The following is a 72,089-nucleotide window of genomic DNA, read 5'->3' as shown; positions in this document are numbered from 1 at the left end:
TGGGAATCTTCCTACCTTATCAGGAAGCAAATTTCACTATTGGTTGAATTTCATTGTAAAGAATTGATGTGAACTCTTAGTTTATCCAGGAGAAAGGGCATTTATTGCTGGCCATAGGAAGAAAAGGCTACTACTCCCTGCTTAAGGGTTACAATGACAGCTTGACATGAACAAACAAGAGGTTTCCTGTCTTTCAGGGGAGTATATTAAGCCTATCAAGATTTGTCAAACCTGATAACAAATACTCATTTCAGGAGAGTCACACAAAGGCAAATGTACTAAAAGAAGGAACCTAGGAAATATTGCTATGAGGTCTCCAGAAAGAAACTGAAGGCTTAGGGTATGACTATCATTATCATTATTACTGCCAATTGGAGATAGGATCTTCCCAAGAAAAAGGTATTGATGGTAAGTAAAGTGATGGTTTAGAAGATGGTGTCAAAGAAGGGATTTAGATTCTCAAGATGCATAAATGACAAATTCTTAGCCAGGGATACATCTAAGATGGGGGAGAAAGGGAGGGAATAAGTATTTATATAGTGCCAGGTGCTGTGCTAAGTGCTAGCTGAGCTAACACTGTACTAACAAATATTATCTCATTTGATCCTCACAACAATACTGGGAAGGAGGTGCTATTATTATCCTTTTTTTTACAAATGAGAAACTGAGGCAGGTGGAGGTTGTGACTTGCTTAAGGTCGCATAACTAATAAGGATCTGAGGTTGGATTTGAACTCAGGTCTTCCTGACTCCAAGCCCAGTACTCTGTCAACTTCACCATCTAGCTGCCTAAGGTGTCTCTTGTGCATGCAACATCAGGATGGGAAATAAGTTCCTCAAAAATAGTGCATAGTTACTCTTTTTCTATCACCAAGCAAGTGCACAATTCTTTAACTATTCTTACCAACTCGCTAGCTCCTACAGCGGTACCCCAAGAGAGAATGCAGAGGTTGGAAAAGTCTTATGTAATCCTAAAAATTGAGAGATGGTGTAAGTTATAAATATTATGGCAATTGAAATTAATATATCTAAAGCATTACCAAAGAGTTACATAATATTCACTTTCATAATTGGTTTTTCAGCAGAATAAGCCATTGCCATTTAGGCTAATTAAGAAGAAGACCAGTCTGAATTAAGAAATAGTCTAATTGTGCGATTATGAAATTGTCTTTTAAAGGCAAAGAATAACTTGGATTATCAATGTCACCTTGCAGATTATCATGATGTACTGAATAGATTAGAATGGTTTATAGTCAACACATCAATTGTCAGCATGTAGGTGAATGCTACAAATGCTTGAAAATGGTGCTTCTTTAAATATTCCCCCCTGCCCCCGGTAATTCTATTCATTTTCTTTTCTTTGCTTAAAAAAAAAAATCACTATCCATAAATAATACAATGGAAAATTTCTTCCTAGCTTTTCTCTGAATTGTCACTAAAACTGAATTAGTGAAGTGTGAATTAATGAGGTTTCACAGTTGATATGGTTTGGTAATTTACAGTTTTCTCTGAATTGGAAAAAAATGTGTTGATTAAACTGGACTTTTCTATTTTATAGTAAGAGCTGGTTCAAGAAAATTAGACCACCATAAATCAAATTGATTCAAGCTCATTTGATCTAAGGTAGAAATTTCCATTACTACACAAATAGAATATACATCAAAAATGACTAAATGCTTTTAAAAGTTATAGAAGTATTTCAATGAACTAAAATAAACCTGATTCATGTTTAAGTGTTCTTTCTCCCTGCCCAAAATTGCTTCCTCATTGGGAATCAGTAAAAATTAGTCCCATTGATCTACTCAAACAAAGAAAGCAAGTTTGAATTTATCAGAAACTTCTAGATGTGTGATGTTGACTGCATGATACACTTCCCCATTTGACCCAAAGAGAATTTATTTCAGACTAGATTATTGAAGACACATATGATACTCAAAAGAAAAGTTAGCTGAACACAATCTCGTACTTGAATACAACTTTCCTATTGTATAAGCCCGGGAAATCTGAACATTTTTTCACAGAATCAGCTCAATAGAGAGAAAGGAAAGATAGGTCTGTGTATAATTCATTATGTCTTAAAAGAGGTCAATAAAGTCACCTGTAGACTAACTGTAAGACATGAAAAATAGTTTAGATACAAAAGATACGTTTAGTGGGTTGGTTCAAATTATAGTGTGCACAGTAGAGTGTCCTATACAATCTCGAGCAGAGATAGCATGGCAAGTTGGCCAATTTTACAAGTATTCTATGACAGATAAATAGATAGAATATTTTTAAGTGCTTACTATGTGCCAATCTTAGTGTTAACTGGGTGCTTTAAAAGCAATACAAGAAAGCAAGATGATCCCTGACCTCAAGGAGAATACATTCTGATGATGTAAGACAGCACATAAAGTGAAACTAGAAAGAAGAAGGAAAAGTCAGGGCTAGAGTACAAGTTTCAAGTAGAGTAGAGATGGTCTGAAAGAAGGGCCATGTCAGGAGGATTGCGGATTAATGGTTCCCTTTGTATTAATAGTTCACAATATTATAACTGAACACATAGGAAAAGGGAAGAAATAAGAAGAAATCATTCAACATTAGAAAAAATGCTTGATTTAATAGTTCTAAATTACTAAACAAAATTCCTCCATTGAAGTCCTATAAATTCATCATTAAAATCCATACTTCACCTGCATTCTCAAGACTGTACCGATAAAACATAAACTCTAAAAGGTCCTATCAAGGCAGAAAAGATTTAAGAACAGGCCCACAAAATGACTACATGTCTAATGTCCAAAGATCAGTCAGCTAATTTTCTCTAGGATCAAGCATAAAGTACTTGGCTTGGTATTTACCACTCTTAACAACCTGATTCCTTTATAATTTTTCCAGACTTGTTATATTATTTTACTCCTTCAATGAACTTTGTGATCCAATTTTCACAGGACTACTAGATGTTACTTTCATCACATACCGTCATATTTTGCAATGACCATACTACATTTCTAGGCTTCCTTCCCTCTTCACTTCTGTTTTGTGGAATTCCTGACTTCCTTCAAGATGCAGCTCAAATGGCACTTTTTGTAAGAGGACTTTCCTTATCCCTTTACCTGCTACAGTCTTCCTCATTACTCTTCCTTCTACTTGTGTGTGTGTGTGTGTGTGTGTGTGTGTGTGTGTGGTGTGTGTGTAGAGCTTCCAGACCAACTAAATCACAAATTCTTGAAGTATTATAAAAATATTTTCAAGTTCAGTACTCAGTGGCTTCAGATTTGAATACAAGAGACAGTGAAAAAAAGTCTATTCAAAAGATTAAAAACTAGAAACATAAAAAATTGGTAAGCACAGTTGTTAATCTTTCAAATCAATACAAACATTGGCACTTTTCATTTCTAATCGATCTAAATGAGAACATAGTTAGGCAATAGCCCAAACAGAGTTTTCCAAAAAGGACTACACTGGGGTTGAATCCTGAGTGACTGGTAAAAATTAACATCAGCAGCTATTGACACGGATTTTGACTGATAGATGAAAAAATTACAACTCAAAGTCACAAAAGTTTCCTATCATCTCTGAAAACGTGTTAAGAAATTTTCCCTGAAACTAGCATGATGATAAAAGATTAAATCACAGGAAAATACACCACTTAAAATGTGAAATCACAAATTAGGCAATTGAATATAGGCTTACTTGAGAATAAGAGTAATAAATTACAAAATAATAATAAATTTTGAAAAGCTATTTAATCTAATTCTTGACCTAGGAGAAAAACAAGATAAAGACAAAGATCTTCAGTGGCCCAAACTAAATTATAGTTGACATATTAATAAATTGCCTATTTAAATGAAAAAGATGCATTTCAATTAGAAATGGGAGATGATCTCCACTCTAATGGAGGTTCTCTAATATTATGGCATGATTTACAATCTAATGAAATTTTCTCTAAGGCAGAATATCCTGTCTTTACTGCAGGGAACATCCTGTTGTTTTCTTATTGAAAAATTACTACAAATATGAGTAATTAATGCAAAAGGGGTAATTGGTTTCCCATTTCTACAGTTAAGTTGGCAGGAAATTAATCAGTATTTCTCTGCTTTACCAAGATATCAGTGTTTTGGCAATGCTATTTGGACCTGAAATTATCTATTCCTAGACAAGAAACCTTACTCACTAAAACAAATCTATAAGACTTGAAAATTTTGAGCTTTTGCCATTTGACCATTTGCTTGTTCAAATTATATGTAATTAAACAGAAAATACAACCACAACATAGAGGTTAATATAATCTATGAGAAATAGTAACATATACTGGGTAGAACACTGGAGTTGGAGTCAGGAAGACCTGGGCTCAAATTCTACTTCAGACGTTTACTAGCTGTGTGACCCTTAACCTCTCTGAGCCTCATTTATAAATTCCTCACCTATAAAGTGAGGTGGTTGTCACAGATGGCTTTGAAAGTTTCCTTCAGCTCTAAATCTTTGCTCCTAAGAATAAATTCACTAAGTACAGATTTACAGAGAGCCTAGAAATATCGTGAAACAGTTGACCATCAGTAACATGAATTTCTACAATAAAATAAGATGGAAGGGAAAGTCTCTCTGTTACCTTTGGGACTGTAAGGAGGAACACAAAAGCACATCGACCAAGCATGAAAAACCATGAGTAAAACCAGGTCTCTAAAAATTAATGAGAGGAAATCCTCTTTCAACTGACTCCATGTAAAATAACCAGTCCTAAAGTCTCCCAGACTCATCTCCAGAGTCCCATCTATCTGTCTTGGCTCTTCACAGTCTGTCCACCCATAATCACATGAGTATAACATCTTCCATGCATCCCTTCTTTTTGGAAAGTTGAAATAAAAAAAGATAATTAGTGTTACTTTAAATAAAAATCAGTCTATTCTGTTAGAGTTCATTTGGTTTGACAACTTGTTCCAAATAAAATGATACTTTATCACCTAATATTGTTTGGATCATCAAAGCTGTTGAAAACATTGCTTTGGAGAGGGATTGATGGATAAGACTGGTACCTGCCTAGCAAAAATTCCTGGAATCATTAAGTAGTGGCCCATATGATACTAGGCTAATTGAACTCCCTTGGAAAACCAGACAATTTTGTTCAAAATAAAAGAGAGATATCTCATAAGGATTGATTAGCATTTAGAAGGAAATAATCATTTATATAGCACCTGCTATGTGCCAGACACTATGCTAAGTGCTTTACAAATATTAGCTCATTTGATCCTCACAACAACCCTTCAAGATAGATGTTGTAATTATCCCCATTTTACAACTGAGGAAACTGAGGCAAACAGAGGTTAAGTAACTTATCCAAAATCACACGGCTAGTAAGAGTCTAAGGCCAGATTTTAATGGGGATTTTCAGGGAAATTCCTAGCTCATACAAACATGCACATCCATCAGAACTAACTTGTATCAAATGAAGATTTAATTCTTTTAAATATATTTAATTGCCATTAACAAAAGTAAACATAAGGAATAAGATCATACAGCACCTCACAAAGAACTAAGCAAATTAACAAACAAGGAATAATCCCTCCCCCATTTTTTTTTCTGTGTGCCCTTCCAGTTTTGTTTGAAGTTCTGGTAACTCTGACTTTCTTTTCTTTCTTTCTTTCTTTTTTAATATTGTCACAGTTCATGTGTACACAATTTTGCTTCTGTTGATCTCTCTTAATTCACTTTCAGTGTTTGTACATTTCCTTCTATGGTCTATATTTACTTCATACAATATCATATAAAGGTGTGGGAAGCAGCATGGCACAATGGATAAAGAGCCAACCTCAGAGCCTAGGAGAGCTAGGTTTAAGTCTTGCCTCTAACACACATTGAGTGTGTGACTCTGGGAAAGTAATTTAATTCCTCAATAACCTAGGCAACTCCCTAAGACTATAAATTGCAAAGAAAGTGCTGACTTGGTCCAGTGGAGAGTTTTCTCACAAAGTTCCCTACACCAATGAAATCACAGGTCCATTTTCTATCCCTCTGAAACCATAATGTCCCATTATACATATATTTGTAGGTATATATGCATATATAACCACAATTTATTCTACTATCTTCTGATTGTTGGGCACATTGATTATTCCCAACTGTCTGCTAATAGAATGAACTCTTTATACAGATAGGTTCTTTTTTCCTTTGTGTGCTTTTTAAGGTAAAGTCTTATCAATAGAAGCACAGGGTCAGAAGGTATATGCACTTTTCCCCCTCTTATTTTGTATTGCATATTGCCCTCAAAATTATTTGCTCCATTCTGTAGTCCCAGCAATAATGGAAAATCATTCTTGACAATTATACTAAAGATTTATATAAGTCAAAACATTAGGTTACAAATCAATACATGTCCTAAGATGTTGAATGTACTTTGACATGAGAGGCCACCTAGCTACTAAGAAGGAAAGAGAGAGGAAAGCTAAGTCTGGATTCTTCTCTAACCCTGGATGAAGAGAGAAGAGCCCAAGAAGAAAGCAAAAGATCATTACTACTACTCTGCTCATCAGAGAATAGAGCTCAAAATCTGAAGACCAAAAGAAAGGTGTATGCATCCATTCCATTGCTTCTGGCTTAATCACATCATTCCTCATCACCTTCATTCTTTTTGTTTGTTAGTTTTTTGGTTTTGGTTTTTTTTAAGTGAGGCATTTGGGGTTAAGTGACTTGCCCAGAGTCACGCAGCTAGGAAGTATTATGTGTCTGAGACTGGATTTGAACTCAGGTCCTCCTGACTCCAGGGCTGGTGCTCTATCCACTGTGCTACCTAACTGCCCCCAACACCTTCATTCTTGTTAAGAGTCTTTGTAACCCCATCAGCTCCCACTGAGTGTTGTAGGCATAAATCTCACTATAGTGTTCAAAACCTCTACCATAAATGAGGTTTGGGGGATGCTAAACCTTTTTTAAGGGTCAGGTCAGCTTTGAACCAAGAAGGCCAAACCCTGTTACCAACCTAAATGAATATGATCCACAGTTATCTCTTTTTTCAAAAAGCTAGAACTGAATAAGAATCACGCCTCTCATTTCAAATATCTAGAAAGCAATAAAACCTCGATGGATAATTATAGTTAAGTCAAGTCAACAAGCATAAACTATGTCCCAGGCACTGTGCTAAACACTAGTTTATTGTGATTATTATTATAATTACATCACAAAATATAGCTAAGTAGGCAAACTCCTCAAAAAGTAGGTAACACTTAGATCCTACAGCAGGAAAATAAAAGCCCTGCAAAGTCAACTCCAGGCATACAAGTAATGTTCATCAATACATAAAGAAGCTGTGATTTCATAATTTTCCACTGAGGGAATTCATTCCACCAAAGCAGCTCACAATCTATGACCTAAATAAGTCATAGGAAATTGCCCGAAACACAAATTTTAGGTCATTTATCCAACGTCACACAAATAGAAAGTATTTGAAACACCATTTGAACAAAGCATTGAGGCAAAGAGATAGGAGCACAATATTTTCCTTCCTCAGACATGAATAAATCCATCTTCAAAATGACCCACATGAACAAAAATATTTATAACAGCTCTTTTTGTGGAGGCAAAGAATTAGAAACTGAGGGAATGTCCATCATTTGGGGAATGGCTAGACCAATTATGGTACACAAATGTGATAGAATACTATGGTGCTACAAAAAAATGATGAAGAAAAAAATAAAACCAGGAAGACTTGTATGAATTGATGCAAACTGAAATGAGTAAGACCAGAAGAACAATTTATACATTATCAACAATATTGGAAAGATAAGCAACTGTAAAAGACAGTAATTTAATCAATACAATGATCCACCACAATTTGAAAGGACTCTTGATCAAAAATACCATCTACCTCCAGATAGAGAACGGATGGACTCAGTGTAGATTGAAGCATATTTTTTTCTTCTTTCTTTATCTTGCTTTTTGTTTCTTTTGAAATATGGCCGATGTAGAAATATGTTTTGCATGATTTCATTTGTGTAATGGGTGCTATGTTTCTTCCTTACTTGAAAGGTGGGGGAAGGAAAGAATTTGGAACTGAAAATTAATTTTTTTTAAAATGGCATCTATTTTAGGGTAAATGAACAACCCATCAACTTCTTGGTCAATACAATAGCATTTATTAGGTGCCTACTCTGTGCCAGCTAGTGTCCTAAGTGCTAGGAATACAAAGAAAGGAAAAATCCATTCCCTGTTCTCAAGGAGCTCGTAATCTAATGAGGGAAACAGCTTATAAACAACCATGTACAAACAAGATATATACAGGATAAACTTGAGATAGTCTTAGAAAGAGGTACTAAGATTAAGGAGAACTGGGAAAGGCCTCTTGTAGAAGGTGGGAGTTTGCTTGAAGGAAGTTTCCATGGAAGATAGGAGATGAGGAGAGAGAACCTGTTCCAGACATGGAAGACAGCTGCTGAAAACATTCAGAATCAGGAAATGGAGCATGCTATGCAAGGAATAGCAAGACCCTAAGGCTCAGATCATATTAGCAGATTAGTAACTCCCTATTCTTGCTTCCAGAACTAAACAGACTGCCTTTCTCAAGGCCAGCTACAGACAGTTTGTAATTAAGATTAACTTCCCTTTGCTATTTGTTTGTTTTGTATAGTCAGGTGGAAAATGATTTATAAGGTGAGTCCCCTTTCTTTTATGAGCCACCCTATCTCTTCCTAACCATAATCTGAATAAAGCTTTTTCCTGATTTATACCTTAAACTTGAACACTGGGTCTTACTATCCTGACACCAAGTCATCTTGGCTCCAAGCCCAGTTCTTTATCCATTACACCACCTCTGTTCATTTTTTTTAAGTACAGACTTATGATTTCATCAGTTATAGGAATTCCTAGCATAAGAGATCTCCCTACTAACATAGCTGGGTAACTCATATGTAACTTACAATATTGGAGAATTGTTTAGTGCATGTAGAGGTCCTGTGATTTCACAATCAATATGTGCCAGAGGCAGAACCTAAACCCAAGTCTTCCAGAATCCTATTTACCATAATTTGCTACTTCTAGGTTCATCAATCTAATTTAAATCCACTGGGCAAACTCATTTCCCTAACTTGAGAAAGAACTTCTTCAAGGCACTTTTCCATAAGGCTCTCCATACAGTGATCTGAATAAACATCATTGGTGTACTTTTTCTTTATAAATATCTTCAAGGAAAACCACTTTTTACCAATGATTAACTGAAATGTTGCTGGACAGATTATTTCATTAACAGAATAAAATAACAATTGTTTGTAAAAATTCATCATAGCCATTCAATTTCAATTTCTTATCATTTTAAGTCATGTAAAATATAAATGTGTTTTTCTCCCAAATGCTAGAGGAAAAAAAAGTGGGCCAAGATTTTGACTCACCCGTTATCTGAAACCAAAGAAAGTTGCTTCTTTCATTCACAGAGGTTTCCACTTGCAGTTTCTGCTAACAGTTGTTAATATGCAAATGAAGCATTAACTGTCACTCATCATTTTTACAAGCATAGTGTACTTTAGTAAATTCTCATAACTAGAATTCTGCACCTGATACCAGAAGGCAAATGGGACATTTTTCTAAATTAAAACACCATATCCTTTCCAAAGGAAAATCAAAGGACTCTTTGTTCATATACCAAAGAATTGTATTAAATTGTATGGGGGCACAGCCCACTTATGCATGGCCAGAAGCCTAAACAAGAACAATAAAATGGCAGAGAGAAGAAATTTCCACCTAACAGATGGGGAGGTGGATAGAACTGAGAAATGGATCAAAGTGAAACTGGCTATCCCAAAGCTCAGCAAAACAAGTTCGTTTATTTACAAAGAACTCCAGATAGAAAGACAGTGGCTTGCGCCAAATTCATTTTCAAATGTGCATTTTAATCTCCACTCTGATGAAGACTAAGCATCTTCCCCAGGTAACATGACATTTTCTTTACTGATAACATCAGTACTCATCAGAAACAATTCATTTTCATTTTTTTATATTGGCAGCATGGTCACATGTACATATTCCAAGTAGGTTTAAATGAATATAATGTGTATATCCATACACAAATAGCAGAGTGCCTAGTACATAATAAGTGCTTAATTCTTGTTGACTTACAGATACATATGTACTTTTCAAGCAAGTAACCTTACTTCATAGCCAGAAAGTCCTACAGATAGCCAATTGCTAGAATGAATTGGCAGTATCAATATTTGCCAATTTTATGTTTTCCAAAATAGAAATAATAGGATGACACAGAATCACATACCATTTGTGTGATCAAGAAGTTTCCTGATCAACTTGATGAGTTTGGGGTGGGAGGAGGAAAGGGATGGGGAGGGAAGCATCCAGAGTGAGCCTTGCCTTTGTATTGGATCTTCATACAAAGGGTATGGACATTATTGTTGGGGCTTCCAACAGAATAGGTTTCACTGATGTGACTGCTGCCAAGACAAAGGTGACTCACACTCTCATAGGGTGGACTGTTAGGTGCAGATGCTGGTCTCAGATGTCTCTACTTGGTGTACTAAAAACTATAGTGCTGGAGATAACAGCCTCTGCTAACTCCAGTTCTGTATATTGGCATATATTGCACATGGAAGTCACATCTCTGAACCTGTTTCTTTAAGCCTTTGTGTGGTCACAATGGCACAAAGTTCTGATGTGGCTCAGACAATGAAAGGATGTCACCCTTAATAAACTTAAACAGATCTGCAATCTCACTGATATGGGTACTCTGTCCACCTGAGGAAATCCCAATCCATCTACTCCTCATCCTAAGCAATTCTTGTCCATGTCTTTCCATAAATACTCTATATTGCTCGTTCCTAATTCCTAAGAGGTCTTTCTTTAGTTCTTTTTAATATTTCACTGACACCAGTACATCATATGAGCTTTTCGTGTTCTCATTATATAACTGGGTCACTTTCTTTTTCTGATCACACTTTTCTTTTATTTCACTTCTTGTGCACATATCATTAATGGTATTATGCAACAGCCTACTTATACCCACCACACATCTTTCAATTGAACTTTGAGTCACCAACTATTACAGTTCATCTGAGATCGTGACGTTCATTGATTTGAGAGCCAATATAATAGAAGCTTCTTGAAGACAGGGACTCTTTTTTTTTCTTTGTGGCACCTAGCACAAAGCTTCACATATTAGAAGTACTTAATAAATGATTACTGAATGATTGATTGGTAGCATCACTGGGAAAATATCAGTGTTAAAAAAAAATAAGACTATTGTAGAAAGAATAGTTTGGGAATCACTAATGCTTATTACTCCTGGTAACTTACCTTCCTACTCCATATGATCCATCTCTTGTTTCTTGTCCTTCACAAGTCCAGATTTTACTGCTCTGACTTTCTTAACCCAACCAGCTTGGCCCTAACAGCATCATACTTACAAGATCTCTGGTTGGTTTTGTCCTTACCCCATCTCTTGATAGGACCAAAAGAAACAGTATTGGCATACACACATACAGAAACCCTTTGGTTCAGGCCTGGTCATGAAGTACTCTTCTATAGCATAAACGAATTATTTCAGGAAAGGCAACATAGTATGAAGGACTTGAGTGATATGTTTATCAGAAAACAGATCTTCACACAGTCTGAGGTTAAATCCTTGAATTCTAGTTTTATATATGAGTGATTAGAGTCAAAATTAAAAAAAAAAGTCAATCCAGGAACTTATTGCATGTGGGCACAGGTTTGTGTTACCCTGAGTTACCATCTGCAGTGTATTCCTGCACCCACACCTTTGCATTCTCCCCTACTTAATGTCATTATCTCTTGAGGGTAGAGGTCTCCCCTTCTACCATGTGAGAGACCATTGGAAGGTACTACCTGTTGTTGGAGCAATGCATGCAGAGATACAAACCTCCATGGTTAGGGCCCCTATCCTGCACAATTGGATTGGAACAAGCTGTTTCACCTGAGTCAGCAAGGGTTATATAATCTCAATAGTGCCAGTCTGAACTATGAAACACTATGGACAATGGAATAGAATGATTAGGCAAACTAAGGAAGTCACTGTGAAATCACATAGCAGGGCAAGAGTAAAGAGGTTCAGTCCTAATTTTGAGAGTCCAAAATTGTACCTGAGAACCATACAGGTGTTGGGGTCTGGGGTCAAAGGATAAACAAAGCATAGCTGTTGAGAAAAGAATCTGGTCACAGACATCTGGACACCATAATCATAGTTTTAAGTAGCATATGTCAGCTTGAATGCCTCAATGTCATCTGAAGTCAGACAAAAAATTGTAATTCAGCTTTCACCTAATGAGCAAATAAAAAAGGAAATCAAATAGGCAAACATAAAGGGCGGGCTGACAGCAAGTGGCCCTATGGGGAAGTGGAAGGAGCATTATCTTTAGAATGGGGGAACTAGGTTTGAATCCCAGTTCTCCTACTTATCACCTGGATGACCTGGGGCAAGTCATTACACTTGTCTGATCTTCTATTTCCTCATTTATAAAGTGAGGAGACCTCTAAGGCCCTTTTCAGCTCTAAATCTATGATGACATGATTGATATTTGGTGGCAGAAACTCAAACCTACAAGTCAGTTGGAAGTTATTACCCATGCTAAGCAATTTGTGAATACTTTCTTGAGCAGATAAGTTATTTTAACACAAAAAGTAGGTAGAAATAATTATATTTATTCCAAAGTACAAGAATTAAGGAATCACAGTAGCTAATAAGTGAGAGGAAGATAGAAAAATGACCACTGCAGTCAATCTTATCCTCCAATAAGAAATGCAACAAGGTATGAATAGACATAGCTCAAGCCCACTTTGCTACTGATTTACTGCCACTCACGATGCTGACGGAACATTGCACCCGAGGCATCAATATTAATCACTTCACAGCTGTTCTCAAATTGCCTCCTGAGTTTCACAAATGTTAATGGCACATACTAGTCCCAAATGGCATGAGTTAAAAGTTTGGAGTGAATATTAACTAATACATATATTATTTATAAACACTAGATAACTGGATTTTTAAGTTAAATAAAAAGGTGTCCAAAGACCAAATGTTGAAATCTTTTTTATTCATTTGAAAAAAAAATTGACCTTTAAGACAGTTGTTTTCAAATTGCTCACAAGTCATGTTGTAATAGTGCATATATGGGATGTGTGTATGTAGTGCAAATGCCTACTGAGTAAAAATATTCAGAAATTTCCATGAAGTCTTGAAAGTCCTTTAGTGACTATATGCCATAAGAAAGGTTATTCTAAAATCAGTCCAAAAAGGGCATTGTCACATAGAACATTGATTCTTGCAGTGATCTAAAATGGCTTTATTTTGTGCTTGATTTCTACCAACATGTTATTAGCCAAAATAGGTAACAGGAGGGAATGAGCGCCTTTTCCCAAGGACATGAGGGTAAAAGATTTTGTTGTCATTTAGAATTTGGCTGCTCATCAGGAACTAGTAGTTAAGAGGCAGTTAATTGATTATTCACCAATGTGTTAGAGTTCTGGAAAGTAAGCAGGAGGCATCATGAATCTCACTATTATCTGGCTTGGGCAAAAAAAAAAGTTTTTTTTAAAATAATAGTAAAAGTAAAAAAGAGGAAGCTGAGTTTGGGCTGGGGAGGTAAGGTCACTATGGGTAGAGATAGACATCAGATTATTCCAAGCAAAACAATTCATAAACATATATGAGATTTTAAAATATAACATAATTTAATGGAGGGAAAAAAAACTCTAATGATTATAAGGTTGCACAAACAAAATGGATGTCCAATGAGCTATGACAAGAATTAAACAAAAAAAGGAGAGTAGCCTGTATTATATTTTATAAGTTATATAATATTTATAATGCTTTCAAGCTTCTCCTGAAAACAATGGCTTACCTTTTTACAATCAATATCTTTCTGGTGATTCTTTATGGTTGCAACTCATGGAATAGAATAGTTTTTGAAGAACTCTGGCTGGGGATCAATCAAAGGCCAATGGAAATATGCATGGTGGACACATACAGGCTACAACATATTACTAATGAAGAATTACATATGAGAAATTACACTAAGGATGCCATCAGAGATAATGCAGTGAAATATGTTTTATATAACATTGAACTTCTAGTAAGAAAGACTCTGAGTTTTAATCCCTTTTTAGACACTAGCTGTGTAACCCTGAGTAAGTTATTTAACCTCTCTGTGCTTCCTGTTCTTGTCAGTCAGTCAACAAACATTTATTAAGCACCTACTATGTGCTTAATATTTAGTACAGTGTACTAAGCATTGGTAAAATTCATTTCAAGGGACTAATAATTTACATTTTCTCTAAAAATTTGGTTCTTATCTTTTGAACATTACTCCACTGAAGAGTATATATCATTAGTCTCTTATGCATCAATTCCATAGTTATTAGATGCTAAACCTTTATTTGATATATTTTCTGCAACTTGTCACACTCTGCTTTTTTCTTTTAATTTTATATTTTGCTTTTTGTTATACAAAATCATTTCATCAATGAATGAAAAAACATTTTTTCAATCACTTATACCATGCCCAGTATTGTTCTGAATGCTAGGGATAAAGCTATAAAAGCAGTGAGAGTTTATATTCATAACAGAGAACAGATATAATAGGAGAGTAGTGGTCAGGGAGGGATACTTTGGTCTGAAAAGTTACAGGAATGATGATTGGGTACATATGGAAACAGATGGAAACAACCCTTGCAAGAACAATGGCAGAGCTGTTTAATTAGATACCAGAACTGGAAGGTGGGGAGAATATACCCAAAGCGACCAGAGAAAAGGGAATAAAGTGAAGAATGGCTTGCATTTGCCTGAAACACTGAGCTACATGAGGTAATTGCCAGTTAGGTCAGCAGGGCTCTAGGTCAGAAATTCCAGAAATGAAAGGCAAAAATCTCCAATGTCTGGTCTCATCCCAAGGTAAACTAGCTGGAGAGGCTAGAGAGAAAATGATCACACTCATCAATTTAGTCTGAAATTTCTTCCATTTGATTAAAACATTCTTCCTCTGTGCTGTTGAAACATTATTCCTTTTTTCTTCCAGTTTTATTGGGTTTTTTGTTTGTTTGTTTTTAGAGTGCTGATCCAATTAGAGTTCATTATGATTGTCTGGTATGAAGTATGTGTCCAAGATCATTTTTTACCATCCAGATATCCATTTTCCCACCCTTATCAAAAATTATTATTGAAGAGGGATTTCATTCTTTAGTTAATCAAATTGTTGCTGTTGTTGACCTCATGGACTTTGTCCACAGAGTTTTCTTGGCAAAGATACTGGAGTGGTTTGCCATTTCATGTCCAGTGTGCCCCATTTTACAGAGGAGAAACTGATCTAATAGGGGTTAAGTGACTCAACCAGAGTCACACAGCTAGTTAAGTGTCTGAGGCCAAATTTAAACTCAAATCTTCCTGACTACAGGCCCAGTGCTCTATCCACTGAACCACTTAGCTACCCCTTAGTTTTTTAAATACTATTCTTTATATACATTGGGTTTTGATTCTTTGATTCTGTTCCATTTATTTATTTCTCTATTCCTCTTCCAGTACCCAACAGTTTTTATAAATATTGCCTCATATTACCTTTTAAATTCTCATCTCTTTTCCTGAGTTTTGTTTTTCAAAGTTATTCATGCTATGTATGTCCATCTATGTTTCCATGTGGATTTGATTATAATTTCATCAAACTTTGAAATAAGATACTAGTATTTGATTGTTTACACATTAGATATATTAAACTAGTTTGGAAAGTACTGACAAGTTTGCCATATTTGCTTAACATGACCTTGGGTCTTCCTTCATTTCTGTCAAACTCATTTTGCAATTGTCTCTGGTATAGGTTTTTTTGAACACCATGATAAGTGAATGCCCAGATACCTCAGAGCATTTTATCATCATTGTTAAGAGTATCCTCATTTCATCAGTTTCTTTTTATTCTTGGTAGTAGCATATAAAAATGCAAACAGTTTTGTGAACCTATCCTGCTATTTACTAAAATCATTTATTACATCCATAGTTTTTGTTTTTGTCTTCAATTTTCTCCCTTTTTTAAAAATTTTAATTTCATATTTTATTTTTCCTCAATTATATGTAAAAAAATTTTAACATTCAGTTTTTTAAAATTTTGAGTTCCAAATTCTCTCCCTTCATTCTCTCTCCTACATTATTTCAGAATGCAAGCAATTTTCAGTTATGTTATGTTCAGTTCAGTTATGACACGTGCAGTCATACAAAACATATTTCTGTATTAGTCATATGAAAGAAAACAAAAACAAAAAATACAAGAAAAATAAAAATAGTAAAAAAAAAAGTATTCTCTGATCTTCATTTGGTCTTCATCAGATCTTTCTCTAGAAGTGAATAGCATTTTCATCATAAGTCCTTTGGAATTGTCTTGGATCATTGGATTGCTGAGAATAGGTAAGTCATTCACTGCTGATCATCATACAACATTGCTGTTACTGTGTACAGTGTTCTCCTGGTTCAGCTCATTTCACTTGCATCAGTTCATATAAGCGTTCCCAGGTTTTTCTGAGACCATCCTGGTTGTCCTTTCTTATAGAACTATAGTATTCCATCACAATCATACACAACAACTTGTTTAGCCATTCCCCAATTGATAGGCATCCCCTCAATTTCCAATTCTTTGCCACCACACAAAGAGTCGCTATAAATATTTGTATACGTATAGGTCCTTTTCCTGTTTGTTTTTTATCTCTTTGGGACAGAAACTTAGTAGTAGTAGTATTGCTGGGTCAAAGGATACACTGTTTTATAGCCTTGCTTATAATTACTAGTTTTATATTTCCCTCCATCTTATTCTCTCCCTCTCTTTTTATCCTATCCTTCCTCAAATATCTAATTTACTTCTGACCACTGCCTCTCTAATCCACACCCCAAGAATCCCTCCTTTATTCTCTCCCCTTGCCCTCCTATTTCTCTGTAATTTAAGAAAACTTTTATGCCCTCCTAGCTGTATAGTTTTTCTCTCTTTAATCAAGTTCTGATGAGAATAAACTTCTAACACTATCAGCCCTCTACCTCCTCCTGTTCACCACTGTAATAGTTCTTCCATTCGTGCCTTGTTTGTATGAGATGATTATTTCATTTTACCTCTCCCTACTCAATTTTTTGGATCATCCCATCATACTTAACCCCAAGCCTTCTATCATGTACGCTCTTTCAAACTACCCTAGTAATGATAACATTCTTAAGAGTTATAGATAATATTTCCAATATAAAAAGTAAACAGTTTGACCTTTCTAAATCTCTTATAACTAGTCTTTCATGCTTATCTTCTTATGTTTCTCCTGATTCTTATAGACCAAATTTCCATTCATTTTCAAATTTCAAATTTTTCCATTTCCAGTCTGATCTTTTTTTTTTTTTTTTACAAATACCTGAAAATCCTTCAATTCATTAAATATCCATTTTGTTCATGCAGGGTTACAATCAGCTTTGCTGTGTAAGCTATTCTTGCTTGCAAATCCAGCTCCTTTGGTCTTCAGAATATCATGTGGCATGTTCTTTGATCTTTTAATATAGAAGCTGCTAAATCTTGTGTCATCTTGACCATATCTCCACAGTATTTAAATTGTTTCTTTCTAGTTGCTTGTAGTATTTCCTCCTTGACCTGGAAGCTTTGAAACTTAGCTATGATGATCTTGTGAATTTTCATCTTGGGATCTCTTTCAGGTTGTGATCAGTGGGGTTTTTTAATTTCAATTTTACCTTCTAGTTCTAAAACTTCAGGGAAATTTTCCTTAATTTCTTGAAGTATAGTGTCTAGACTTTTTTTTTTTGTCATAACTTTCAGGTAGTCCAGCAATTCTTAGATTGTCTCTCCTTGATCTGTTCTCAAGATCAATTTTTCTAATGAGATCTTTCACATTATCTTCTTTTTTATTCTTTTGATTTTGTTTTGTTATTGATTGGTGTCTTATAAAGTCATTAGCTTTCACTTGCCCAATTCTAATTTTTAAGGAATTATTTTCTTCCCTAAGTTTTTGAATCTTCTTTTCTAATTGGTTGACTTTCTTTTCATAATTTTCTTGATTTTCTTGCACAGTGCCTGGCACATTTAATAAATATTTGTTGATTGGCTATTTTAAATTATCAAATATTCTTCACCTGGAGCCAAGATGGGAATTTAGGCCTGGCTCTCCAACCCAGAGACTTAAGTCTTCAGAAGGTCCTATTTAGCATACCAAACACTCTAACAATAATCATTTGAATAAACTTTTGAAAACAGAAAAGTAAATGTTATCCCAAGATATTAAGTTAGGAGTTGTAGTAGGGTAGACCTGATTCAGTCCAATCTGATAACTGTGTTCAGACCTAGAATAAAATGAGATGCTTAAGTATAATAGTCAACAAAAGTTTTCTTTAGCCATAGCAGGGAAAGGACATTCAGCAAGGATGCAGCATTCATTCAGTTTCCTTGCCTCTCTTGTTGTCCATGCTTGCCAGAAGCCTAAGGAAGGAAATCCTGACTCCTGGTGTGCCAGATTTTTGTACTTAGGCCTTCAAAAATTAATTGTTTGGGTCTTAGTCCTTTAAGCTAATTAAATTTCAAGGATTATTTCAATACCTTTTAAAGAAAAAAAATAGTCTTACCTGCATGGGGGTAAACTTCAGGATATTGGTTCTACTGTATATGCTTAGGAAAGAGTACTATCTTTCATGGCCAGTAGTAGGGTACCATTGGGTAATTAAAAAAAAAAGGTAATGCCTTCTTGTATAATTACTATATTGGAAAAAATATGTCTTCTACAAAGGCTAACTGAGAAAAAATAGAGTGTTTTACTTAGAAACAAAAATCTGTTTGATATGTCTAAGTCAGAATAATTTTTTTCCAAATCTCTTTCCTTAAGTCAGTTACAATATAATTAATGTTGAGGATAAAAACATTAAACTCTATAGAGAAGAAAAACAACTGCTGCAGCATCTGGAGTAATTGAGAAACTTAATCATGAATTGGACCAATAGATAAATAGGACTATGAAATAGATCTATCCTCCTAAATGTGGTTATTAGCAAAACACATATTAATCTCCTCGTGCCAGATAAAACCTAGGAGTAAAACTTTCACAGAGTTGATTGCTTTGCTGTCAAAACCATAATTACGGCAGCAAATTTTAAAGGAAATGTTGGAAAACCTTATCTAGGGATGATAAGGATACTTTCCTATTTTGCAGAGAAATAGATTCCATATCTACCTAAATTAAGCCATTTTGGTAAATAATATCCCTTACATATTGCCAAGACACTACTCCCTATAGAAATAGGTCCAGGATCTCGCTATTGAGAAAAATTATCAAATCAGGAGAGAAAGAACAGTGGAGTAGAGGAGGGAGTTGGAAGCACAGGTTTTAATCCCAGAGGACAATATTAAAGCCAAGCCAAAGAGTTCATCGGGGCTAACAAATCTGAAGGACTAAGCAGGAATCATGAAAGAAAGTTCAGAATCATGATCCTGACCCCAAGGAAGGTCAGCCTGGTGTGAATCAGGAAATACTAATGAGGAAGCAACACTGGTACTGGCAAAATCTCTACTTGAGGCCACATCCCTTCCCGGAAGCATGATGGCAACAGCCATGATCCTGCTTTACCTAATGTATCTCTACTGCTAGGTGCCTAGAAACATAGCTATAGAACGATGACAACCATAATAGGTGGTATAGTGTGAGAAATAATTCATTTGGACCCCTGCTCTATTCCAATCAGTATTAATAGGTTTGATATGATTCCACAGGGGTAGTGATTATAAGTTCTGTACATTAGGCCCCAGAGCTGTGAACTGCAGACTGTAAGTTCACGTGTTTAATCATAAAAAGCTAACTAAAGGGGACAGCTAGGTGGTGCAGTAGATAGAGCACCAGCCCTAAAGTCAGGAGGACCTGAGTTCAAATCTGGCCTCAGACCAAAGACTTGACACTTACTAGCTGTGTGACCCTGGTCAAGTCACTTAACCCCAACTGCCTAAAAAAAAAAAAAAGAAGCTAACTAAAGGTCTTCCATCCTTGTTTTCCTTTGTTCTGGTGACAAGGTCCTGCATGGCGGAGGTGACTCAATTACATAGAAAGTCCCTCAACTTATTTGGTACCTTCACACCACTCTCTGTTGTTCAACATGAGTAGGTGACCATCTTATGACCACTTAGTCAGGGGAGATACCCCATGCTTCACCCAACCTGTGACCCCACTGCTGATATGTCATTTTTGGCCTGTGAACCAAGGTCTATCAAAGGTCTATACTTTGTATAGCCCATCGAGACTGTTCAAAGATCAAATCTGGTATGAAACTTTATAAAAATAAGGCCCTGGAAGAAGGAGGTATCTCAGATCATGAGGAAGATCTGAGGTCCACTTTATTAGAGGCGACCATGGACCCTTTAATGAAGTATCATTGGCTCAGAACTCTGCCTCAGTCTCTTTTATTGTAGGTTAGACAATTTTAATTCTCACAATAGTACCCCCAATCCTTCAAAGTGGAAAATGAAAATTATGTCCTCTATAGCTTTCATATGGAAGGGGAGGTGGGAGAAGGGAACAAGCATATAATAAGTATCTACTATGTATCAGATGGGGCAGCTAAGTGGTACAGTGCATAGAGCACCAAGCCTGGAGTCAGGAAGACCTGAGTTCAAATCTGGCCTCAGACACCTACTAGCTACATGACTCTGGGTAAGTCGTTTAACTCTGTTTGTCTCAGTTTCATTCTCTGTTAAATGAGAAGGAAATTACAAACCACTATAATATCTTGTCAAAAAAAAGTCACAAAGAATGTTAGATATGACTCAAATGACTGAACACTATGTTATCAGATACTATCTTTATAAACATTATAATGCTTTATAAATATCATCTCATTTGATTTTCACAACTCTGCAAGGTAGAATCATTATTTATTATTATTATTATTATTATTCCCATTTCATTCCCATAAGTTGAAGAAACTTAAGCAAACAGAATTTATGTGTCTTCCCCAGAGTCACACTGCTAAAAAGTGTCTGAGGTGGGATTTGAACTCATCTCTCTGACTTCAGGCCCAGCACTCTATCCACTCCACTACCTAGCTAAAGACAGATTAGGGATAAGGGTTCCAGATAGTCTTCCACAGAAATAAGTGCTAACATCAGTGTATATATTTGTGTGGGTAAGGCAAGAATCAATCAATCAGCAAGTATTTATTAATCAATTACTAAAGGCTAGGAACTGCACTGTGTTGGGAACGTGCTTCAAGCCCAGCACTCTACCCACAATTACAGATGTTAATAAATGCTGGTTGACTTGATCCTTGAATTAATCTGAGTTCCTGGACACCAACAAATAAATTTGTTCTCTGGCCCCCACCATTTTAGGACACCTCTCCTGCTGCCCATGATACATCTGCTTAAGCAATAATTTTATGTGAGAGAAGTGGGGGGTCATTTGTTAAATCTGCAATGGACTTTGTAGAAACTTTAGATGGTATTCTTTCTGAAAGCAGACTCGAGTCCACATGTATTCTAAAAAGTGGGCAATGCAAGTGTTCAGGTGTAAGCTAATGGTGAATGCAAAGAGTCAAATCACTTAGATTACTATTAAAACTTAAAAGTGTTCTGGGTAAATAGTGTGTCACTACTATAAGTAAAATGATCGAGGCAGAAAATTAATCATTTTATAGGGGTAAAAAATCAGCTCTTAACAAGCAATAGACCTGAAGAAGCAAGAGATATATTCATTAATATACTTCAGAAAGAATGCAACCATACATTCTTTTCCCCTGAGGTTTGGTTTTATCTACAATCCAGATTTTGATTCAAATCTGGGTAAATGCAGGACACCTACTCCAGATAGTAAGTAACAGAGCTGGAATTCAAACCCAACTCCTCTGACTCCAAATTCAGCACTTTCCTCACAGTCTTTCCCTGTATATATGTAGATATATATAAAGAAAAGAAGTCACTGTAATCTTATAAAATAGATCATTTAGGTAAAATACCAGGTGAGGTATTTCTCAAAGAAATTGTTTGCAAGTTAGAGGAAAAACCCATAACATATTTTTTATAAATTTATTTAAAGAACATTCATGGCTCATGGGGAAAACTGGAAATATAATTGAAAACTTGGGAATAATTCTACATGTTTCCTTGTCATTTTTCCACCAGTAACAGGTTTTGGTTTGAGTTTTGTTTCTTTTGCTATTTTCACCTGCCAGAAGTCATAATCTTCCAATTGCAACATCAAAAAACCTTTTGCACAACAACTAACTGTGTTGCCTCAAACAGAGTGCTACACTTTAAGATTTGAAAAAGCAGCAGGAAATGACTATGTCAGAAAAAAAAATGTTTTAATCATCTCTGAGCAAAGAACTAGGTAGTAGAAATTCTGAGAACATAACGTAACATCAGGAGCTGAACTGATCTTCCATAGGGTTCTGACCAAGCTTCCCAAAGAGATTTCTTGGGTTTATTTAGGCCATTGTCACAGAATATAATCAGGCAGGATTCATTAACTAGAACAGCAAAGCAGCCGAATTCACAGAATTTAGGAGACAAAACGTTCAGAACTCAGGGCTCTAATGGGCCATACTAGTCCAACTTGCAATACCCAGCAATACGTAATTTCTCAAAAATGGACAAGAAATTATCAGTAGACTCCACCATAATGCTTTGAGAGTACTATATCAGAAGTGGAAATAGACTATTGCTCCCTACTAGTTTTTATGTTTCTTGCCTATATTGAAAGAGGAGGGAAAATCTATTATAGAAGAGGCAGGATAAATAGCACCTGTGTTAAAATGTGATTGTATAGTGTTATGTGGTGGAAGGAGTGCTGGATTTGGAGCCAGTGGACTTGGGTTCAAATCTTTCCTCTGCCCCTTAACTGCCTTTGGGACTTGGGGCAAGTCACTTCATTTTCCTGAGTCCCAGTTCCTTCCTCCTCCCTGCTCCCCTTTTCTCCCATTAAAATAAGATGACCTTTGCAATTTCTCCTAGTCCTGATTCTTGTCTTCATTCTTTCTGGGCTCCCCTCCTGACCCCTACCATGCTGCATACTCTAGAAATTCACTTCACCCCTAGTCTTTACACCCAGGAAATTTACTCTGCCCCTACCAACCTTTTCTCTGATTGGCTGGTTCCTCTAAGAACTTCAATTTTTAAGAAAAGTGTCCAGACTATCCATGCTTTCATCCTTCCCCAGACTCCACAGAGCCTCCAGACTTTCCTCATGGATACCTTCTCCCTGCCTTTCAGCTTCTTTTTATCTTTTGCCTATCTCAATTAATATATAAGCTCCTTGAGGGCAGGGATTGTCTTTTCTGCTTGTATTTGTATTCCCAGATGGCACAGTGGACAGATCTCAGGGCCTAGAGTCAGGAAGAATGGAGTTTATAATCTGACCAGATAAATTTATTAGCTGTGTGACCCTGGGCAAGTCACTTAGCCTCTGCCAGCTTCAGTTTCCTCAACTGTAAAATAGGGATAATTATAGCACCTACCTTCCAGAGATCAAATGAGATAATATTTGTAAAATGATCCTAGCACAATGTCTGGCACATAATTGGCACTATTTTCTTCCCAGCATCATTAAGTCAAGAGAAAACTTGAATTTAGAACTACTAAGATTATAGTAGCACAAAATATGAGCAGAGGAGGTGGAGGTGAAGGTTGTAAAAGCTCAAACTCATTTGAAAGCCTACCAAAATCAGGGTTTTGGTGACAATAGAATGAATTAATGTCTGGGAGGACATTTTAGGAAGCATAATATATTCTACAAAGGTAAAGAACTGCAATTGTCATAGAGAGGTAGCTTGATGTAGAGGGCTGGCCCTGGTGTTAGCAAAGACTGGGCATAAGACTTTCCTTTGACAAAGATTATCTGTGTGCCCCTGTAAAAGTTATTTAACTTCTCAGTACCCTGAACAACTATGTAAAACTACAGACAAGTTGCTAATCTACATCAGTGGAGGGAGTTTACAAACCAGTTCTCTACATGGATACAATCACAGGTTCAGAGCTAGACAGACAGATAGACAGACAGATATAAATAGCATGGTCCAGATATACACATATGTGTGTATACATGTGTGTGCATGTACATGGATACACACACATATATGCAGAGAGATCTGGATCTATGGTTGTATACACATATGCATGTGTGCACACACGTGTATGTGTGTGTATATATGTATATATGAATTGTGTATATGTATGTGTTTGATTAATTTGTTTGTTTATTTACTGTCATCATCATTAATATCATCATCTGTTGGGGGAAAGGGGCATACTAACACCAAAGTGAGAACAAATCAAGGAGTCAAGACATTTGGGGAGTATTAGGCAATAAATCAACTAAAGACTTTGATTTAAAGGTTGCCTGGATGCTTATTACCTATATGACTTGGGCAAGTCACTTAACTTCCTTAGACCTCCATTTCACAACTTTTAGCTCTAAATCCATTAGTATCCTATGATTCTTTTTCAAACCCTGTCTCCCCAAAGAACAGTTTCAACTACTCATTCTTCACCTTTACCACCACCACCTCCCTTTGGAGAAGTATTTTGAGGAAGTGACCCTAGAAAGGAAAAAAATAACACACCTACCTCTTTTGTAGTTCACCTAACTCTCCTAGGAAAATGGAATCCATTTTCCTACCTAATTAAGGTAGTTGGCCACTTGGTCAAGTGAACAGAGGAATCAGGAAGATCTGGGCTCAAGTCCTACCTAGGACACCTATTAGCTGTGTGACCAGAAGCAAATTACTTACCCACTCATTGTCCCAGGCAATTCTCTAGGATTGTAGGGTGTAGATGAGCAGCTGATTTACATTACAGTAGAAGATGTTTCTGTACCAGGAAATACCCGCTACGCTGAAAGACCCTGGCTGTTATTTCATTGATATAGGGAACTCCACAGTGAGAAAATTCCTTTTACCAAAACAAGCTATCATTTTTCCTCCATAACATGTTCTCAGAGAGTTTCCTAGGGCCCTGAGACATTAAGTGACTTGGCCAGGGTCACAGAGCCAGTGTGTGTCAAAGACAATACTTGAACCAAGATCTTCTTGGCTTCAAGGTCAGATCTCTATCTACTATGCTGCAGCATGGTTCTTCCCCCCAAAGCGGAAGAACAAAAAGTAACCCAAGTGTCTTTATAGAATTTTATTTAAGAAAATGGGTAACCATAGATCTGGGACTCCTACCACATGACAACTTTTTTTAGCCAATCTGAATTCTTTTCAAGGCTCACACAAGATATCTGGAATGCTGTTCCGTTTACTCCCTATCCACCAAGTAGGAAGTGAGGAAAGAACAAGTAGACTCATCCCAAAGGACCACTCTTCCACCCTTCTCTGTACTCAAGGAATCCTAAAAACAATAGCTGCCATTGAAATAATTTAATGTTTGCAAAGCATTCATGAACATTATCTTATTTGAACTTTACTACACCTCCCACAGAAAATGACTAAAAAAAAAAAAGCTGTGGAATCATGTGAGGGAAGTTAAAAACTTTATAAAGGTCTTGGTTGTTCCAGAAAGCAAATGAGTAAACATTGGCAACACATTTGAAGGATAATTCTACTTGCTCCTGTTCTCTTGCACGAGTATATACAATGATCTTTAATAATCTTTCACTCCCTTCCACATATACAATAATTTAGCTACACTGACCTACTTAAAGTTCCTCAAATACAATACTCAATCTCCCAAATCCAAGTGTAAGTATTGGGTACACTCCATATTGGGAATGTCTACCCCCTGACCTCTGCCTCTTGTTTTCCATGACTTCCTATAAGACTCAGCTCAAGGCCCACCTTCTACAAGAGGCCTTTCCAGATTCCCCCAGCTGATTATGCCTTCACCCCCTCATTATGTTCTGTATATGTTTTGTATGTAACTAGTTTTCAAATGGACAGCAAGGTGGCACTTGCTGTAGATGAAGCACTGGACTTGGAATCAGGAAGACTCATCTTCCTGAGTTTAAAACTGACCTCAGAAACTTAGCTGTGTGACCCTGGGTGAGTCATTTAACTCTATGTACCTTAGTTTCTTCATCTGTAAAATGAGCTGGAGAAGGAAATGGCAAACTACTTTTCTTTGCCAAGAAAACCGTAATTAGGGTTACAAAGATTCAGAAACAACTGAACAACAGCAAAATTTTTGTATGTTCTCACCCCCTATAGAATAAAAGCTTCTGGAGTTCTTGTCTTCCTTTGTATCTTCATTGCTTAGCACAGTACCTGAAATATAGTAAGCACTTAATAAATGCTTGCAGGGGCAGCTAGGTGGCGCAGTGGATAGAGCACTGGCCCTAAAGTCAGGAGGACCTGAGTTCAAATCTGACCTCAGACCAAATACTTGACACTTACCTGGGCAAGTCACTTAACCCCAATTGCCTAAAAAATAAAAAAAAATAAATAAATGCTTGTTGATGGGGCAGCTAAGTGGTGCAGTAGATAGAGCTCTGGCCTTGGAGTCAGGAGGACCTGAGTTTAAATGCCATCTCAGACACATAACACTTACTAGCTGTGTGACCCTAGGCAAGTCACTTAACCCCGATTGCCTCACCAAAGAAAAAAGAAAAAATAAATGCTTGTTGATTGACTGATTCTTTATAAAATTTCCTGTGAATGGCACTTAAATTGGTACCTCATCTAAATAAGGAGGGAGCTATCAAACTAAATGCAGTCAACAACAAAGCAACCGCTGAAGATGAATCAGGAGATTTTAAAAGAACGAAGGTCCACTTTTCCCATATTGTGACCCTTTTTGAATGAATCATATCAGACCAATTAATGTCTTCATACTTAATTTGTATATTTTATCAACACCATTAAATCTAACATTTGAATGAAAAAAGCTAGTTATTCTAAATTAAATCTATGCCAATTTTACGGATTTAAGACCACACTAATCTTCATGCTGGAAGATGAACCATACAGATTGTGAGAATGTAGGGTATATTTAGAAGCACATTACAAAAACTGAGTACTAAAAACCAGAGCTGTGTTAGTGCCTATATGTAGATTTATTCTCATTTGGGAAAAGCATTTATAATAGCTCTTTTTTCTAATTGTATGAAGTAACTAAGAAAGAGCCCGTGACTACATGTTTTTTCACAAACAGTAGACTATATATCTGAAACTCTTACCACTGGACACACGATTTTAGGTAATCTATATACTTTTCCAGGCCCACATAGGACTTGTAGGATGCTATTTTGCAGGCTTTCCACCCTCCTAGAGGGTAATGAGGGAAGAACCAAATAGAGAACACACACTGATCCCAAGGGACTGCCTTTCTTCCTTTCTGTGCATTCAGGGCATCATAAAAGTAATAGCTTCTATTTACATAGTTTAATATTTGCAAAATGCTTTGTGAATGTCATATTATTTGAGCCTTACATCAACCACACAACATTGATATTATTAAAGTAGAAGTCTGATGTTTACTACCTGTGTGTCCTTGGGCAAATCACTTAACTTTGTTAAGTCTTATTTCCATATCTATAAAATGAAGGAGTTGTATTAGATAACCTCTTAGGAAATAAGGGATTCTGTGCTGCATAGGTGAGTTCTAAATCTATGGTCCTAAGATCATTACTCCCATTTTAAAGATGAGGAAGCTGAGGGTTTAAGCAGACTTCCCATGTTCTCAGAGGTAATCAATCAATCAGCAAATATTTATAATCAGAGGCAGGATTTCAACACAATCTTACTGACTCCAAGTAAAAAAGAAAGTATTCCATACTATGTTGACTCTCCATCATCCTAATAACCCCTGATATGAAAGGGGAAGAAATCCCAAATTCTGAACAAGGAACACAGCTGCCTCACAACCTGACCCACATAAACTAGAAAAGATCCCAACAGAGAGAGATGGAGAAAAGAAAGTCCTAGCACAGCAGAGGTATTATGACTCATCTATTGCTAAAAGTGAAGGTGACTGTTCTGCTCTCAGAGGAGCTTGTACAAAGAAAGAGCAAGCTAGAACTGCCCTAGCATTCTCCATTTCAGCAAAATATATTGATGAGGTTCCCATTCCTTCCTCCAAGCCAAGTAGAACATTTAGCCAGAAACCTCTTGGGCTGAATAGGGGGAGGAGGAGGGAGAAGAGAAAGAGAAAGAGAGAGAGAGAGAGAGAGAGAGAGAGAGAGAGAGAGAGAGAGAGAGAGAGAGAGAGAGAGAGAGAGAGAGAGAGAGAGAATATAGTGAAGAAAGTAATTACCTAAAATTTCTATTTAGGATTCATTAGAGCAGTGAGGTGGTGCAGTGAATAGAGCACTGACCTGGAGTCAGGAAGACCTTCAAATTTGTTAGTTCAAATTTGGCCTCAGACATTTACTTGCTGAGTGACCCTGGGAATTACTTAACCTCTATTTGCCTCAGTTCTATCTATAAAATGGGGGAAAACAATGGCAGCTATCTCCCAAGTTTGTTGGGAGTATAAAGTGAGAAAAATTGTGAAGATAAAATGACTATTTGGAAAGCACTTCAAAAAACCTTAAAAGTGCTATATAAATGCTAGCTATTAATATTTTGTTGAAATTAGAGAGCAATCTTTTCCTTCAAGCCATGAAAATGAATAGGATGGGAGAAATCAGTCTTATAAAATGCTGTAAATAAATATGCAGGGAACCTGCTTTAATAAAAAATGAGTGAAGACCTCAAGGCTTCTCTCCCTCTTAAATAATTTGCCATTTATTGGACCATGAACAGAACTTTTATAGTCAAATTTCAATTTTCTAAAAGGAATATGAATATAAAATGACTTTCCACTTTAAAAAAAGTTTAAAAAAGCACAGAAACTACCTCTAGACTGTCACACATTTCCTATTGTTTTTTTCCCTTAAATGTCAGTCACTATTGAGAAATCAGGTGAAAATTGCTTAAGGTGCCATAAGACCATGCCTGACTACTGCTGTCTGGTAATGTTAAGCTGGTGCTCCTTAGACCTCTGGGCTCCATTCTCAAAAACTTACCAGTTAGTATACAACACTCTCCCACAGATGAAAATTCATGGTGGATTTTTAAGGGCAATCATTTACAGAAAAAAAATTAATAGAAAACTATTACCATGTGCATTTACTATTACTTGTCAGAGTGAAATTGGCCTTTTGAAGGCCTGTTCCCTTTCAGAAAAAAACAGTCTAAAAAAATTAAAAGTCAACCAAATGCTCATTCACAGCTCAAATGCTCACATAACACATGTTGTCATGTGTGCTACAAAAACATAACTTGAAAGAGCATCTTGAAATTACTTCTCCAGATTTTATAGGACACATAATGCAGAACGCAGTGTGTTTCCACTTCTCACCTCGTATAACTCTGGAAAAGCTAACCCTTATTTTCATATATAGCTTCCTTTTAAAGGGCATAGTCTTGTAGGTATTTTAGCTGACTTTCTACAGCCTTAGAAAAAAATTCTACACACATTCTATCAAATCATTTGCTTGAATGTCTCCTGACTCCTCAGATTTTTCTCTCGTGAGGTTGGAATACCATTTGGCTCATCTGCTCCCTTTCAAGGGACAAGTCATTGAAATAAACATGCTAGGCAGGGATGAATTTATACTATGATCATTGTATCCTACTGTACAATCAGAATGGAATTGTTGCCCTTCCCTATTTACTGAGCACCAATCAAGAAGTGTTTACTAAGTACCAGCCATATGCCAGGAGTGTGGTATAGGTGCTGGGGAGAAAAAGGCAAAAGTGAATCAATTCCTGCCCTCAAGGAGCTTACTACAATCTAACCTAGGGAGACCACAGGTACCTATACAAATTTATACCAAAAACACATACAAAATTATCTATAAGATAATTTGGCTGGGAGTGGGAAGGCATTGATAAGCTGTCGGGATAAAGGGAGACTTCATGTAAAAGATGGAAGTTGAATTGAGACTTGAAGGAAACTAGGGATTCTTTCAATTGGTCATAAAGAAGTATATTCTAGGTATAGGGAACAGCTAGTGAAATAGTGCAGAGATGGGAGATGAAGGGTCATGTATGAGGTCAGTTTGGCTGGGCTATAGTGTTTACAAAGTGGGGTAATTTATAATTAGGCTAGAAAGGTAAGGTAGGTTGGGGCAGGCTGTGAATGACCTAAAATGCCAATATGTCTACACACACACACACACACACACACACACACACACATACACACACAAAAGTGTATATATATATATGTATGTGTGAATATACTCAAATATACAACACACAAGTAACAGGGGCAGGGACAGAAATAAATAATTTTTGCAAGTACATCTGCAAATGATGTGTACCTTAACAAGGTGAATCATGGGATGAAGATAGAGAAAAAAAAACTTTCCCTGTGCTCCCAACATGCTCGAGGTACTATTCTGAGTCCGAAGATGAGGCGAAGATGAGGTATCTGCCCTCAAGGACGCGATCAGCTTCAGAGAAATTGCTAACACACCTTTCTCTGCAAGCCCCAGATGAGGGAATCAGCTTTTTAAATGAAGCACGAAATTTGTCGTGTTTGATTCTCTCTGATGTTTTCTCTTTAGAATTGCAATTAATTCACAGTACAAGTTAGAAAATATAACACGTGGAGATGGCACGAAGATGACAAATGCGCATATGTTCGGTTTTCAGGCACAGCCAAACACTTATCTACCATAATTTTATTGAATTCGAAAGGAAAAGAATTCTTTCTGTGGGCACAATTCAGTTGAGAAGTTTCTTTTTAAAAAATTGGGGTCTGGGGAGGAGGTTCAATTGATAGGCATACTTTGCTGAATTCATATATTTGCTATAATATTGATCTGTGATATGAAAAATTAATATCATATAGACAGCAATTGAGAGCATGGTAGGTATGAGCAGGCTGCAACAGAAAGCCAACGAAGAATTTCAAAGAAAAATAGGAGTAAAAGACTTTATCAGAGAAAGGTATAATAGAAAGAAAAGATGGGCTGGTCAAGTGGGGTGGAAAGATCACAAGATGAATGGCTTGAGTGCTCCTCTGATAGATTCAGAAAGAAGGGAGTGAGTGAGGAAAGAAAGAAACAAAGGAGGGAAGGAAGGAAAGAAGGGGAAGAGAGGAAGGAAGGAAGGAAACAAATATTTTTTAAGTACCTTCTTTGTGTCAGGCACTATGCTAAGCACTTCACAAATATCTCATTTTATCCTCACAATACTGGAAGGAAGGTGCTATTATTATCCTCATTTTACAGATAAAGAAACTGAGGCAGACAGAAGTTAAGTGACCTGCCCAGGATCATGCAGCCAGTAAGCATCTGAGGTCAGATTTTCATTTCAGGGACAGCACTCTATCAACTCTCCCACCCAGCTGCCTCCAGTATACTGGGTGGTTTCCCTAGAGCAAACTTAAAGAAAGTCATGGATAAGAATCACACAGAATGGACCATCATGCATGGGATGAAAGGAACAATCAAATTAATGAAATCACAGATCTATTTTGGTATTTGGGCAATGATCTTTATATTGGACTTCTTTGTATGTCAGATAAGCAGTGCATCTAAGTCTAAAATGCTATCTTTTTGGGGGATGCAGGCATACTTTGCTGTACTTTGTAAGAAATACAATAATCTGCTATCATATAATTCATAACTCAGAGAAAAGATAAAATATAAAACACCTAGAGATCATTTATGCAATTGGCAGGACCCTTAAACTATGTGTTCTAGTAAGTAGCTTTTCTATTTCATTTATTTTTTTTTTTAAATTTTGAACTTAATCATCAACAGAGGCAGCTAGATGGTGCAATGGGTAGAGCACTGGGAAGAGTCAGGAAAATCTTCATACAAATTTGGCCTCATACGCTAGCTGTGTAACCCTAGACAAGTCACTTAACTTCTTTCTACCTCAGTTTCTTCATCAGTAAAATAAGGATAAATAAAAACACATACTTCCCACAGAGTAGTAGACATTTAATAAATGATTGCTTAAGATCACAAGTAGCAAGGGATAACACAGGACTAAAAAACAGGTTTTCTTACTCTTGGGTAAGGGTATTTTCCACTACTACACTAGCACAGAGCAAGCCTTTGCCTATATAAACTCCAAATAATGATGAAAAAAACCACAAATACAAAATTTGTTACAGTAACATACTAAATTTTAAATGTTATTTTTAAAATTTTATTTCAAAAGTTTTCATAATAGTTTAAGATCAGGGCTGGGATAAAGCAGATCATTTATTTTCAGATTATATGCCCATAATTTTAGTAGTCTGGAATTAAATTTATTTTATCCTTACACCATTGGAAGATAGGTTTAATATATGCAATTCACCTTATGCCAATTCAATTAAATTAATTTAAAGAATATCTTGGGCAGATTGGTGGCACAGTGGATTGAGTGCCACACCTGGAGTCAGGAAGACCTGAATTCAAATCCAGCCTCAGACAATTACTAGCTATGTGACCCTGGGAAAGCCATTTAACCCTGTTTACCTCAGTTTCCCCAGCTGTTAAATGAGCTAGAGAAGGAAATGGCAAACCATTCCAATATCTTTGTCAAGAAAACCCCAACAAGGGTCACAAAGAGTCAGGCACAACTGAAAACGACTGAACAATAACAGCATGCTTCTGTATTGTATATGCTTTCTTCATCTATTTTTTTTTTTTTGCTGAGGCAATTGGGGTTAAGTGACTTGCCCAGAGTCACACAGCTATTGAGTATTAAGTGTCTGAGGTCGTATTTGAACTCAGGTCCTCCTGACTCCAGGACTGGTGCTCTATTCATTGCACCACCTAGCTGCCCCTGTATTGTATATGCTGAACAAAAAAGTGAGGGGAAGAGGGTAGAAGGAAAGACATAGTCTCCTCCACAAGGACAACTTGAAGAATATCTTACTCTTATCCTTTGTTTCTTCTTGAGTCTTCTTGAGTTTCTTCTTGAGTTCAAGTTTCTTCTTGAGTCCCTGACTTCTACAATGCTGGTACCCTGAAACATTCTTTGATTTATGAATGACAGAATTGGTAGCTGTGTTGTATGATTTTAATAGAATTTGTAGTTGGAAGGGACATGACAGTAGAGGTTATCAAATTCAATCTTCCACTCAGGAATCCATTTTACAACATTTCTGTCAGATGACCAACCACCCAGGCTCTGTCTCAATACTTCCACTCAATGGGGTACATGTTACCTTCTAAACCATCCTACTACAATTTGGAAGAGCTACCAAGATTTACCTCTTTAACTTCTGCCCATTGATTCTATGACACTTTGGAACACCCTGGAAAAATCTCATTCCCTCTTCGTTTTTGTTGTTTATTTATTTATGTATTTATTTTTGGAGACAATGGTAATTAAATGACTTGCCCAGAGTCACACAGCTAGCTAAGTAAGTGTCTGAGACCTGAGATCTGATTTGAGCTCAGGTCCTCCTGACTCCAAGGCCAGAACTCTATCCACTATGCAACCTAGCTGTCTCTTCATTCCCTCTTCAACAAGCTAACTCTTAATTAGTTGAATAAAGTTATTATGTTCCTACTCAAACATCTTCTTTAAACTAAACAATGTTTTCAAGGATTCCCCTTAGGATATGATTTCCTCTCATTATCATGGTCACCACCCTGGATGCATTCAGGTTGATAAATTTCCCTTTTAAAATGTAAGCCTAGAACCAAACACAATGTTCCAGATGCATAACCAGTATGAAATATCCATTTTATAAATATTATACTCCTGTTAAGGCTATCAAAGACTTCACTGCTATTTTAAATTAAAAGTTCTAGGTTTTTTTTATGTATTCATATCAAGACAGGTTTTTTTCCTATTTTGTTCAATTGAATTTTTGAACCAAATGAATTACTTTGTTTTTTTATTTATTTATTTTTAATTTTCAACATTCACTTCCACAAGATTTTGAGGTCCAAATTTTCTCCCCATCTCGCCCCTCCCCCCACCCCAAGATGGCATACATTCTGAATACCCCTTCCCCTAGTCTGCCCTCCCTTCTATCTCTCCACCCCTTCTCTTATCCCCTTCCCCTTCTATTTTCCTGCAGGGCAAGATAGATCGAATGAAGTACTTTGAATTTGGCCCACTGAATTTCATCTTGATTCCATCCCAGTGTTGTAGTTTATTTTCTTTTTGAACCTGACACAGTATGATGCAGTGAAAAGAACAGGGAACTTGCCCTGAGTTCTAATTCTAGTGCCAATGTTTATTGACTGTGGGACTGTGGGTAAGTCCCTCTACTCTGTGAATGTCTCTGGTTCCTTGTTGTTAATTTGGTTTTTTAAGGGTAGATAATAATACATGAGCTACCTAATTCATAGCATTTTTGCTCTCTTAAATATAAAGTTATAGATTGTGAGCAATTATCATAATCAATATATCTTGGTTCTGTCTTTATGAAATTAACTTCTTTATAGCTTTGTGGAATCTGAAAATTTAAGACCCACGATTAAATAAAATGGCAATACTAAAATTCCTAATGTTTTCTTTTTGCTTTTACTGTGCAAATGCTCCAACTTTTGATTATTGTATAAATCCTATCATCATAAATGAGTATCCTATTTGCTCAGGAAAATCTGTCAAAATGTAGTTCAATTACCATGAATATCCCTATTACTATAGTAAATTGTCCAGAATTTAGATCCTAGAGTAAGACATTCTCTAGTGGCACAGTGAATCATAGAATTAAAAATTGTAAGGTACATTAAAAATCATTTAGTCCAACCCCACAATTTATAGGTGAGGAAACTGGGACTCGGGGAGATTGTCTTATACATAATAAGTAGCAAAGCTAAGATTGAAACACCAGTCCAATGCTTTTTTGCAAAGCATTTTTGTATTTCAGTTTCACTCTATGGCCTTACTGATCATTGATATGCTAATAATCTATCTTTCTAAACAACCTCATATTTTGTGAAAAATTCATGGTTCAGAAACTAGCATCGTCTAGCCTCCAGGATATGGCATTAATATTGTCACTATACTAATTAAATCAAAAGAAGCATCAGTCCAAACAAGAAAAATAGAGATAAAAATTATTACTGATAATGATGGAGGAGGAAGAGGAGAGGGGAAAGAAAGAAGAGAGAAAGCTGGAGGATACCATGGAGACCACTGAATATTAGGGTAGGGCCCTGAATCTGTTCCATTTTCATACACTCCTGACATACATCAATATACAAAGTGTGGATTAATAAGATTGACTGCAATGATTCAGGGGGATTGAACTCTGAGCTCTATTAATTATGGTCATTGATTCCTTCACCTAACAAAATGTGAAGTAACTTCATGGTGTAGTTCTGTTGATTATTCCCAAATTCATTAAAAACAAAAAGAAAGAAAGAAGGGGGTAATGCCAGTGGGAAAGTACATGATTTAGTTATTATTTGCTTAATGATGAAGCCAACACACATTTTCAATTTGAAATTAGCCACTGGGAATTTTTCTAAAAAGAAAATGGTTAATTTTCCATTTGAAATGCTGCTTCCATCTGCTTTTATTTCTCATTTCATCCTTCTTTGATGCAAGAACTAGCAAACTGTCAGCACAAATTTGGAAAATGTGACACGTAGTCAAGGTCTATGTGAGTGCAATAGATTCATGTAGGGCTAAAAGGTTCAGTATAAGAATACTACCTTTTGAGCATCAAGGACTGGAACTTAGAACTTCCCTGCCACTCTGAAGATGCGTAGATCATCCCAGTTAGAAAAACAAGCAAGGAAAACTTAGAGGTACCCCCTAGATAACTTTGACTTGGAGAAGTCTTGACTGAACAAGGGAGCAGAGACCATAAAAGACCAAAAAAAATTCCAATTACATAAAATTAAGACTTTTACAATAACAAAATAATTAAGATAGAGTAAGGAGAAAAAAACTTTGAGTGCAAAAAAAAAAACAAACAAAACCTTCCATAAGATATCATTGATATGCAAAATGTATTTTGACCCAAATATATAACATTAACCTATTTGCCAATGGATAAGTGGCTAAAAGATATGAGCAAAGGTTTCTTTAAAAATTGTGAAATATAGATGATCATTTCAAAACATGTTTTAAGTCATTATCAGTAAGAAAAATGTACATTAAAACAACTGTTAGGTATTACCTCACATCTTACACATTGGCAAAGATGACAATAAAAGGGGAAGAGTCAGTATTGGAAAGGCTGTGGGAAGACAAGCACTACTAATACACTACTGGTGGAGCTATGAATTGGTTCAACCATTCTGGAAAGTAATTTGCAATAGTGCTTTTCAAAAAGAAATGATTAAAATACTCACACACTTTGAACAGAGATTAATCAGGCTGCTAAGCATATACTCTAAGGACGTAAAAGATCAAAAGGTCTCACATACACCAAAATATTCATAGTATCACTTTTGTGGTAGCAAAAGCCCCAGAAACAAAGTAAATGGCCTTGATTGGGGAATAGCTAAACAAACTGTTGCATATGAAGGGAATAGAATATTATTTCACTGTAAGAAATAAACATTTTGAAGAATTCAGAGAAACATAGAATTTATATGAACTGTTACAGAATGAGATAAGCAGAAAAATATAACTACAACAATATAATCAGAATGGACAATAAAATGAAACTAAACATTATAAAATTATAGTGACCAAGCTTGGCACTGGAAAAGAAATGAGAAAATAAACCTTCTTCCTTTAATTGGAGTATTGGAAGACTACAGGATGTGTAATGCTCCATATGCTGTCAGATACCAATGATGTCAGATACCATTGCTTTTATTGAACTGCATTTCTTCTTAAATTTAGTTATAAGGGAAATCTAACTGGTTAGAGCATGATCAAAATTGAATGTGATATAAAAACAAAAAGTGTTACTTTAAATTTTAAAAATTTGGATCTCTACCAAAATTGACCAAACTGTCGATAATTGTTGACTCAGTAACTCCACAAGTGGATGTAAACTCCAAAGTAGTCACAGTCAAAAACAAAGTTACAATAAACAGAAAAACATTCACAGCCGCATCTTTTGTTATAGCAAAAAAAAAAATGAAAATGAAATGAGTGCCTGTTAATTGGAGAATGACTGCAAATATTGTGGTACAGGAATATAACTATTATTGAGCATTAAGAAGTAATTCTTAGAGAATTCATAGAAGGAATTCATAAAAACATAGGAAGATGTGTATGAATCAATTTTAGGGTAAAATAAGCAGAATCACAGAGCAATATAACAATAAATCAACAAGCATTTTTTAAGCAACTACAGTGTGCCAGGCAATGGGAATCCACAAGTGCTAGGGATCCGGGTGCTTGGGAACTAAAGAAAAAGATCTTTAAAGATCTTATATTCCAATAAAGGAAAGGATAGATAGGTACATACATATATACACACATACATACATGCATGCACACATATATACATACATAGTAAATGGAAAATAACATTTGAGTCAGAGGCACTGACAGCTTGGGGAAATAGAAAAGGCTTTATGCAGAAGGTGGTATTTAAGGTGAATTTTTAAGTAAGCCAAAAATTCCAAAAGGTAGAAATGTAAGAAAGCATTCCAGGTACAGCCCTTCTGGAGGTACTCCATTTAGCATATGCTCAGCATTCCAGTCAAGCACATGGACTTGAAGCACGTGCAGATATCTTCAGCCTATTCCAGCTAAGTATGACTCATCAAAGAGTTGAGTTTATCTGACTGGTCTCTAAGCTAAAAAATTGATGATGCAAGGTATGAAAGAAGGAAAAAAAAGGAAAAGGGGAAAAAAAAAGCAAAAGAAGAGATAGCTTTTAGTTTACATGTCTCTTGGAGGAGGCTTTTGAGAAGACAATGTGAGACTTTATTAGTCTACCTTGGCTTCCTTTTTGTGTTTCTTTTCCTCTAATATTGACCTGGTGGAAATAATCAAGTCCTAGAAGGTCTATAAGTACAAGCAAATGAGAATAGCTCTAGAAGTTAGACAACCTCAGAGCAATAAACCTTGTACACAAGGACATAGGTGGGTATAAAGGTGGGAGGAGCAAGTACTCAGATCCTATGAGCCCCAGTCTTTATACTAGACAAGTGTGGGGAACAGTTAGTAGAAATTCATGAAGATAAGAAATGGAGAATCACAGTATAGATGAACTGTAGAATGCATAAAGAGGGGAAGTATAAGACTGGAAAAGTAGAAACGGGCCTGTTAAGAACAAGCCTAACACTAGCACCCTGTTAGTTCAAGTTCAATGTTGGGAGCAAATGAGGCACTTACAAGTCATTGGACAATTAACAAAAGGACATTTATTTACCCTAATACAGCCAGAATATGCAACTACGATATAGTGGCATTTAGCTTCTCTAGACACACTCCCTTCATCTCTATCTGGAAATATTTGGAAATAGGGACTCCTATGGTTTCCAGAAATCCATCAATTTGGAGAGATATCAAATTCATATGGGTAGATTTTTTTTCTGCTTTTAGGTGACCAGCAAGCTACATCATGGGAATCAGGGGCCAATTAGGTTCCAGGAACAGCTTTGTTGCCTTTTAGAGAAAACTTATCCCTGTTGCAGGGATTTTATAACAGGAACAGATTGTGAAAACCTTTAAACACCAATAACTTTGATCCTAGAGATAACAGGTAACCAACCACAGGAGTTTGAGTATGGACTGACATGCTCAGATTCAAACTTTGGGAAAATAACTTTGGCAACCATGTGGAAAATAGATTGGAGTAAGGAGAAACTTAAAACAGAGAAACCAATTTAAAAAGTATTACAAAAATACAATTGAAAGATTATGTGGGCCTGGAACTAGGTGGTGGCTATGTGAGAAGAAAAAAAGGTAAGTATACAATAGACACTGAAGCCCTCCTTTGCTATCCTGGGCTTCATTTGTTTTACAAATTATATCCCACCAATGCTACAGTGGTGTTACATTTGTTTTGGGTAGGGGAGAGTTTATCTGGAATAGCCATCCACAACTTGTAGGGACTTCATACCACTTACCTAAGCATGATGGACACTTACTCTATGGATCCCTCCTATCCATTATCATACTAGTAGGTCTAGATTCTACAGAAAGACTACCACCACTAGCCACAGTCAAATTCTCTCAGTGTCCTAGGAATAACCCCAGTGAGATGAAATAAATTCTCTCTTGCTTTAGCTCTTGAGCTCCCACTGGTGCATTTGAAATTTATACAACTAGCTTCCCTTATTAATGATAATTTTGAATGTTAAAATAATTTTCACCAAATTATAAAGCAAAAAATAATAATATCAAAGACACTTATATATTAGAGCAAATGAATCAATAATAAGATATCACAATCACAATCTGCATATAAACCTGGGTCATACTCTTCCATCAATGCACTTGGTATCTATGGGAGATAGTGGGAACCTAGCAGGGAAGCACATGAGGAAGGAAAACTCGTGTGCATGGAGTAAATCACAATTCTGAACTTCACACCTGATGTATTTGGTTTATACAGGAACATCTGTACCATCTGAAATTGCTTTTCTTCTTGTATCTTGTCTATTGATCCTCATCACTCTTTAGTTGGGTAAATCTCTTTTCCATTCTTACACTTCTAACATTCTAACTTTTCCATTCTAACATTCAGAGCATTTACAAGTTCTACTTCTTAAAGTTACTAAAAGTTCCTCTTAAATTAGAGAATTGCAAAGCTCCCCAGATTGGCTCTCTCTGGGATATAAAGATAAGCTTATTCACTCACCTTGATGCTGCATTGTCCAATCAGTACAGAGCTCACAAAGCTCTGGTTTACTCTTTAAGCTAGACAAACAAATCTAGCCAGCTCACCAGGACACAAAGCAGCTGCAAAGCCTTTTTTCCTCTCTACTTTTCCAACACAAACCAGAAGAGGCAGGAAAGAGCAACAGGAACTTGCAAGAAATTTCACCTTCTCTAATTCTAGGTGGCACTGAAAAGTGATAGCTATCCCTGACAATCTTAGCCAATTAAGTCAATTCTCTCTCCCACCAATCAGGAATCATTAAACTGAAGCCTTATGTCAGCTGACTGCTTTAAGCAATTCAACCAGAGCAGATTTTCAGCTTCTACTGTATCAGCAATTCTTATCCTCAGGTTCCTATATCCGTTTCCATGTGAAGTTCCTTTCTCGGGTTGAATAAGAGCCTCCTGACTCTAAATGACTCATCTTTCTCTTAAAAAGTTAATAACTCCCCAAAATTCCTCCATAAAATTGATAGTTTTTAATCATACCTCAGTTTCTAAAAGTTTATATGATATCTCATTATTTTTGTTTTACTCTCTTTAGTCATAAAATAGTTTTATACAAATAAGCTAAGGTATCACAATCCCCTACACTTAGTATTCAACATGGTCCTCCAGCCTCTTTGTCATCCTAGAAAATCTGGTGAGATATATAAACCAATGATCTCTTAATTGCCAAATTTAATAGCTTTTTCTCAATACTCCTTTTCCTGAACTCTTTGCAGCCTTTGACACTGTCAATCACCATCTTCTCCTGGGTATTCTCTAGATTTTCATGACACTGCTCTCCCTTTCTCCTTTTACCTATCTGAACCCTCCATTACTAGATTTTCCTTTACTAGATTTTCATCCTGGTTATGCCCATAGATGTCTTCCAAGGGTCTATGCTGGGCCTTTCTCCTTTACTTCTGCAAACAGACTCAATGTGTGGCAAGGACTGTCCCTCTACATGTAGCATGAGGATGTTACTGTGTGGCTCAAATAGAGCCAGAATGGACAGTCTAGCTTCTTCTCCACTCCCCCCAAGTTTTCTCCAAGGGAGACATTAATTCCTACCAGAAGGAAGAGCAAGATGTTGGGGCTGGAGGCCACTCTGCTTTCTTCAGAGAGGAAATACCAGACTAGAATTATTTTTCTCCCTTAAATATTATTAGTCTGGAGGATATGGTCAGGTTCAATATGACTTCTGAGCATTATTGAAGGGAAGGAAGACACTAAACTTTTTATTCAAAGCTTGAACTTCTTCCCACCAAATACCAGTTCTGCAACACACAGTGAATGGAAAAGAAACCCATTTATCTAAATCATAGCAAAACAGAAATCAGAGAAAGTACACATAGGACAATACATACCAGAAAATACAGGGAGGAGGAGCTCTCTTATTGGGGAGCAAAGTAACTCAGCTCAAGCTAGTGAGAAAGTACCATATCTCACCCAAGGGAAAACTCCCCTCTACTATAGCAAGCTGGGGATAGGGGCATGATGAAGAAAGCCACCTCCTCTCATGTCTTCCCTGAGTTTTTCCCTTTAGCCACTTGAATTAGCTTTTATCTTCCTGCTTAAAGCTGGAATAAAAAGTACCTGAAATGACTAAAGCTTGAAGAAGGTCTGAAGAAGCCTCAAAGAAGACTGAGGAAGACTAGAGCTCTCCCACTCTCATAAATTCCACTGAGTCCCTCACATAAGGCAAGACATTTATCTTCACAAATGAAGAGAGAATCCCATACCAATGGGCTTTGGGACTGGGGTTATACTTCTATACTATCTCAATTGGTGTTCTCATCAGCTCCCATGAGTCCAACTATCATCCCTTTGCAGATGATTTCATAACCTCTTACTTGAGCTCCAATTGCACATCACCAATTGTATTTTGTACATCTCAAATTCAATGTTCTATAGGCATCTCACACGCAACTTATCCAAAACAGAACTAATTATCTTTCTCTAAAAACCCTCCCTTCTTTCTAACTTTCCTATTACCATCAGGGATATCACCATCCTCCCAGGCACCTAAGTTCAGAACCTCAATGTCATCCTTGACTCCTCACTTTCAGTCACTCTAGATATTCGATCTGTTGTCAAATTTTGTCATTTTTCAGTTTTATAAGTCTCTTGTATATAACTCCAACCTTTTGCAATAGCCTTCTAATTGCCCCTGCCCCACCCCCAGTCACATCTTTCTCTAGTCCAATCCATCCTTGCCTCAGCTGCCAAAGTGCCCCACCACCACTCAGTAAACCCCATTGACTCCCTATTATTTCCAGGATCAAACATAAAATCCTTTCTTTGGCATTTTAAGCCCTTCACAATCTGGCCTCTCTAATGTTCCAATCTTCTTACACTGCATTGCCCTCCAGGCACTCTAGGATCCAGCTAAATGGGCTTACTTTTTATTTTTCACACAGTGTGTCTCCCTATTCTATCTATGCATTTGCGTGGCTATTCTCCATACCTGGAATGCTGTCTGACTTCACTTCTGCTTCTTCATTTCCTTGGCTTCCTTTGAGATTCTGCTCCAATCCCACCTTTTGCAAGCCTTTCCTATTGTCCCTTCCCCACCCCCAACACACACACACACACACACACACACACACACACACACGCACACACACTGCTAATCCCTTCCCTCTGAGCTTACTTTTGGCTTACACTGTATATATCTTGCATGTACATAGTTATTTGCATGTTGTCACCTCCATTAGAGTGGGAGCTGAGAGCAGGGACCTTGTTTTTGCCTTTCCTTGTATCCCCAGTGGCATCACAGTGACTGGTATGTGGTGAGCACTTAATAAACACTTGTCGACTGACATCTTTTAACAGTTTATTTAAATCTGTTCTTTTATACAAAATTACTTTTTTGGTCCCTTTCAGCACTAACTGCAACACATGAAAAGGACCTTAAAGAGATGGTAATTACAATAAGTATACAAGAGGCATCCCAGAAGTTGAAATGAGAATTTTTGGTAACTGCTTTTATGTACATATACATATACATATACATATACATATACATATACATATACATATGCATACATACAGAGAGAGAGAGAGTGAGAGAGACAGAGGATTTGAGGATGACATCGAGGTTGTAAACCTGGATGACTGGGAAGATGGTGGTGCCCTCTATGGTAATAGAGAAATTATGAACATGGGTGGTTTTGTGGGGAAGATAATGAGTTCTATTTTATATATGTTGACTTTGAATTTCCTATGGAGCACAGTTTGAAAATTTCAATAGATAGTTGGTGATGCAGGGTTGGGGCCTCAGGAGAGAGACTAAGGCTAGATATATAGATCTAGAAATCACCAACATAGAAATGATAATTGAACCCATGGGAGCTGATGAAATTACCAAGTAAAATAGTATGCAGAGAAAAGAAAGGAGGGCCCAAGACAAAGCCTCAGAAGACATCCACCATTAATAGGATGGATGAAGATCCAGCAAAGAATACTGAGAAAGAGCAGTCAGACAAGAAGGAGAACAGAGAAAGCAGTGTCATGAAAACCTAAAGAAGACAGACTTAGAGTAACCAAAAAGAGAAGGTGATCTTTTAGTTTAGTAATGCAGACAGCTAGTAATGTTTAAAAACTGATAAAGGCCATTATTTGGCAATTAAGAGATCATTGGTAACTTTGGAGAGAACAATTTCAGTAGAATGATCCATCCAAGAGGCCAGATAGCAATGGGTTAGAAACATGTGAGAGGTGAGAAAGCCTCTAATGTAAAAGCTTTTTCAAGGAATTTAGCTAAGACAGAGAGGAGGTATAAGACAATAGTTACCAGAGATGGTAGGATAGAATGGAGATTTTAAAAGGATAGGGACACCTGAGCATGCTTGAAGGTAAGAGAGGAGTCAGTAGATAGCAAGTAATTGAAGATAAGAGAGTGGGGGTGACAGTGAGAATAATCAGTGGGAGAAGAAGGCTGATTGGATGGGATCAAGGCTGCATATAGTAGGGTGGTCTTAAGAGCTATCTTTTCATCTGATAGAGGGAGGAAGAAGAAAATAAAGAGGGACAATATCAGAGATGAAGAAGAACAGAAAAGAAGAAATTGGGTATGTAATAATGTAAGATGAAAGATCACTACAAGGAAACCCAGAGAAGAGGTAATGAAACATACTTCCCTACTCAAAGCAAAGAGGCGAAGGATTACTATGACAAAATATCAGGTACGCTGTCGAGAGGCAGTCTTTGTATTGGGGATTTTTGTTTAATTGTTTTCTATTGTTATAAGAGAGAGTTCAATCTGGAGGGATCTGAGTATTTTTTTTTCTTTCCCAGAAATGATTGTGCTGGAAAAGATATCAATAAAAATGTACTTAAAGTGATTAAAAATGTGAAAGGGGGAAAAAAACAGAAGTACTCTGCCCCTGAGGTAAATCTGAAGCCATAAAAATAAAAAATAAAAATTTTGAAGCTTCAGATTTGCCTCTGTATGGTTCCAACTGCTAAAAAGTTGGCCCCCAGTGAAGGTTATGAATACCATCTGGTGGAGAGTGGTAGAACTGCAGAGGCCAGAAAAAGAACTGAACTATAGGAGGTTAAGATATGTTTGACATTGATTGGGGCCTGAAAGAGCCACGACAGAAGCAGCACAGAACAGATGAAAGGGAAGGAATCAGCAGGAAGAAACCACGGACTCTCCTCATTCTCGACGGTAGCTCACAGGAACTTGGGGGAGGGTTATTCATTGGGAAAGGGGAGTGGTCCTTTGGCTCTTTAGGGGTTTAGATGTAAGTCGTTTCTGTGTCCGCTAATTTGTAAATAAAACAGTTCTAGTAGAATACGGGCTCAAATACAAACTGGATCGAGTAGTAGGCCTGCAATGAAAAGACCTGAGTTCAAACCTGACCTTAGATACTTTCTATCTTTGTGAACTTGGGCAAGTCACTGATACTGTTTGTTTCAGTCTCCTTGTCTGTATTATGATGGCAGCACCTACCACCCAGAGTTGTTAGTATAAAATGAAAATATTTGTAAAGCATTTAGCACAGTGTCTGGCACCTGCTGGGCGCTATTTAAATGATAGCTGTCGTTGCTGTTGTTGTTGTCTTTGTCGTTGTAACTGTATCTCCAGTGCCTGGCACAATGTCTTCCCATACTAGATATTTGGTAGCCGTCCTTCATTCTCAAAGAGGACCAAAGTGACATCACTAGGTTGGGGTCAAGGTACAGTATTCCAGCTGTAGCTGATCAGACCAGTACTGAGCTCAGAAGGCTCTACTACAGGTCAGGCACAAATAGTCCTTTGAACATTTGGAATAGAGATATCTCTAAATTTTCACATCTCACATTTCTTTTGAGCTACCACAATTCTGCTTTGCTCATAGAGTACAGTGCCTTCTGTGATGCAGGCATACCATGCTGGCAGGTCCTGTGCTAGTATCTCCCATGTATCACAATTAATTCCATAGTTCTCCAGAGAGATCTTGAGAGTGTCCTTGTATCACTTCATCTGACCTCCATGTGAGTTCTTGCCTTGTGCAAGTTCTCCATAAAATAGTCTTTTAGGCAAACATACGGTTGGCATTTGAACAACATGGCCAGCCAATAGGAGTTGCACTCTGCAGTAGTGTTTGAATACTTGGCAGATCAGCTCGAGAAAGGACCTCACTGAGCAGCACCTTCTTCTGCCAGGTAATCTTCAGAATCTTCATAAGACAATTTAAATGGAAGTGATTCAGTTTCCTGGCATGGTGCTGGTATACCATCCAGGTTTCACAGGCATACAATGATGAGATCAGCACAACAGTTCTAGGGACCTTCAGTTTGGTAGGCAGTCTAATACCTCTTCTCTCCCACATTTCTTTCAGAGCCTCCCAAACACTGAGCTAGCTCTGGCAATGTGTGTATCAATCTCATCATCTCTATGTACCTCCCTGGAAAGTGTACTGCCAAGGTAAGGGAACTTATCCACAGCATTCAAAATTTCTCCATTTGCTATAACCAATGGTTTCACATATGGATGGTGTGGTGCTGGCTGGTAGAGAACCTCTCTTTTCTTGGTGTTAATTCTTAGGCCAAGCACAAGCAGCAGAGAATTAATCTTCACTTTGTTGCATCTCAGCCTCAGAGGCTGCATTAAGAGAAAATGAGTCATATGAGCTTCTTGATGGAGGTATGACATAATGAAACTGTTTTTGGAAGATTAGTCTGGCAGGGATGTGCAAGATAGCTCAGAAGATGGAGAGATTAAAGTCAAGTAGAGGACTTAATAGGAGGTTGTTGCAATAAACCAAGCAAAAGGTGATAAAGGTTATGACTGGTATTAGAAGTATGAATGAAAACAAGAGAGTGAATATGAGATTATTATCAAATAAAAAAAATCAATAAGATCTGGTGAAGGCTTTGATACAGGGGGTAAAAGAAAGGGAGGAATCACAAATTAGTCCAAGATTTCTAACCTGGAAGACCAATATAATTATGATGGCTGTGGGCTACCAAGAGTTAGGTTTAGCTATGACATAGATGAAGCACAGCTTGTTTTAATAAGAAGCTCTCTCCAGGTGGATGACTTGGGGTGCAGGTGCAGGCCTCAAGATGAGCATCATTTGTAAGTAGAGGGGAGAGAAGGAAGTTGAGACTGCCAATGGGAATCTCATCATTCAAATATGTGTAGTCTTCTAATTGCAGCCAACCTATCTAGGATGATCAGAGAACCTGCTTCCAAACATGCAAAATAGAGGACGTGGTTCTCCAGGTCACAGAATGTGCAGGTATTCTATGACTGTTTCCTATCCACATACCACGTAATGAGGAAAGGCTTCAGACAGGCTGTTAAGCTAAAATCAAGTGTGTATGTTGAAGACTACCATAGGAACAATTTGATCTCTTTCCTTCCTGGGGGGTAAATCAAATTGGCAATGGCTATGGGTTTTCAAGTAGAGAGGCTACTATCCTTCTCTCACTGAAGCCACTATAAAGCTATGATCACATGGCCTGGCTATCTTTCTTTCTCTGTTACGTCTATTCTTTTTTCATCTTAGTTAAAGTAGTATTGGAAAGGATTATGACTGAACTTTCAAAGGTCAGAAGAATGAGCTCCCAGAGGTCTAGGGCCTGGAGTCCATACCAGGATTTGCTAGCAGTATCTCCTCCCATTATACAACCAGTAGGGAGTGGCCTCTTCAGGATCATAAAAAGAGCACTTTAACTACTTCTGCAGGGTTTCTCATAACTGATAGAACCTATAATTCAGAATATCTAAACCCAATTTTTACAAAATAATAAAACCATGGGAAGTTGGGTTACCTATATATCCTTCTGCCACTGCTTATGAACTTAATTTTCTTAAAAAAAAAGATTAGCTAAATAAGGTAACATTTTTAAAGTGCTTAACACAATCCCTGGCATGTAATAGGTGCTATATAAATGCTTATTCCCTTCCTCTATCTGAGTAAAGCAACTGCTTACACTTGCCTGTCTGAATGCTTCATTGTGGTAGACCACAAGTCTGCCGAGGACATTTAGTACCCAGCAGACTCTGGCACAATGATCAGTTTAATTTGTCTCCAGATTAGAAATAAATATAACATTCTGTGGAAGATGTTGTTGGTCTTTCGTTTTCTAAGAGGACAAAATACATCAAGGGTGATGTCTTGATTTGTGTATGAATTGGATTTCAGTGAAGCAAAGTTGCATAAAGTCTTCAGCCTCACTCTGTCTTCCAGAATCATCGAAGTTCAGTGACAAGACAGAATTCAAGACAACTAGCAATGGCCCACAATGCAGTAGATGACCTTGGTGTCTTTGACATCTGACCAAGCTCTAAGTGTTCCACAGCACCTGCTTCAGCTGCCTTCATGGTCTTTGGAACAAATTGGTCACATCTGCCCATTCTGCTAGGAGAAGTCTTCACATGCTTGGGGTAGACACCCCCTAACTCACGGACAGATTTGAGGCCCATCGGTTACCTTTAACCTGGTTTAGCCCATCTTACTAGAGTGTGACTGCTGTACATACTATAGCTTCTTGGAGCCACAGGTGAGAGTTGAGTGGCAGGTAGAAAAAGAATTCAAAGCTATCTATATTCACGCAAAAAAATGCTCTAAATCACTATTGATTAGAGAAATGAAAATTAAAACAACTCTGAGGTACCACCTCACACTTATCAGATTGACTAATGTGACAAAAAAAAAAAGGAAAATGATAATGTTTATTGTTTTTGTTTTGTTTTTGATGAGGCAATTGGGGTTAAGTGACTTGCCCCAGGTCACACAGCTAGTCAAGTGTCTGAGGCTGGATTTGAAAGAAATGGTAATGTTGGAAGGGGTATGGGAAAACTAGGACACTACTGCACTGTTGGTGGAGTTGTGAACTGAACCGTTCTGGAGAGAAATTTGGAACTATGACCAAAGGACTATAAAACTGGGCATACCCTTTGATCCAGCAATACTTTTATTAGGTCTGCATGCCCATGAATTGGGTAACAGCTGAACACGTTGTGGCATATGATTGTAATGGAATATTGTTGTGCTATAAGAAATGATGAGAAGGATGATTTCAGAAAAACCTGGAAAAACTTACATAAACTGATACAGATTGAAGTGAGCAGGACTAATAGAACATTGTACACAATAATAGCAATGCTATTCAATGAAGAACTGTGAATGACTTAGCTATTATCAACAATGCAATGATCCAAGATGATCCCAAAAAAATTCATGATGAAAAATGCTGTCCAGCTTCAGAGAAAGAACTGATGACATCTGAATACAGATTGAAGCATACTATTTTTCAATTTCTTTCTTCCTTTTTTCTTTCTTTGAATTTTCTTCCACAAAATGACTAACATGAAATTGTTTTACATGATTGCACTCATATAACTATATCAGATTGCTTATCATCTCAGGGAGGAAGGAGGAGAGGGAGAGAGGGAGGAATAAAATTTAGAACTTAAAACTTATTTTAAAAAAGAACGTTAAAAATTGTCTTACATGCAGTTGAAGGAAGTTATTATTTTAAAAATAAAGTAAATCAAACAACTCCTAAAAAATAAATTAGATGGCTAGAACTGAACCTTGGGAGACACCTATTATTAGGGGATATGATATTGATGATGAACCAGGAAAGGAAAATAAAGGAACAAGCAAACTGATAATAGAAGAATTAGGAAAGAGTAGTGTCACAAAAACCCAGAGAAGAGAGGGTATCTAGAAGGACAGTGTGGTCAGCAGTGCCAGATGCAGCAGAAAAGTGGAAAAAAACAAGGACTTTTGAAAAAGGACATCAGATATGGTAATTAGGAGATCATTGATAATTATGGGAAGAGCAGTTTCAGCTAAGTGATGAGGTCAAATATGAAGAAGGACCAGGAGAGATAGAGCTCCTTAAGGAAGAATCATCCTCTAGCTGTTAATTACAGTAATAGAGGGGTAAATAATGTAGCTTTGTAAGCAGGCAGAGGCAGAGAGGGCAAGTAGAGCATGTCCCTGTCTGTGGACAAACTAAGAGAACCCATCTTTGAATAAAAATGGCTGCAAGCAAAGGGGATTTTAATATCTAGCTCTCTCACCACAACATCCCATTACTGAAATTCCTTGTGGTCATTTCTGGCCAAGTCATTAGCACCAATCTCTGGAGCCCCACCACCCTTGACTTCAATTAGTGACCCTGACTGCAAAGATCATGGTGTCCAGGGTTCAGAGGGGTGTCATCTGTGACAGGCCAGAGATTGAATTAAATTATGTCATAAATGTGGCACAACTTAATTTAGTAAGGAATTTGCCACAAGTGTGACCTCAGTTGTAGATGTAGGTCTCTGTGGGCCTAATCATTCAATAGACAGAGGCTTCCCTAAGAGTATACAAGGACTACTTTATTTTCCAATTAACAGCCTCTCCATGAAGGCTGTTTTCACCTGGTGTTAAGGTTGAACCTGACTGAGGCTGGAATCCTGTTAAATCAGGTTCAATGTTAGGACAAAATAAGGCATTTATAGGTCATTCAACAGTTAATAAAAGGAGGCTTATTTAGCCATAGTTGCCAAGTATATTCAACAAGTATATTCCAATACTTAGTTAATAGACTCTTCCCCATACCTTGACTCCATATGTAAATACATCTAGTCAACAGGTATACTCCATCTTAAGACATCTGCTAAATTTAAAGGTCCAAGACTCCACATGAATGGGTCCTTTTCCCCATAGGTGACCAGGAATCTATGGCAATATGGACAAAGGCTACCAGGAGTCTGTGTTAAGGGAGTTGCAGCTTAAGTCTTACCCCTTACTATAAACCAATCAAGTCTTATAGGTAGCTTTGTCACATTTTAGAGGAAAACTAGCCTAACTCTATTTGTAAAACCATGATAAATATTGATCCACTCACATATGGGTTTCACCTAGTCTATTTTCACAGGGTAATTAAGACTGGAGGAAGCTATGCTCACTATGGATCTTAGCACCCATGCTTAAAAACTGTATCCTTCCTGTAAACAGACAGTTTTCAGATGAAGTAATCAAACATATCTATAATCATATAAAATGCTCTAAATCACTATTAGTTAGAGAAATGAAAATTAAAACAACTCTGAGGTACCACCCCACACCTATCAAATTGGCTAATGTGACAAAAAAAGGAAAATGATAAATGTTGGAGAGGATGTGTGAAAATTGGGACACTAATGCATAGCTGGTGGAGTTCGTGAACTGATCCAACCATTCTGGAGAGCTATTTGGAACTATGCCCAAAGGACTGTAAAACTGTGCACACCCTTGGTCCCAGCAATATCATTACTAGGTCTGTATCCCAAAAGAGATAAAAAAAAAACAGGAAAAGGACAGATAGGTACAAAGATATTTATAGCAACCCTCTGTGTGGTGGCAAATTGAGGGGATGCCCATCTATTAGGGAATGACTGAACAAGCTGTGTCATTGTGATCGATACTACTGTGCTATAAGAAATGATGAGCAGGATACTTTCAGAAAAACCTGGAAAGCCTTACATGTACTAATGCAAAGTGAAATGAGCAGAACTAGTAGAACATTGTACACAATAACAGCAATATTATAAAATGATCAACTGTGAATGACTTAGCTATTCTCAGCAATACAATGATCCGAGACAATTCTGAAGGATTTACGATGAAAAATGTTATCAATCTCCAGAGAAAGAACTGATGGAGTCTGAATGCAATCTAAGCATGCTTCCTTTCACTTTATTTTTTTGGTTTGTGTTTTCTCTTACAATATGACTAATAATACAATATGTTGCACATAAATGCACATATATAATCTATATCAAATTGCTTGCCTTCTCAATGAGGGTAGGAGGATAAAGGATGGGAGAGAATTTGGAATTCAAAATTATTTAAAAGAATATTAAAATTGTAAATTTACATGTAATTGGGGAAAATAAAATATTAAATAAGTATATTTTAAGATTCAAAAAATGACCCAACAGCAAGAGATTGAAAGAGAAATTCCATTTAAACTTACTGTAGACATTATAAAATATTTAGGAGTCTACCTCCTGAAACAAACCCAGGAACTCTATGAATACAATTACAAAACACTTTTCACACAAATAAAGTCAAATCTCAATAATTGGGAAAACATCAGTTGCACATGAGTAGGCCGAGCTAATATAAAAAAATGACAATTCTACCTAAGCTAATTTACTTATTCAGTGCCATACCAATCAAACTACCAAAAAATTATTTTATTGAGTTAGAAAAAATAACAATAAGGTTTGTCTGGAAGAACAAAAGATCCAGAATATCAAGGGAACTAATGAAAAGAAATGCAGGGGAAGGTGGCCTGGCCATTCCAGATCTTAAATTGTATTATAAGGCAGCAATCATCAAAACTGCTTGGTACTGGCTAAGAAACAGAGTGGTGGATCAGTGGAATAGGTTAAATATGCAAGACACAGTAGTCAATGACTGTAGTAATCTATTATTTGATAAACCCAAAAACCCCAGCTTCTAGAATAAGAACCCACTCTTTGACAAGAACTGCTGGGAAAACTGGAAAACAATATGGCAGAAACTAGGCATAGATCAAAATCTCACACCATATGCCAAAATAAAGTCAAAATGGGTTCATGATTTAGATATAAATGCTGATACTGTAAGCAAACTGGGAGAGCAAGGAATAGTTTACCTATCAGATTTATGGAGAACAGAAGAATTCGTGACCAAATAGGAGATAGAGAACATTATAAAAAGCAAAAGATATAATTTTGATTACATTAAATCGAAAAGGTTTTGCACAAACAAAGCCGATACAACCAAGATTAAAAGGAAAGTAGAAAATTGGGAAAGAATTTTTACAACCAGTCTCTCTGATAAGGGCCTCATTTCTAAAATATATAGACAATAAAGTCAAATTTATAAGAATACAAGTCATTCCCCAATTGATAAATGGTCAAAGGATATGAACAGGCAGTTCTCAGGTGAAGAAATTAAAGCCATCTAAAGTCATATGAAAAGATGCTCTAAATAACTATTGATTAGAGAAATGCAAATCAAAACAACTCTGAGGTACCACATCACACCTATCAGATTGACCAACATGACAAAACAGGAAAATGATAAATGTTGGAGAAGATGTGGGAAAATTGAAACACTAATGCACTGTTGGTAGAGTTGTGAAATGACTCAACCATTTTGGAGAGCAATTTGGAACTATACCCAAAGGGCTATAAAAATGTGCATACCCTTTGGCCCAGCAATAGCACTTCCAGGGCTATATCCCAGAAAGATCACACAAATGGGAAAAGGACCCACATGTACAAAAATATCTATAGCACCTCTTTTTGTAGTGGCAAAGAACTGGAAATTGAGAGGATGCCCATCAATTGGGGAATGACCAAATAAGTTGTGGTATATGAATGTGATGGAATACTATTGTGCTATAAGAAATGATGAACAGGCTGAGTTCAGAAAAACCTCGAAAGACTGGTATGGTCTGATGCTGAGTGAAGTGAGTAGAACCAGGAGAATATTGTACATAATAACAGCCATGTTGTACGATGACTAATATTGATAAACTTAACCTCTCTCAGTAATACAAGGTTCTAAGACATCTCCAAAGGCCTCATGATGGAACAAAGAACTATGGAGTTTGAATGCAGATTGAAGCATACTATTTGCTATTTTTTTTCTTCTGTTATGTTTTGTTTCCTCTTTCTGGTGGTTCCTTCTATTGGTTTTAATTCTTACTTATAACATCACTAATGTGAAAATATGTTTAATAGGAACATATGCATATAGCCTATATCAGATTGCATGCCATCTTGGGAAGGGAGGTGGGGAGAGAAGGGGAGAAAAATTTAAAACTCAAAATCTTATGGAAGTGATTGTTGATAATTCAAAATAAATTAATAAAAAAACATAAGTATAAAAAAATTCAAAAAAATGTCATTTCTCAGTAAAGCAACTGCTGTCTTGAATGCCCTGACTCCAAATGCACCCAACTGGAACCCTTCCCAGAGTAATGGTCCTGACAGAGAAAGGAAATGTTGGAGTTAAGACGATCCTCAAATCTGTGATCTTAATAGTGTGAGATTCCATTATTCTGACTCTGGGTACTCTTTCCAACAATGCAACACATAGGCCATTTATACCCTCCAGCTATAGGCAACTTTTGTGCACATCGTTTTATAAATTCTCCACAAAGGCTCCATAAAAGGAATGAAGAGCCTTGCTCTAGTTCTCCTGATATTGCATGGATGCCAGTGAGTCATATAGACTGTGCATTGGTTATACCTCAATGAGGAAAGGAAAAGTATTAAAATGGATGATGATAAGGATTGGGGCATAGGTCCATAGGTCAGAGTTAAGGAAATAAAGTTTTTACAATCAATTAACAACCACTTATTAAGTGACTACATTATGTCATGTGCTTGGGATACAAGGATAACCAATCAACAAGTATTTATTAAGTCCCTACTACATGCCAGATGCTTGAGATAGAAAGATAAAAATTAAATAGTCCCTGGTTTCAAGAAGTTTACATGGGGTGAGGGTGGGGATGGAGGAGAACACCACTACTTATATACTTAGAGGCAGCTAGATGCTGCAAGAGATAGAATACTGCACCTGGAGTCACTAAGACTGACCTCACACGCTTACTAGCTGAGTGGCCCTGGACAAGTCACTTAACCTCAATCTGCTTCAGTTTCCTTAAGTATAAAATGAGGGTAATAATAATAACACCAACCTTCCAGGGTTGTTATGAGAATCAAATGAAATATTTGTAAAGCCCTTAGCATAGTGCTTGGCACATAATAGGTACTTTATAAATGTTTATTTCCTTCCGTTCTATAAAAGTATATCAAAGGATTTACAAAACAAATAATAGTTAATTTGGGGAGATAGGACACTAAGAACTGGGGGAAAAGAATCAAGAACAGTTTCAAAGACAGAAAAGGAAAGAAAGGTGATACTTGAGCTGAGTCTTGAAGGTAAAAAGGGATTCTAAGAGACAGAGGTGAGGAAGGAGTATATGCCAGTAATGAGGGACAGTAAGTGCAAACACGCAGATGGGAGATAGAGTGTTGTGTGTGAAGAGTATATAGAAATCCAGTTTGAATGGACCTTAGGGTGCAAGAAAGAGAATAATATACGACAAGGCTGGACAGGTAAATATTGGGGCGAGGTTGTGAAGAGCTTTAAAAGCTAAATGGAGGAGTTTATATTTTATTCAGGGAAACGCTAAGGTCTATTGAGTAGGAAAATTATATTGTTAGACCTAAACTTTAGGAAAATCACTTTGGCAGCTATATGGAGGATGGATTAGAATCAGAAAAGATTTGGAGCAACCAGTTAAGAGGCTATTGCAACCATCCAGATGAGGAGTGATGATGGTTTGCTATGTGACTGAAGAAGGAGGGACTATGTGAGTTGTCCTGGAGGTCAAAACAAAATTTGATAACTGAATTAATGTATGGAGTGAGGAAGTAAGTAGTTAAGGACAACACTGAGGTTGCAAACCTGGTAATCCTGAAGGATGGTGATAGCCTTGATAGAAATGGGAAAATTTGCAGATAGGTGAGGGCAGGAAGGAGAAGATGAGTTTTCTTTTATATGTGTTGAGTACAAAATTGGAAGATAACCACGTAAGGCATTAAAGCTACATGGCCTGAATTTCATAAAGCATAAGAATAACTGAATTCACTACAGTAGAGTGGAAAAGCAGAGTCAAAATGCCTTGCAAGGAAGAAATTCCAGCAAAGAAAATTAAGGAACACTGGTCATAAAGGTAAGAAGAAAAGCAGTACAATGTTTTGTTACAAAAACAGTCAACTTCAAAGAGCTGTGGATAACTTAGATTGTCTATTAAAAGTTTTAGGAAAAGATTTCATTAAGGATTATAATTTATTCTGATTAAAAGTAACCCAGTTGTATTTGGAGTCAGTGTACCTAGGTCCAAATCCCAGCTCTGCCATATGGGCACATCACCTTTACTGGAATTCAGTTGCCTCAATGATAAAATGGTTGGGATAGGTCTATCAGTCAGTCAGTTAACACTCCTTACTGTGTGCCAGGTATTGTGCTAAGCCCTGTCAATACAAAAAAACAGTAAAAGAAAGTTTCTGCCCTCAAGGAGCTCAATGTCTAATGGGGGAGACAACATGCAAACAACTATGTGCAAACAAGGTATATACACGATAAATTTAAAATAATCAACTGAGATAATTAAAAGGGAACAGGAAAAGCATCCTACAGAAAGCAGGATGTTAGCTGGGACTTGAAGGAAGCCAGGAGGTGGAGAAAAGAAGGAGACCACTCTAGACATGGAAGACAGTCAGAAAAAATTGATCAGACAGGAGATGGAGTATCTAATTCAAGGAAAAGCAAGAAAGCCAGTGTCACTGGATGGAAGAGTGTATTGGGAGTGTAAGGTGTAAAAAGTCTAGAAAGGGCTGTGGGGGAGTGGCGGGTGGGGGTGGTTCGGTTGAGGGGAAGAGAAACGATTTTTGTCATGGACTCCTTTGGCAGTCTGGAAAAGTAATTTTTGGAATAATGTTTTGTGGCTTACATTCGTAACTGAAAAAAATGCTAAATTTCAGTTAGAGGTCAGTAAAAATAAAGACACAAGTTCACTGATCCCTTGGAATCTATCTACAGATCTCTTAAGGGTCCATGAATACCTAATTATTAAGAATGCCTAATCTGGATCATCTCTAGGTCCCTTCCAACTCTAAATCTGTGATCCTATGACACTGTAACTATAAGAATTCTTAAATATTGTTCTATGTAGTTTAGGACTATTTCATAGTCATAGAGAATGGAAGCACTTTCGGATAAGGCAATCCCATCAGTTCATAATATTACTCATCTGAGATTCTTCTCACAGTTTCTCTAACAGTGACAGTATCTTCAAAAAGGCATTTTCATTTCTTGGTTCCTTGATACTCTCATCACAACAGCTATCAATAATGAATCAAATATGTGTTGCCTTTGCCTGGAATGTAGGTAACACTAGCAAATCTACTAGACCTCACTGATTTTTATAAGCAAGGTTCCTGCTGTCCAAGTAAAGACAAAATATTTCTTGTCTATCACTTCCAATGAAGCTCAATAACAAAAGGTTTTACCTAGCTAGCTCCCAAGATTATTTTGAGCCTGAGGGCTTATAAGAGTAGCATGTTGTGAAGCACAATGAGCTCTTTTAGAAAGAATGTAAGTGTAATTGCAATATAAATGAAAATTATGGCCGTCATATATGCCAGCTAACTGCAAGATCCATACCCACCTCCACATGGTAGGTTTTATTAAGCAATGAGTTCTGGTTAACAGAACACTGAAATAGGAAACAAGAAAATTAAGTGACCTGAGGTAAATCAGAGCACCTCCAAACAACTCTTTTTCTCCATTTATAAAATGGAGTTCACTCTGCTTAATACCTATTCCCAACTTGGGAGGATTAGTAAATTTGTTAAACCCCACAAGAAAGTAATTACCACAAAGGTTCCTGTCTCTTAATTGATTGCAACCAAGGACATTTGGATAAACAAAATTCTGGATTATACAAAGAAATTAGAAAAAGAAAGAAAGACATTAAGAAAAGTATTATTTTAGAATTGATTTAAGAAGACCTTTCTATGGTGAATGGATCACCTCTTTTATCAAGTAAGATATTTACTGGATTCTCTGTTTAAACTAGCCAAAGTGGTACAATGTGATTATCTTTCTAATAATTAAAAACCAATATTGTCAACTAATTTAGATTGCTGTGTGTCTTTTTCTTGTTAGTAGTTGAAGAAAATGGAAAGAGTTAGAAAACCAAGACACTGAGCCCTTTTGATCATGTTAGGGAACATCCAGCTCTTTTAGGGGATGACTTGCTGGTATGTCTACAGCATACAAACAATGCTGAGGTACTTAGCTCTGCCCTCATTGAGAGAGTAGAGATCCCTTGGTAAACTTGAGATTTAGAAAGGCAGATACAGGAGAAATTAGGCTGCATTGTAAATAAAATGTAAAGATGAAATGTACATTCAAGTCCTGCCTTTCATCCACTTGGCTGTGTGACCCTGGACAAGTCACTTCATTTCTCAATGATCCAAGGGACTCTCAAAGAGAGTCCCTTATAAATTGCAGAGAAAGTTCTAATCTGCATTTGCAAAGGTTTCTCACAGTAAAGCTCTGTATGTCTATGAAATCACAGTTCTAGTAAAAAAAAAAGTTTATTAATATGTTAGATCAAAAATAAACATCTATTAATATGGAATAAAATAACCCACGTAAGAATATCCTTGCAGATAGATTTATGATAGCATTTCTCAAATTTTTAATCCTACAATCTATCCCCTTGCCCTGCTCTAAATCACATCAACCCTCCCCTATCAAAAAATAACCATACATTTCTATTCTAAGGAGAACAGAACAATAGCAATGTTTCATTTGTTTATCCAGCAAAGTAGAGGTTACCATCATGGGGCAGCTAAGGGAAGGCAGAGAAATAATAAGGGATGAAACCACCTTATGTATTCCATACAGGTTAACACATTACATATTCCATACATAAAGCAAGCTCATTAAATATCATTGGTTGACAGTTAACAACCTCTCTTAGGAGGCTGGGTGGAGCAAGTAGCTGAGCCAAGGAGACCAACAGTTACTGTGCGCAGAAAATTTTGCTAATAAAACAACACAGTTAAAATACAACCAATTCAATTCAACAAATACTTTTCTAGTGATCATTTCATGCAAGGCACTGTGTCAACCCAAGGGATATAGACACTGTCGTCATAATCAAAGAATTTACAATTTGGTAGGAAAGATAAAACAGAGGAACAAATGACTATAATAGAAATGAAAATAAAATAAGCATTTAGGAAAGGGGTAAACAAAATGCAATGATGAACTGCTTTCCCTCCAGAAGAATATGAATTTCAGGGATGTAGGTTTGGGGGTAGAGAATTGGTAGATAAAGAAGAAGGGAAGTTTTATGGAAAAGATGGCATTTGAGGTAGGAAAGGATTTCAACAGACACTGAGAACTGAAAAGAAGACATGAAAAAGACGTAGGGAATTTCATGAACAAAGGCAAGAAATTAAGGGTAGGATGAGTTTAGGGAATGGTGGATGGTTCAGTCAGCCTTCCAGATACATCAAGGGCACAGCACCAGAAGGCCTTGTTTGCACCCTAAGGCAGGGCTTCCAGATGACAAAGGCCATACCTTTGATCTTGCTATCACTCAAAGAGGCTACTTTGCCACATTCAAGCACTTGAAAATTCCTTTATCCAATCATAATAGCCTATCATTAAATCTTTTTTTATTTTTATATTAATTTATTTTGATTTATCAATAATCACTTCCATATGCTTTTGAGTTTAAAATTTTTCTCCCCTTCCTCCCCACCACCCTCCCCAAGATGGTGCACAATGTGATATAGGCTATACATATACATTCCTATTAAACATATTTTCACATTAGTGATGTTGTAACTAAAAATTAAAACCAATAGGAGGAACCATCAGAAAGAGGAAACAAAACTCAACAGAAGAGAAAAAAAATAGCAATTCAACTTCCGTAGTTCTTTCTTTGGATGTAGATAGTATTTTCCATCACGAGGCCTCTGGAGTTGTCTCAGATCCTTGTATTGCCGGGAAGGGTTAAGTTTATCAATATTAGTCATCACACAACATGGCTGTTATTGTGTACAACGTTCTCTTGGTTCTGCTCACTTCACTCAGCATCAGACCATACAAGTCTTTCCAGGTTTTTCTGAAGTCAGCCTGTTCATCATTTCTTATAGCACAATAGTATTCCATCACATTCATATACCACAACTTGCTCAGCCATTCCCCAATTGATGGGCATCCTCTCAATTTCCAATTCTTTGCCACCACACAAAGAGCTGCTATGAATATTTTTGTACATGTGGGTCCTTTTCCCATCTGTGTGATCTCTTTGGGATATAGCCCTAGAAAGTGGTATCGCTGGGTCAAAGGGTACCTGTCATTAAATCTCTTCCCTTACTTTGCTCCTCTTCCTAAACTTATTTTTTCAGCCTTACCATAACCTCCATTCCCTGAACCCCTCAGTACTTTCCCGGGCCATCACTCCTGCTCTGGCTATGTTCTCTTCTCTTCCCAATTTTAACTCTTTGTTAAACCTGTTTGACTCCATACTACACTCTCAAATCTCTTTCTCTCTTGTCCTGTCATCACTCTTGCCTGCCAGACCCCAGCCTGGGTATAGTGCCACTATTTGACTCCTTTGTTCCTTTTCACCTGCTGCTAAATAGAGGTAGGGGAAGTCCTACAGATGTGCTGACTGGATCCTCCATGAATTTAAGTTTTCTAATCTCAACTGGGCCCTCCTGTAGTAAGGCAATTCCTTTACTCTTTCCCAATTGATTCACTTCCCTGCTTACCACGGCAGCTCTTCTGGACCTTGTCCCTTGTCTTCTCTTCTCAAGACTCTCACAAAGGCCCCAACCTCTGAGTTGAGAATCTCACTTCATATTTTTTTGATAAAATTGAACCCATTCCCAACAGCTACCTTTCTTTCTCCTCTCTTCATCTTACATGCACCTGACATCATCACCCATTTTCTCCTCCATTAACACAGTCCCTGAAAAAGAGCTAGTTATTCTGACCAAGGCCAACCTCATTTCCCTTTGAACCTCTTCCCTCATGTTTTCTCCAAAAGATTGTCCACATTACCAGAGAAGCAATTTGGTACAATAGAAAGAACACTAACTTTGGAGTGAGAAGACCTGAATTCGAATATCACCTCTGTCACTTACTATCAGTGTGACCTTGGACAAGTCACTTGGTCTCCCTGAGATAGTTCATCAACTATAAAACGAAGTAGTTGAACAAGATATCCTCTGAGGTCTGTGGAAGCTCCAAATCTATGACCCTTTGGTTTCCATCTGTCATGTATTGGATCCTTCTCTAATGCATACAAACGTGCCCAAGTCTCTTTTATTCTTGAAAAAAAAAACCTATCCATAGATTCTACTGTTCTTGCTAACTGTCCTCCTATATCTCTCTTTCTTTTCTCTGCTAAACTTGAGGACATTATCTACATTCAGTACATCCACTTTTTTCTTCTAAACCCTCTACATTCTGGTTTCTAGACATTCAACTGGAACTACTACCCAAAGTTACCAATGCTCCCTTGATTGCCAAATGCCTTCTGAAGTATTTGGCACTACTGATAAGCTTCTTCTTCTGGATAATATGTCCTCTCTAGTTTTTTGTGGCACTGCTCTCTCTTGGTTCTCCTGATACCTATATGACCACTCTTTCCCAATCTCATTTGCTAGATGTTCATTCATATCAGATTTATTAACTGAAGGTATACACAAGGCTCAGTTCTGAGCCCTCTTATCTTTTCTCTCTATACTTTCTTACCTAATGATATCAAATGGATTCAATTATCCTTTCTAGGAAAATTATTCTCAGATTTATATATCTAGCCATCATCCATGGCCCAGGGAGTTGGGGATAAGGGTGGCCCTTGCTGAGAAAAGAGGCTCTAACTCTGTGCTTAAGCTAATCAGAGACATCTTCAGGGTATTCTTACAGCTAAAAAAAGAGTGAGCCAAACATTTTTTAATAACTTTTGGCTAATTATTCACACACACACACACACACACCTTGTCATTCTAGGGGCAAATCTCTTAAACAAAGCTTAGCTATGGGTCATGTCTGGGTTCTCCTAAAAGGAATTAAGAGGGCACCTTCAGGAAAGAGACTATACAAAATAGATCAGGTATAAGACAGCTATTTATTTATTTATTCTACCAAAAAAATTATTAAAACACCAAAAAACACTCAGAAGCATTTCTTAACAAATAAAATGTAAAATAATTGTTCATGATCTATTATACTTTCTGAAGAGGTGAAGAAACTTGGTAAGACTGATGAACAGATATTTCATGTTCACCTCAGGTCTTTACCAAGCAACTCCCCAGGTCTACATCTTCTAGCCATTCAGGGGATGGTTTGATTTTTCTTAATCCTTTCAGCAGTAGAATTTTCCTGGTGGTGGTTATTTTGTGCTATGAGAAATGGCATAATCTCAGGAATTGTCTCCCACTCAGCGGCAAGAACTGACTCAGGAACTCCCAACCTCTCATACACATGAGATTACTACTACAGACCAGAAACATCCATTTCTCAGAATCACTGTTTAGTGGCCTGGGCTCAGGGAAAGAAACACAAAGTGAAATACAAAAAAGACGAGGCCACCAGCAACTTGAGGATCAGTCAGAAGCTCTCCTAGGTAAGCATAGAGTCTTACTAAAATGTTAACAGGCTTCATTACCTCTATGGGAGAAAGAGAGAAAAACCTTTTCCCAAGCTAAAAATTCAAGGAAGAAATGTGTCCCAAACCAGTCAAGCATCAAAAAATGACTGGAAACCTTTTCTCCTCATTCTTTTTATAGCCTGCTGAGGGGAAGTTCTTCCTGATTCAGCCAAAAATCACTTTCAATTCAGTCCCTAGTCACTAGGACCAACAAAGGATTACTGCATCATTCCAGAGTCCAAGTTATTTGGTGTTGAACAAGAACTCATCACCACAGAGTCAGAGTATATGCCCAGCTCCATTGCACCTGTTGTACTAAGAGAATGTTGATTTTAAGCTGAAACACAGAGCACCCAACTGTCCTCATTTTCCCCTCTTGCCTAGCTTCCAAATTTTCAAGAATCATGCTTTTTCTTCAACTTAGCAAAACATAGGTATACAAAATCAGTACTCATTGTGATAAATAAAACATTGATTTTTAGCACACTCTAACCTTACTCAAATTCTATCTGTGTGTTAAAAGACTATAAATACAGAGATTTAAAGCTTTAGTCTTTCCTAACCACACTTAGTTCTAGAATTCTATAACAGCTTGACACTTGTTTGAAATATTTTTCTTCTCAGTATTTTTGCTACTGAATCAGCAGTAGTTTTTTCTTCCATTTTCTCTTTACACAAATCCCTAAGATTTTTTTTCAATTTTATAGGAATAGTCCCTCACCTACTGCAAAGAATGTTAATTAAATCATAAAGACCAAAAGTTCTGGACCATTAGACTTCCATAATGTACTTATTTTCTTTAGGAAAGCAAAGAGATAAATAAAATACATAATCCAAAATGAAGTTCCTTTCCATTCTGATTGAGGAAGTTATTTATTCTAGTGGCACTTATAAACACTTGAAATATATACCTAAATGAGAATCTTGGAAACAGAGGGACTCTCAAAGATGCAGAAATCTTTTCTCTACCCAAGATTAGGTGTGGAGGGGGGAGCAGGAAGAGGATGAGGAGGGCAAAAAAAAGAGAAAAGAGAGAGAAAAAAGGGGGAGAGAGACAAAAAGGAAAAAAAGAAAAATTTCATCAGAATTGAAAAGAAAAGGAAATTTTTTCTAACTATATTGTTTACACTTCATATATTGAATCTTTAACTTAGAAACCTGTATAAAGGAAGCTATTCCACAGAGCACAGATGAAGATGGCTCTATGCTCTGGCCCCTTTGTTAAAGGACATATGTGACCCATTGACTCCTGTGTGGCCTTTACTGATGTATCCATTTGTACTTGAACTGCTCCCCAGACCCTCACCATTAAATTATTTCAAATGTATATACCCATGTTATTTTGTTGAATAGATTGTAAGTTCCTAGAGGGCAAGGGCTGTTTCATTTTTGTCTTTGTATACCAAGCCCCTAGCACACTGCCTAGTATATAGCAGACACTTAAAATATGGTTATTGATTGATTAGTTGGTTGGTTGGTTGGTTGGTTGATTGATTAAAAGAAATTGTTGCCCCTGAGCGTAGCTTTTTGAGTTAAGGCTAGTCTCACTTTCATACTGCTATTCACTTGAGAATCATGTAAATGGGCTATCTCACAAGTATGTCTTAGAATGTGAAAGCTAGAAGGGACCTATCAAAAATTTTGCAGATCAACAATCTGAGACCCAGAGGAAGGAAAGTGACTTACCTACTGTCACACTGCTAGTTAGCAGAAGATTTTCTGTCTTTCAGTCCTGTGTTTTCTCCACTACAATATGATTCCTTTTTGTAAGCAACTGACTGAGAAATGAACACATATTGTAGTGAAACATTAGTGAAAAGGTCAGAGAAAGAAGTCAATTTCTAGAACAAGTGAGAAATACTAGATCATCAACTTTCTCATAAGAAACATTTACACACTTATGGATTTTTTCATGTCTCAAAATCCAATAGCATGTGAGGTTCAATATATCATATCCAGCACAGGCAATGTTAAGAGATGCAATACTTTCAATACTTTGCCTTCAACATTTGGATGGCTCTGTGATCTCATCAATGTGGATAGTCCCATAAATCTACTCCAACATGCTAAAGGTCCCTCTCCAGATCTCTTTTTAGAGATCTAGCAAGATCTTGCTACACTATACATTTGCTGCAGCTATATCACATGTGATCAGAGGAAAAAGTCTTTAACATACAAAAATATTATAGCAATTTTAAAAACTGGAAACTAAGAATAAGTCATGTTATATGACTGTGTTGGAGTACTCTTTTGCCATGAGAAATGAAAAAATAGATGATGTCAAAAATACATTGAAAGACTTATATGAACTGATGCAGAGTTAAAGAATCAGGACCAGAGAACAATTTATACTGTAAGATCAGTATTATAAAAAGCAAATAATTCTGAAAACTTATAAAATTATTTCTTCTATGATGACTCAGATCTTCATCCTGAAGCCTCAATCCTGCCTTGGAATCCATACATTGGAAGGACCCTCCACACCTGTAAGCCTCTCCCTCTGATTGAATGGCTCCTCCAAGAAACTCCATTTAAGAAAGGATCCCTTCTTCTACAAGCTACACTGAAGCCTTTTTCTACTCTGCCCATATTCCAAGTACTTTGTCTGCCCAACTCCCTTTTCATCTTCCTTTTATTTATTTTCTTCCCCTATTAGAATAAGAGCTTTCTAAGGACTGAAACTGTCTTCCTTTCTATTTATATTTGTACTCCCAGCACTTAGCACAGTGCCTGGCACATAGCAAGCATTTTAATAAATGCTTGTTAACTGACTAATTGATGTAGAATTAAGTAAGCACAGCCAGAACAATCTATACAGTAACAACACTGTAGAGACAAACAACTTTGAAAGTTTGTAAGAATAACAATCAATACAATGACCATCCATCATTACAGAGTACCAATTGTGAAACCTGCTGCCTCCTGACCAAGAGGTGAAGTTTTTAAGGGGAGACAAAATTATATGTGTGTATACATATATACATATATGTACACATACACATACATACACACATATATACATACATGTGTGTATATGTGTATGTATATGTATATGTGTATGTATATGTATATCTGTATATATATTTCTAAATATAGTCAATGAAGGAATTTGTTTTGCTTGATTATGCATAATTATTACAAGGAATTTATTTTTTCTTTTATCTTTTTTTAAATGAGGTGAGGGAGGAATAAAAAATAGAATTATGTTCATTAAAAAAACAATTTTAAAATAGAGAGGTGGGGTTGCTGTAGATGTGGTATGTTACAGGTACTTTCAGATAAGGTCATATTATTAGCTGTTTCGCAAGCTACAAGAAACCTCTCACATGTAGGAGCAATCTATAAATGTTTGTAATGCAAAAACAAAACTCATCAATAAAACTCTTTTTAAAAAAAAGATCTTGCTACCCTAAAAAGTAAGTATTCAAAATTAACATAAAGTGACTGCCTACTTGGTCAAGAGAATGCTAACTAAATGATAACATTACAACCCTGTTTCCATCACCCTCCACTTAACCTCAAGAGAATCATTTTAGCAATGGAAAGCTTGCAGTGAAGGAAACACAAGACAGAAAAAGGCATTCAGGAAAAGGGTGGGAACCTGTGAAGTATGTCAGACAAAAAAAGCCTTGCCCAACCTTGCGCAGTTCATGACTGGGCACCTAATGCAGTATTTCTTGGTGATTTAATAACACCATCTCCAACTCTACCTTTATGGGCAAAAAAAAAATCTAGTTGCTTTTATTTTTTTTTATGATTCACCTGTCACCTATTGCTTTTTTTTTCTATTTTACTCCCAAATGCACCTAAATCTCTTTAGGACTGGAAATATGAACTAGAGAGCTGTAATACACAGCTGAAAGCAAGGCTCTGGTTCTGTTAACCTTCATTGTAAGCTGAAGTTAAAGTAGGGAAAGAATGAGGGCTCAAACAGAGAAGAAAATCCATGTAATGATGCTGGGACCTCATACCAAAAGGGGCCTCAAAAGGAAGGAAAAAAAAAGATATACTCAAAAAAAAAAGCACTCCATTATTATTTTAGTCTCTGAAACAGAATCATAGTGCCTATAATTTATAAAACACTTGGAAAAAATTTAAGATAGCCAAAATAAACTCCTTAAGACCCTGATAACGTCTCTCAGTACCTTCATATCAAATGTTTCACCTGTGTGACACTGAATAAGGTACTGAACTTTCTTGGGCCTCAGTTTCCTCATCTTTAACATGACAGCATTGGAGTAGCTGGATGGACAAATCAATGACTGATGAAGCATGTAATAAATACTTTTTATGTTCCAGGCACTATGCTAAGCAACGGGAATGTGAATGCAAGCTATCGGGACAGTGCCTGCCATCAAGTAACTTAGATGCTAATGGGAAGGAGGAGATAGAAAGAGGGTGGGATAGGGAATACAAGGTGTCATGTTTTTTAAATGGCCCAAAAAGTGGTGGCCTCTGAAGTCCCCTCTAGGTCTAAAGAAATGATTTTATGATCTATGATCCTATGATTTCCATGTTTGTGAGTAATCTCGTTTGGTGCCACCACAAAGAATGTGAGTTGGTTGTCCCTGGAAATACAGTAATGTGTTTTACTTTGGCTCTATGATACTTCACATTCAGATTATGGACTCCTCCCAGGAGTTCCAAAAGCCTTGCACAGGGATCTGATGGTGGAGAGCTGAGTCTTATCTCAAACTTAGGTGATAAAGAAAAGAAAGCAGAGTGTGGTGGTTAGAATGCTTTACCTGGAATCAGGAAGACCTAGATTCAAATCCTATCAGACATTTATTATCTACATGACCTTGAGCAAGTCTCTGAAGTCTTCTTCATATGTAAAATGGAAAATAATAAACCATACAATGTTATTGTATAGAGCAAATGAGATAATGTATCTAAAGTATTTTGTAAATCCTAAAAGTATATTAATTTGAATTATTATTATTATTATTATATTCCTTGGCTACCCCTTAGTTATTAAGGTCCTCTCTCTACTCAATTTACTTTATATAACATGTCTTTGCGTATATGCTGCGCCTTATAGCCCAACCCATCCTCCAAAAAAACCCTAACTTGATTCATCCATCCATGTTAGTTATCATTCATCCAATTTTTCTTGTCCCTATCTCACATGAAGAGGTAGCTCTTCTCTTTGCCAAGGCAAGCCTCTCCACATGCACAAATGATCTCATTCCATCCCATCTTCTCCAGCAGATTGCCTTCACTACCATCCCCACTTGATCACGATATTTAAGATAATTCAATATCTCCTTGTCTACTGGATATTTTCCTACCACCTACAAACATGTCTATGTTTCCCTCACCCTCAAAGAACCCCGACATGATCCATTCATCCTCATTAGCTATTGAGTCATGTCTTTCCTCCCCTTTGCAGCTAAAATCCTTGAAAAGGCTGTATACAATTGGTGCTTCCCTTTCCTTTCCTCTCATTCTTCTTAACTCTACAATCTGACTTCCAAACTCATCATTCAACCAAAACTGCTCTCTCCAAAGTTATGAATTAACTGTCATATCTAGTGACCTTTTCTCAATCCTCATCTTTCTTGACCTTTTGGCAGCCTTTGATACTTTAATACTCTCTTCTCCTTGAAACTCTCACCTCTCTAAGTTTTTGTGACATTGCTCTCTCTGGGTTCTTCTCCTACCTGCCTCATTATTACCTCTCTGTCTCTCTTCTTTTTTTTTCTCTTTTTTTTTTTTTTTTTTTTTTTGCTTTTTGGTGAGGCAATCGGGGTAAGTGACTTGACCGGGGTCACACAGCTAGTGAGTATCATGTGTCTAAGGCTGGATTTGAACTCAGGTCCTCCTGACTCCAAGACTGGAGCTCTATTCGCTGTGCCAACTGGCTGCCCTTTCCTCTCTGTCTCTTTTGCTGCATCTTCATCCATGTCACACCCATTAATAGTGAGGGTCCCCACAGACTCTATCTTGGATCCTCTTTTCTTCTTCACATATTACTATTTCACTTGGAGATTTCATCAGCTGCCATGGTTTTAATTATCATCTCTATGCAAATGACTTTCAGATCTACTTGTCCAGCCCCAGCCTCTCTGTTGATCTCCAGTCTCACATCTCCACCTGCCTTTTAGGCATCTTAAATTGGATATCTCATAGACATTGTAAACCCGACATGTCCAATTCAACTCATTCTCTTTCCTACCAAAACTCTCTTCCTGCAACGTCCTTATTACTGCCAAGGGTACAACCGTCTTCCCAGTGACCCAGACTTAAAACTTTGATGTCAGCTTCAATTCCTCACTCTCTCTCACCTTTCTCCTGCCCCCAAATTTAATCAGTGAACAAATTCTATTTTTACCTTCATCACATCTTTCATATATACTCCTTTCACACTCTCTCTCTCTGTCTCTCTCTCTCTCTCTCTCTCTCACACACACACACACACACACACACACACACACACTTACACACACTGAAACCACCATGATGCAGGTCCTCATCATCTCAAGACTGAATTATTGTAATAGCCTGCTAGTTGATCTCCTTGTTTCAAGTCTTTCCTCCCTCTAGTCCATCTTCCAGTTGTCAAACTGATCTTCTGAAAATGCAGATCTGACCATATCACTCCCCCCACCATTCATAAATTCCAGTGGCTCCCAATTACCTTCAAGATCAAATATAAAGTCCTCTGTTTGGCTTTCACAAACTTCCCTCTTGCTACATTTCCTGTCTTCTTACATCTTATTCCCTTCCACTTAAAGCGGCCAGTGATATTGGCATCCTTGCTGTTCCTCACACATGTCACTGAATATTTTATCTAGCTGTGCTCCTCCCATGTCTGGAACTCTCTCCCTCCTGTTCCCCACCACCTAGATTCCATGGCTTTCTTCAAATGTCAGCTAAAGTCCCACCTTCTACTAGAAGCCTTTCGTGGTCCTTCTTAATCTTAGTGTCTTCCCTCTGAGACTACTCCCGATCTCCCCTGCATATCTTTTGTTTATACATAATTGTGTGCCTGATGTCTCCCCTACAAGTCTATGAGCTCCTTGAGAGCAGGACTGACCCCAGGAGAAAGTGAACTCTTTAAGGAAAGTTTCTTTTTTTTAATCTGTGTATCCCTCGTGTGTATTATAGTACCTTGTGTATCTTGTACTATTGTGTACCTTGTAGTTACTTAGGAAATGTTTTAATTGATTTGAATTCAATCCTTAAATGATGAATAGGATTGATATTTTTACTGAGGAATTGAATGTTTGGTTTTAATGAGGGTAATCTTAGGTAATCTTAAAATCAACAAATACTTACTGCATTCAAATGTACTTTGTCCAATGTAGTATGGTACTGAGGGAGATTCAAAGATAAAATGTTGTTCCTTCTCACAAGCAATGAAGTTCAGGAAAGTCACTGAATTTGAAGATTCAGGACCTATGCTTGCAAATATTAACTTAGGACCCTCACAATATATCATAGATTCACTTATCTCTTGCTTTTTATAGTTACACCCATCTTATTCCTACCCTCCTAACTCTTTTCTTTTCATATTTACTCCTAGAAAATTCTGTTCAATTTGATTCAACAAATATTTATCAGACACCTACTAAGTGCAAGACATTGCCAGGGACTGAGAATACAAAGACGAAAAAAATAACACAATCCTTGCCTTTAAGGAGTTTATTACCTAGTAAAAATTAGCATCTACTTAAGTAAGGGTTTATCCCAGATTTAGGATCATAGATTTACAACTGGAAGAGACCTCAGAGGTTAAAACCCCTCATTTTGTGAATGAGAAAACCATGGCCAAAGGTCACATGGGTAGTAAGCATCAGAAACAGGATTTGCACTATGACCTCTGATTCCAGAGCTGGTTCCCATACCACTATGCCACACTAAAATAGGAATAAGGGCTAGTAATTTATAGTCTTAGAGAGTGACCTATCTCATTAAGGGATTAATTTGCCCAGAATCCCAGATCCACAATCAGTATGTGTCAAAGTCAAGACTTGAAACCAGGTCTTCTCAGTTCCCAGGCATGGGAAACATTTTGCATCAATGACTATCAGTTACTGCTTTTCCACCTCTATTATATCCTAAGTGTATGAGAGTGAAATGCCTTCATTGAAATTGGTCAGATATGGGTATGGACTATTTAGTTAAACCTAAATTGATTTATCACGTATATATTGATCGAATCAGTTCTCTCACCTAGTCTACTAATTTTTAGGCAAAGGGGGATAAAGTCAGAATATACAATGCACGTGAAGCATAAACCAGGGGATGGAACTCAATACCACTGTCAGCTGTAGCTGAAATCCTGAGCCCCAGACCCAGTCCAAATTTACTATTCCTGAAAAGCACAGAATTGTTTGTTGATTCTCAGAGCTTCCTTATACATTATGTTGTCAGTGATTATATGTCCATGAGGTAAAATCATTAGCAACTAATCCTATGTTGGTCTTATGCATTTCTCACCTATACTCCTATCGATTTACTCATTGTTACAGCCTTTTCTTTAGTATAGAAAATATGGTTTCCAGTCCCCAAGTCACTGGATTTATTCATATGGCCTTTTGACTATTCTACATAAATGATAGAGGATAGCCTTTATACATTTCATGATAGGGGGAGGGGAAGGGGAGAGGATTATTTTATATGTAAGGGTTGGGTCTATTTATGACCTGTCTCAGGGTCTGTGAGTGGTATTTTCTCAGCAATAGCCATTCCTGGGACATTTCTGGTATAGCTTCAGCATCAATACAACATGATTTAGTTGACTGGTAGAGGACCATGGGAATGTCATCAAAAATAAAGTAAAGGAGTTAAAAAGAAAGAGGAAATTAAAACTTGGTTGAAAGCTTAGAGATAGAAGACTCTTCTAGAGATACTACTCCATTTCATCATGCAAACATTAAGGTTTCTCCTCTTATCCCTTTTCTTCCTCCTGGAAGTACTATAAAGCTTCATCCTTGTACCCTAGAAAGATTTATACTGGGGGTGTTCTGGGAAATGATGGAAGATCTAGGACCGTGGTGGAAGAAGTAGAGAAAGTTGGTCCTGATGATGTATTTTTTGTTTGTTTGTTTTCACCAAAGAATCATCTTTACTTCCACATTAGAGACTAATTCCAATGTTTTCAGCCTACTTTGGGTAACTAATAATGTTTTCCTCTCCTCTCCCATTCTGATGAAAGACATGGTATTTGTGAAAGCAGAAAATTTCCAGATTTCCTTTCCTGTAGCGCAAAAGTGTTGAGAGGGTGAGGCAAGAGATGAAACTCTACCCTGAGATAAGTAGGGGGTAAGGTAGGAAATTATAACAGGTAGTTAATGTTAAAGTAAGTGGAGAAGGCAGTTGAACTATCTGCTTCCTCTCCCCTTCTCACAGCAACTTTGACATTGGAAAAAGGATTGTGTCTGCTGAGTATGATATTATGCTCTTCTTAATTAAACTATCTTGCTTACTACGATATGAGGGCTACATGATTGTTTAACAATTGGATATTAAAGAAGACAAGTTTTCAGGTGGTAAGGGCTAAACAAAGAGTTCATTAGAACTTGGGGTAACAGGAACACAATGCTGTAAAGATTTATTTCTCCAAAACCATGGATCATCCTTGTAACATATGAAATACTTATTGAACTTACCACGTACAATAGAAAGAAATCTCTTTAAAAGTAGTGAAGAAAGTGATGAAAGAGGGCTCAAGTGCTAGAAGCATAACCTTCATCAACAGGAAGTCTAGGTACAGCAAAGGCTGCCAAGGAGATGGAACAAATTCTAAAGAAAAGCCTCTGTACTTATTCTATCAGTTCACATCACTTAACCAAGGAGGTGTTAGGAGTTGACTTAGCACTTTGGAGTAGCCATTATCTTCTAAGCCAGCTTCTAGACAACTGGTTTCACACATAGTCAGGCTTAGAAAGATCAGGTCACAGAGTATCCTACCATCACAGAAGCCAGCAGGAGGATAGTTTCAAGCACTGGCAAGGTCAATGCAAGTGACCCATCAAAAGGAGAGGAAAAAAACAAGTACTCTATCAGACTTCTGTGCATGAAGTAAATGTTACTTGAGCTGGGTTAGTTAGTCATTAATAATGTCCAGTAGAAATTACAGTAAAGAAAAATGTAGGGTATTGAAGTCCAGTTAGAAATTTTCAGGATATACTTTTACTCACTGACAAAGATGAGGTAATTATAAACTCCCACAAGGTTACCTTAAGAAAGGCAACTATATTCTCCCATAAAATGTTCTATCATGTCATTATGAGACAAAATAAGTGTGTCCCAAAAGTTTTAGTGCAGTTTTAACCATAATTTCTTAAAACTGCACTAAGATTCTTGAGACATCCTATACTAGGCTAAATTGACCATTAATATTGTAGTATCATACCAGTGGTACAATATCGGTAGCCTGGTTTTTCTCATTTTAAGCTCTTTTTTTTTAAAGACTGGGTTTAAGGTGACAACATATATCTAAAATGATATAAAAGTCTTCTAAATTCAGAAAGTAATAAGAGGGCAAAGGGATATGGTGGGGGGAGAGGATAAGAGAGGGACTCTTGGAGAGGTGGGTAGGTTAAGGAATAGAAGAGTAAAGTAGAAGGTAGAAGTAAAGCAAAGGAGTGAGGGGAAGTAGGAATAGAGTGAGAAGGATAGTGAGAAAAAATAGGAAGGAGGAAAATACACAAGTAATTATAGCTTTGAATATGAATGGAGTGAATTTACCCATAAAATGAAAACTGATAGCTGATTATAAGTTTGAATTCAACAATATGTTGCTTTAA

The sequence above is a fragment of the Vombatus ursinus genome, unplaced genomic scaffold, assembly GCF_900497805.2.
Source record: "Vombatus ursinus unplaced genomic scaffold, bare-nosed wombat genome assembly UNPS02000582.1, whole genome shotgun sequence".
Classification (NCBI taxonomy): domain Eukaryota; kingdom Metazoa; phylum Chordata; class Mammalia; order Diprotodontia; family Vombatidae; genus Vombatus; species Vombatus ursinus.
This window is presented reverse-complemented; position numbering follows the sequence as displayed.